A 52,986-nucleotide genomic window follows, 5' to 3' on the forward strand; every position below is an offset into this window, starting at 1 on the left:
GGAAAAGAAAACAAGAGCCTAACTAAACTCCATGTTGCTCTTTTTGTTCTCTTTTCCTTCTCTAAGAAGAAACTGAAAGTTTTCCCCAAAGCTCTGCCCTCTTTTGGAGGGAAAGGTCTACTCTACTAATTGGCTCTATGCTATCATTAGCTAACAGAAACTTCTTTCGTGACTGAAGGGATGACACTTGCAAAGCCCAACACCCATTAACTTCAATAGACAGAAGGGTGTAAGTCTGTTTACGACCATCCTGTATATTGTGTTCTATTTGCCTGCATTCTGTTTCACTTTCTTCCATAGTCTGGTCCTTAATTTAACTCACAGTTATACTGATCATGCACATGGAACAATACTGTAGAATGGCCAGCCTTACATCTCTGTGATCAAAAATAGGGTTTCAGGATATGTGAGCATAATTTTTATTTTAAAAAGTTACAAAAGACAACTGTTGCACTAGTTTGTGCTCCACTACTATCAGAATAAAAGTGCATGTTATATCATGATTAAAAACCTTTAAAATTCAGAAGGTAACAACAGGTTGCTAACAGTGCAATTCTATGCAGTTACTCTAGTCTAATCTTACTGAAGACATTAGACAGGAGTAATTATGCACAGGATTGCACTGTAAACGTGCATTTTTTTATCAAACACCGTATTAAAAATCTGGTATTACTTGACCAAAGGTGCTTTCTTAGTAAGAGTCTACTCTGCACCTTTTACAAAATCCATGCTGATTATCTACCTACAGCCAAGTAGTACATGCTTGTCATCAACACACAATGAGAAATAACCAAGTACTTAAACCAAAGACTTTTAATTAAGACACTGTAGGAATTTAGATTTTAAAAGGTCTAATATCACTATAATTAGAACATTTGCTCCCACATAATGAAAGCAGTATACAGTGCCTGTCACAACCAAGAGATAGGAGTCTCTACTTATATGGAGCAGGGAACTCTCCAGGTATGCACCCTCCCCCCCCCCCAAAGAAACCAACCAAAAGAAGGAAAAAGCCTAAAAGAGCAGCTTAATATATACTGAAAATGCTCCGGTGGGGGATAGAATAAGAACAACTAGTTACAAAAAAAAGAGGAGGAAAAAACCAATTTTCTTCCAAACCTGAAAGAGGGGGATTTTGAGTGGTGGGGGGGGGGTGCCCCTCTTCCACAACTCCAGATTGCTGCCAGCTTCTTAAAATTAAATAGGAAACTAAATCATTTCAGAGTTCATTCTGAAGTAACTAAGAACCAGCAATCTTATTTACAACTTTTTATTATACAGATATTACTTTATTTTCAAAATTATTTTATTTATGTATTTTTACATATGATTTCAGCATGATTCAGTGTTGAGGGGATATTTTTCCAGATGATGGCTGAGGCAGCCTGAATTTTGAAAGCTCAACATCATAATCCACAAAGGTGAACGGTGTATACTCATGATGTTGCAAGTTCTTGTAGGTAGAAATGTCAGTTGCTTCTTGAGCAGTTTCAACTGCTGCCTTGACTCCTACGAAGAAGAAAAAAGATTAAATATTTGTGAACCCAGAGACAAAAAAAAAAAGGGGGGGGGAGACAGACAGACATTCTAGTGGAGCGGAGATTCCTTGCTCATTCTATAGCTGGAGGCTGTTATTAACTACTGATATTTTACATCAGGGGGGAAAAACCATTGGTATTGAAGAAGAGAACCTAAACACAAAGCAATCTTAAATTATGTACACACCATGTTACAAATGACAAAGACTATTTCCTTCTGTTGATCTCCTGAATATCCTTGCATGTTCCCAATGAGGGACACTAATGCCAAAATTCAAAGGCAGAATATGTGCCCGTGAGACACATCCATGTACATAGAATTTTGCTTTTGGCTGAAGTAGTCCTCTCTGCAAAGAGATAAGCTGCTTTGGAAACAAGAACTGCTGCTGTGAAGCAAAGCTCTAACTTCCTACACAGGTCTCTTCTGCATGACATGTTCTGCCTTCGGTTACACTTTGGCTACACTTTTACACACTATGCCATACAGCAACTCTAGATCCTTTCCCTTCTCTGGAGAGCATTTGATCCAGACAGGTGGGTCTGCAGTTCTTCTCCTGTCTCTTCCCTTTGGTATTGAACCAGGATCACAAAAGCCATCCTGACATGCAATGAAAACACTGATTGACATGAAACAAGTAATTGGTATCCTTTTGGTTGTGTTCACTTTATACATGTCATTTCTTTAAATCATCTACCAGTTGAGAAGTGAGAAAGCATTAACATTACAACCAATCTATATGGCTCAGTGCCTCTAGAAACATTACATTCCTATCTATCCCTTGCAAACTAACCATTATTAATGTAAGGATGTTGTTAAATCTTAAGAACTTCTGCCTCTCTTGTGCTTTGACTAGTAGTCCAGCTGCAGAGACTACAGGAAACAGAAGTGAAAAGAGCAGTGTAGATAGCAGAGAAGTTCACTGTAACTTAAGCTTTAAAATAACCAGAATATGTATTGTTCTGAGTTGTATTTATTTCAATTGGAAAATTGAGCAAATGATTAAACGTCTTCCACTGAAATAAGTGAGACTTAAAAATGCTTAATGTTGGCTGGATCAAGCCCTATATGTATTGTACGATAATGATTTTCACACCTGCAACCAGATTTACCTTTTAATTTCATTGGCGTAGCTCTATTGGGCTTTACTGAATTTGACTTTAAGCTCAATTTAATTACAACTATGTCAATTCCTCCCAATAGGTTTAACTGCATTGATTCTGAACTGGAAGGTGTGTGATCTAATGAAATCTAGGTGCTTTCAGCCTAAAAGTATCTCGTTTTATCAATGCTAAGCACTCTGCTTTTCCCAGTCATTAGCGCCCTCTGCTGGGTGTACAGAAGTGCAGCATGGGGGTGGGGAGGGACTTGAGTTTTGACTATAAGCTTCCTGAGAGCCTCGTGAATTGAATGAATTAAAGATGGATCTCCTGTTTTAGTCAACAGCTGCCTATGTTTTTAAAGCATCTTAAACAAGTTAATCTCACAACTACTACTATTATTTTATCTATATTAAATTGATAAAGAAAAAAGAAGGGTCTACTAGTGAGAAACACTGATTTGTCAAGACCAATTCTGTGCTACAGGATAAATAGACAACAAAGATATAATACAGAAGATGATCTGGATGAAGGAATTCAGTCAGTCTTCACAGTAACAGAAAAGTGATAAGATTTGTTCTGATATATTATGAACAAATGAGACCCAATATTCTAGGAGGGTTATCTGACCAAACGAGCACAGGGAGTTGAGCAACCGGGATCTGTGACTAGGAAGAACATAAAGGCAAAAGCATATGCTATGAAACTCTCCTTATCTTACTGCTAAAAACTTGGCTCTGAAGCAACTTGTTTGCTAGCCTAGAGGCATGGTTCCCCCGTCACACCTCATGATGTCAAAGTAAAGATTTTTCCTTGTGACCAGCACAAAGGAGCCAGTTTCTACAGCTATCACAGAGCCTAAGAGGAAAGACAGTAGAAAGTATTGGCATTCCTGAAGACAAGCAGCTGTTAAGCCTAAGGGCAGGCACTGGAACTGTAAAACAGGTTCATTCAATAACTTCATTGTGCTTCCAACAAAACTGGGATGAAAATCAGATTGCATTAAGGCAGCCCATTTCAGTTTCTCTCATCACCAAGAGCTCTAATATAGAAGGTTTAAGAACTGGAAACTGAACAGGAGAATAAAAATATTAAGTCACTGGCCCATAAAATGTAAGGCACTCCAAGCAAAGAACTCTGCTCAACTCAGAGCACTATGCTTTAGAAGTGAGAGGAAAGGATCCCAAAATATTCTCATTCATCATCAAGCACAAGGGACATGGTCATGTAAAGCCCTCAGCCCCCATAGACCAGTGGAGATCAAGCAAGATAAAACGGTACCCGTTGCAGTGCTTTGCTGTTCAGTCTGAATTCCTGTTTCCAGGGTGATTTCTTGCTTCATGGTAGCTTCCACCCCAGTTGTTGTGTCATTGAAAAGCTTTTCTTGCACTTCCATACCAGCTCTTTTGTGTGCTTCAGCTTCTTGTACACCCCTTGCTGCATTTTCTTCCTGACTCAGCAAATTCAAGCCGTGTGTCATCACACTTTGTTGCTGAGTTTCACACAATTTATTAGGTGCTCCTTTATAAGGAGATGTTTCCAGTTTCTTAGCAGTAGGTCTTTGACTTTCTGCATCTTGAATCTCTGCAGAGTTTAGTCCCAAGTCTGTGCCCTTTAAATGTGTTTCTTTAGATGTTTGTTTTATGGCATGTTTTGCCAATTCAGATTGTACCAATTTCTCAGCTGTTTGATACAGTTCCTTTTCTTTGATTGGCGGCTCAATGATTCTGGGACTGTATTGAAGATTCTGAGGCGCATGGTCATTTTGTGGTTGGGGAAAGTGCTGTTTGCTTGTATTTAATTTCACAGTTCTATTGTCAGAAGAGACAGGATCTTCTTTTGGAAACAATCCTCCCTTTCTTTTGATTGGAGACTCAATGATTATGGGACTGTAAAGGAGCTTCTCAGGTTCACTGTCCCCCTTTTGTCTTCGAGGAAACTGTTGATCATTCACTTTATCTTCCTTCATTGTTCCCACCTCAGATGAGATGGGATCCCGCCTTGGAAACACTACCTTGGTTTTTAGTGAGTCTTTGATAATATTATCTTCCTCATCAGAATCAGAGCTAGAATCTGATTCAGAGCTTGATGAAGAGGACGACTCTTCGTCTGGCTTCTCACTTGAGCCTCCTGTTGAGGAGAACCCAGGCTCTCTCTCAAGAGAAGGAAATATTACTCTCTGAGGAAATGTTACCAATGTTTTACTTGGCCAGAATTTCTTCGGCTCTTCATCTGTTAACTTTACAGCTTCTTCAGGTATAGTGCTAATTATGTTCTCACTTTTATCTGTAAATTGTGGGAAATAATTGGGAAACAGCTTATAAAAAGAAATTAAACTGCTGTTCTGGTGTTTTAACAACTTGGGGCACTCCTGCAATGCCATTACAAAATGCCAAAGAATAACATATCTGAATTTATACATTCAAATACACCCCTGTTAATATGGAATTCCACTTTAGGGTTGCTGGGTTGTTGTTTTTTTAAACAATCTGGTATAAACACCAGTCTAGGAGTTAAGGTTTCATAAGCTCCGTAGTTCTATCTGCTGCATTTCAGAAAAGCAGAAAAAGGCAAGATTATCCGTTCCTTGCTAAGGCACCTTACAATTATTTAGGTAGCATATTGTCTACTTGTTGTCTCAAACTGCCTATAACCTTCAGCGTGTCAGAAGCATACTGTTCCAGTCTGTGAAGCGGGGACCAAAACGCATCTTCTGAAGTGCTCAGTTAGATGTATGCTTAGTATGGCTAGCTCCAAGTAACTTGCTTTATTAATTATCTGTCATGGCAAATTGCAAAGCACCTTGGCCCTAGTACAACTTACAGTAACTATTGCTCAGCTGTGTGTGTTACTTTCATATCCACTGAGTTTGTCTACATAGAAGCTAATCTCTTGATTTTCAACAAAGCAGGCATGCATGTTATAGATCTTTGTGTAAAGGGTGTCTTTTGGCTTTTAATACCTGCATTTTGGTCTTTTGCGATCCATTTCTTGGTCTTGCAATGTTGGCCACAATGAAATGGCATATTTTTGCCTACCTGGTTAAACTACAGCAATTCTTTCTTTGTAAGACAAATGCAAAGATTGCCTTGCTAGCTCTAACCAAGGTCAATTTAGCCCAACGTTGTGGTTTCAGCAGCAGCTAACTATATTCCTTTGGGTGCCCACAAACGTGGTTTGCCAGTGATAGGCTTCCACTGTATTTCTCCTATAAGGATGCCTATAGGGCAGAGCTTGAGGAGGGTGGAGTCTGGGGAAAGGAAGGAGCTCAGCATGGATATAATGCCATACAGTCCATTCTCTGAAACTGCTATTTTCTCCAGGAGGACTGATCTCTGTGGTCTGCTGATCAGTTATAATTCCAGAGAACTCAAGATCCACCTTGATGTGAGCAAACCTTGTCTCCTAGCACCTGATACTCGGAGACTACAATAGTAATCAACAGACAGGGTGTTTAAAAGTCAAAGCCTGTCTGTATTTTATCCATATATATGTTGTTAGTTAAAGGGACATCTTAACCCGCAAGTTCTACTCCCCCTGATATTTTGTGACAATTTTCAATCTAACTGGTTAAAGGCTATTCAAAGTCACCTATTGAGAATTGGTCTCTCCTCTCAAATGCTCCTGTCCTGTGGAATGGAACACGCGAAAAACCTCCTTAAGCAAAGAACTGAAGATATAGAATGCCAAACCAACTGTTCCAGCCTACAAAATGCCAAGGTTTGGGTAAACATCAAATACTTTGCAGAGCCAGCAAATTATTTAACAACTCTTCCTTCCATCATACTTGAAGGCAAGTACAAGAACATTCCTTTTACTGAAAGGTTCTGTACCTGTCACTTAAGGGACATAGAGACCATGGAACATATGTTTTTTACATGCCCGTTCTATAAGGCGGCACGCAGGGAGATCATTACTCCATTCTTCTGAAAAAACAGGCCTCTCAGAAAAAGCTAGACTCGAGTTTCTTCTTTCCGACAGAGATGCCAAGATTACTTACCAAGTAGCCAGCTTCTGTATGGCAGTACTTAGGCTAAGGAAATTTTACGGCATTTAGATTTAAAGAGAGCCAGTTTGGTGTAGTGGTTAAGAGCGCGGGACTCTAATCTGGAGAGCCAGGTTTGATTCCCCACTCCTCCACCTGAAGCCAACTGGGTGACCTTGGGCGAGTCACAGTTCTCTGGAGCTCTCTCAGCCCCACCCATCTCACAGGGTGATTGTTGTGGGGTAATAATAACATACTTTGTAAACCGCTCTGAGTGGGCATTAAGTTGTCCTGAAGGATGGTATATAAATCGAATGTTATTATATTATTATTATTATTATTAGATTGTAATGTAACTGTTTTATATTCTTATTATTATATCTAAATGTGGATTTTAAGTATGTATTGCTTTTTATATGTTTTGTCTAAGGACCAAAACAATAAATGAATGAATGAAAGACCTATCATCCATTAATTTCTCCAATCCTTTAAAGTTACCAAATACATACTATGAAAATGAATTTTATAAGCTAATTATGCAAGAATGTTGCTGTACTAAGCTCCACTGTTCAGAATGGGAATGAGCACCAGAAGTAAACAACAACAGAAGAGGGGCTGTGATTTATGCAAAAACTGGAAACTACAGCAGCAGCAGCATAGGACCAGGTCTGAGTTCCATAATCTATGATGTCTACCTCTTGATTGTTTACCATATTGCTGTGGCTGTTAATGGGGCAACTCTTGAATTTAGTATTGCTTTGTTGGTGTAAAGCAGGGCAGCAACATACTTTAAGAGGGCTATATAGCATATATAGCAACCTACAATGTATCTTTCCCATATAATGTATCTTCGTTGCAGACTCCGTTGCAGACTCCGAATCGGAGGTTCCTGTTGCATTAATGACGGAGCCTCTCTCTAACTCTTGCAACATCATTCTGCTGGTAGGATCTCTCTTCTTACAGCAAAACACTCATGTTGAATGAGTCCAACCCTTAAATGCTACACATGAGGTTTTGACTATTGCAACACATATTAAAGCTTATTATACATTTAATCATTTTCTCAACATGTAGTTTTTATTCAGAATTCAGAAAAACTGTAGATTCCCTCAGCAACACACATCAGGGAAAAGAATCAGCAATTGCATATATGGACATAGCACTGGAGACTGGCACTAAACTGAAGCTGGATGGCTAATCATTTGCTGCCCAATAACCACACTCAGCTGAGATATTGCCATCTAGCTGGCTCTGGCTTCCTAGGTCAAGTTTTCACATATACAAAAATCTGCTTATATATAGAAAATAAAATCTCCAGACAAAAAGTTCTACCATAGCCTTGCCCCTGCCACACCAATTGTCTATGTCAGCAGCTTGTTTTCCTCTACAACACCATTTAATCATATAAGCTCTCTTCTTCAGTCTGAAGTGGCACAGTCTAGCCTGAGGTCTGCTACCTCATCTGTTGCTTGCGAAACCCGAGCGACTATGGAAAAAAGAGAATAACTAGAAAATCAAGACTGTAGGCCAAGGCCACTGCTCTGATTGAAGCCAGCCCTGTGACTCCTCCTGGTGCTGGTGCTGTTCAGCTGGCAGGCCCTTGCTGGTGGTTCCCAGTTAATATCTTGCCCTACACACCTCCTGAACACAGATCTGTTCTCTTTAGCGTTTTGTTCAAATGCTGCTTGAATCATTCTTGCATTGTTCCAAATGTTATCTACATCATGACTGTTTTTCCTTCGCCAAACAAATTCCTACACACATATCCTCAACTTGTGCCACACTGTGTGAGCTCTGGCTACTCATGACAATCCATACCTTGGATTCACTTAGGATCTAGATGACATAAACTATGATTATATGCAGACAGGGTGGATTTGATTTAAATCATGATTTAAATCACTAGTCAGTAAGACTAGATTTAAATCATAGTTTTCTACATAAAGACTCATTCTTGTTGGTATAACCTTAATATACAACTAGATGAAGATTTCATTTTTGGAATAACAACTGTTCATATTAGTTTTACAGTTATATAAAAATATTGATTTTTAATACTATTAGAAGCACATTATAGATAATTATGAAATTATTGTGAGGTGAATTATCTCCAGTTTCACTTTCATTTTTACTGCTTGCCCCTCCCTCCTCACACTTAGTTTCTTCTTGTGCAGATCTATTCCACTCCAAACAATCTTTTTCTATTCATTGAACTTTTTGAAACTTAGCACTTAAGGGGCTGATTCTGTGTACATAGATTTGTAGAACAATAGGATTAAGGTTTTTCTCATCTCTGTTCATTTTGTAGCATTTTTGCTGTGAAGAAGAGGCATGCGATCTCTGCAGACACAAATTCACAGTTTTGAGAACAGCAAAACCAAGCATCTGTGATAATATCTTGTAGCCAGAGAAATTGCCCAGTAATCTTACAGAAACCTCTGGAAGAGCATGACATTGTGAATGGATTAATGGAATTTATTTACCAAAAATTTAAACATATACAGCCTTATGCTACATAATTAAAAACTAATCCTTATTTCATGATGGAATAACCTTTGGATGATAATATATTTCCCTCAAAAAGCATTTTATTTAAAAAATCTGATTTAAATTTTAAAAATCCGATTTAAATTTTAAAAATCCGATTTTTTTGATTTTATTTTTAAAAATCATTGATTTTTATCTACCCTGTATGTAGACAATTAAAACATTTGTGTTTTAGGTCTAGGAAAATTAATACATTTCTTCAACGCCCCTGTACCAAGCACATAGGGCAGGAACCTTTAAAAAAAAAAGGAATATCTCAAAGGAATTAAGAAGACAAATCAGCGGGAAACGATGCCAGAGTAGTGCACACGCTGAGGAGTTAAGAGTGTTGAAGAAGGATGGGATCATGGATGAGAAGCATTAGCACTGGCAACAGCATTAAAGATTCAAAGATGGAAAACAATGTTTAAAAGCATGACCACATTAAAAATATTAATCAGTTCAATTATTGTTAATGTTAATGAGGGTCTGAACAAAACCTTTTATCTTAAAAGTCAATGGCAGCAATTTTCTGTGCAGCTGCAGTGAATGCCCCAGTGCTCTCCACTTAACCTTTTCTCTTTCTCAGCAGCTGCTAAATTGGTTCTGTTGCAAGAACAATTCATCATGACAGGTGACTGGACAAGTATATACATATACTGCTTAAGAACACAAAGTAAAAGAATAACATGCAACCCATCTGATAGCATACAACAGCACCAGAGAACAACCTAGCAGAGGCAGAAACTGCATCAGAAGAATAAGGGGGGTACCTCATGTCATAACAAAAAGTGACAGGTGCCCCGCCCCTTTCTGGGAGGAAGTCCCGCCTCTATAACCCGGACGTCCCGCCTCTATACCCCGGAAGTCCCACCTCTAGACCCGGAAGTACCACCTCTAGACCCCGGAAGTCCCGCCTCTAGACCCGGAAGTACCACCTCTAGACCCCGGAAGCAGTACCCCACCTGACAGGAAGGGCCTAGCAGGGTCCCGCCTGCCCCTGTGGACCAATAGGAAAGAGTTTTGAGTTTATGGGGTGCTAGGGTGGAAAATTGGGGGGCAGACCAGCCCCCTGCTCCCTAGAAGAGCCTAGCTGGTTCATGTGACCCCTCATTTCGCTCCCCCGAACCCCCAGAAATGGTTTTTGACGGCCCTAGCCCCCTGTCTCTGTATAGGTCCCCTGAGGGGCTCATGTGACGCTGCTATGCACGCGTCATGACTGGCCCTACCTCCTGGATGTTGTTTAAATGCGCCAATGAGCGGTGAGATGGCAGGGGAGCCTGGTCTTTAAATGGAAGAGCAGCAGGACGATCACAGCTTCTTCTGCGGCTGTTCTTGCTGGTGCAAGATGGAGAACACCCCTACAAACACGCTTGAAATGGCTGAACCAGTGCCCGAGGTGAAGCGTAAAGCCCTCAAAAGAATGTATGTGAAGATGTCCCGCAAAGGAGATGGCAGCATGTCGGTTGTGAAGCGTCTGTTTGGTTCACCGTCAAGGACTGTAGAAAATGACCATGCTGAACCTAATATGAACAAAAGAGGCAGCCCTGAGGGCAGCCTTTCAACAACCCAGCAGGCTGCAACTATAATAGAGGTACGTATGCTCTAATTTTACAAGGCTCACCCAAATATATGTTTGCAGACTGTAAAAGCATGATCTAAACACTCTGTTGTTAATTCTTCTAGGAATGCTGCCATTCAGATACCCCTGGCCTGATATGGCCCCTGCACGACAGTGTGGATAGATATTTTGAACTGGGCATCCTTCAAGAGGATTATGTCAACCCTAAAAATAGAAGATCTGCAATGAATGAAGTAGTCAAAGCTGTTTCATATTCCATTTTGAACCATTGTTTCAGCGAGATAATGTTTTTTAAATGTACAGGATGTGTTGAAGATATCCCCGCGCAGCTGGGCCACGATTGCCTGACATGGGAAGAGGATTTCTATAACCAGAACTTGAAATATGTATCTACTAAACTCTCCATGGGGCCCATGCTCTATACCATAACATTGCTAGCCACAAGTATCCATTGTTTTACAATGAATGAGGGGCATATTAAACGGCTAGGCAGGTATATAGAAGCGATTCAAAATGCTAAGAATGCACAAGATGCTCTAAATGGATTATTAAAGCAGTGCAAACAACGTTATGTAGATCTGGCTATGAAGATTATTAGAAAGAAATTCACACATCATAACTCCTTACTGAATTACTGTGGTATATGTGCACCAGTCTTAGAGATCAGGATGTAGCCTGTGCCTGATATAAAACAAAGCCATTTTCAATTTTTAAAAATGTGTTCGTGCCTTTTGTCTTACCATCACAGAAACCACCGGGTATGTCTCCAAAAAGATAAGGAGACTGTGTTGAATGTAGCCCGTGTTTGTATAAATAAAGTTGTTTTTCAATCAGTTTAAATGCGTTTATTCCCTTTGTCTTACCATCAGAACATTGTCTGCCTACAGATGATGAAGAATTTAAGTCTTTTCCAAAGATTCACTGTTCTGCTGAGAAGTATTATTGAAAAATGTAACAATTTGCAACATTTCCAATCCCTTTACTTTTTAATTTCTTTTTAAATTAGTGATTTTAAAGCATGGTCCTGTAATAGCACGAGAAGTTCAATTCAAAAGAATGCTCTTACAAGACACCCGCGATAAATACTAGTTATAATCACTTTCACACAGATTCCAAGGGGTTCTGGGGTGGGCAGCTGTAAAACAGTGGTAAAAATGACACTACAAAAGCGTGATCTTTACAAGACACCCCCCCCAATAAATACTTGTTATAATTACTTTCACACAAATTCCAAAGGGTTCTGGGGCTGGAAAGCTGGACAGCGGTGGGAAAACAACGCTTCTGTTTACTTTAAATGCCTGGTAGCATCAATTCAGAACCATACCAAAGTTGTAAAAAACATACCCATGATATATGCGATAAGACCCCAGATGCAGGGGCCCAGGGATGAAGTAGAGGTTACTCAAGAATACTTGATGAACAGTGCCCTCTCGTGTAAAAATACTGACAGAGGGCTTTTAGAAGATAGCTGTAGGCCTATGTCAGCTAGAGACTAACAAAATTTGTGGTGGGGTATAAGCTTTCGGGAGTTTATCTTCATAAAACAACAGTGTTTCCCCCCAAAATCTATGAGCCTCTATGCATTATTTAACACCGGGGATAGAATTATTTGTGTAGAATTATTCAGTTGATCCTGTTCGCATCTCCTACAAGTCCCCAAAAGGGAATGTTTCTGGCATCCTAAAAATCTGATTCTGGTACCACCAGACAGAACACGGCAACAGTCTGTTTTCAAAAGATAAGGGGAAAATGTGCTGATTCCTCCATATTATGGGGGGTGCCATAAAAGAAAAGCACCATATTTCAACCGTTCTTCAAAGATTTGGGGTATGACGGGTACGGATCTGAAGGGTTTAAAAACCGCGCAGACGGCACAGCTTTTACACACGCTTTCTACCCCTGGGCGCCAAGAAGAGAGAGAAGGTAACAAGCCATCCTTGGTGAGTATCTATGGGCTAACAATTCTTAGAAGGGATTCTAATATTACGTATTTTTCCATTTTTAATAAGGACAAATTATGAGCGACCATCATCACATTCTGGATGATCTTGAAGGTGAATTTTTAAATCAGCATGCTTTTTCCAAACTGAGAAAGGGCTGAGGGGTTTTACACTGCTGCCAGAATACTGTTTCTCCACTCCTGCTTATAACTACACTTTTTAAATCTAGCACTCTCCTACAACTATTGTGTATATGAGCTCTGTTAATGAAACTGATATAATTCACACCTCTGTCTCTATGTTTCGAAGGGGGGCATTAACCGCTCATTCTTTATCCAACTGTTTATCAAATAGGGGTCTGATAACAGCCTGTGCTCTACTTTGAATGCTGCACACTGCTCTTTTCTAACACAGCCTTTCATTGTAAAAGTTATTGCAAAATTTGTGTGTGTTCTAGGATTCATTTTTTGAGGGAAGTGGCTGTGATTATATAAATTCGCCCCATAGCTGCTAACTGTACTTTTAATCTGAATTTAAGATGCTATGCTCTTTTGTTAATGAAACTGATATGATTCAGGGGGGTGGTGGGGTTCTTTTCAGAATACTGCTCATGCTTTCTCACACCTACTAACTTTAAAGCGGGCTGTTCTCTCAGTCAAGTAATATGCATGTATATTTATGCTAAATTAGCATTGCCAAGCTCTTTGTTAATGATGCTGGTAGAATAGAAAAATGCATGTGATGAATTTTTGTTAACTGATGAATGTATCATATGATGTATTTTGTTTTTTATTTGACAGGTGCTGAATCAATAAAAATAAAAAAGTCTCAGCTGTATTGTACAAACAAACACACAATGTGCACTAATGCTCACCTTATCTTGTGTATCACTTTCATTATAGCAGCAACTTTTAAATTTTCTCACCTACACATGACATAATGCTGGTATTAGGGTGTGGGGGGGGGGTGTGGGGTGCTCAGGGGCCTTACTACTGTACGGGTGTGTATATACTCACACTATGAACCCATTCCTGCCAGAGAAAGTCAATGTGCCGCATGTAAGCATTCTCCACCAGCCATGATGGGTATTTTACCCCCCCCCGCATATGCACCTTGTACCTATTCCTACACATACAGCATACATCTGTATCATCTGTTTCTCACCCTCTATCGTTTCTACACAGAAATATTTCTTGATGATTTGAATATGCCCCTGGAAACTGCTCCTCCCAAGAGCGCTCAACAAGCCAGCACCCGCCGCACTACAGATGTGCAAGCAGAAGTCCACGCCTATGGCCCAACTTTCTTCAGTGAAGAGATAGGTAAATCCCACCGCTCACTAATATATACTATAAAGCTGTATCAACACAGCTAGATTAACCCCGTCCCGCTCTCTTACAGAAATTATTTCAGAGGGAAGCACCATGCCAGTAGCAGCGACAGAGACTCCTACAGCAGCCCCTAGTAAGTCTCAGCTTAACAGGGGTCTGAGAGTTATGCTAGATAGCCACGGGGGAGGCAATAATGTGGTTTTGTTTTCTAGATACATCAGCTGCTGTGCCCCCGGGTGGCCAAAGACTCGGGAGTGGTGTAAGAAATGCAAGTCTTATACTGATGTGAAGCATAAGTTCAAAGAGTGTCATGGGAGGGCCTGTAAAGTCTGTAAAGCGAACCTTGCGGAAAATGAGGATTACCACCTATGTTACATAGAACCTCTTAAAGAGCCTGCATGCTCGACGCACTACATTTTTTATGATTTTGAATGCATGCAAGAAACAGGGGAACATATTCCTAACCATGTCCACGCTCGAGCTTTTAAAGAGGACCCCAAATGGGCAGCATCTGGTCAGTCTTGGGAGTTTAAAGGTGAAACATGCGTTTATCAATTTGTTAAAACATTCACCACAGATAGTACATTCAAACACTGCACGTTCATAGCTCATAATGCCAAAGGCTATGACTCCTACTTTATCGTTAAGCAGCTCATCATGGAGAAGCTTGATCCCCAGCTGGTAGCCGTGGGGGGAAAGCTGATGTGTGTAACAATAACTAGTCTTGACATAAAATTCATAGATTCTTTGAACCACCTGCCTATGGCACTCTCTAAACTTCCCAAACCCTGGGGTTCAAGGGATGCAAGGGTCATTTCCCACATTTTTTTAACACTGTTGAAAATCAAGCCTATGTAGGACCATTACCCGATGTAAAATACTATGGTGTGGATCACATGATGCCCAAGGACAAGGCCGATTTTTTGAAATGGTATGAGGAAAACAGAACAGCAACGTTTGATTTTCAAAAAGAGTTAGCATTTTATTGTCAGCAAGATGTTGAAATTTTGGAGCGGGCCTGCACCATGTATAGATCTGAAATTATGAGTATGACTCAAAAGGGGGCCCAGTCTATAGATCCCTTTCAGTACCTCACTCTTGCAGGGGTATGTCTTGCAATGTACAGGTTTAACTTCCTGGCCCCCGGTACCATCGCTATTCCACCCCCAGATGACTATCACCGCATAGTGAAGAGATTTTCAACTGCATCGGTCCAATGGCTCATGTACACTGAATACAGTGAAAATATCCAAATACGTCACGCGTTAAAGGGTGGCGAAGTTCAGGTAGGCTCTTACCATCTAGATGGCTATGCGGTCATAGATAATAAGAAAACTGCCTTTGAATTTCATGGCTGCTTTTGGCACGGGTGTGTGCAGTGCTATAATCCATCAGAGATTAACAGGATGACAGGCACAACGTTTGAATCTCTTTACAATGCAACCTGCCGCAGGTCTGATGATCTTAAAAGGCGTCAGTTTGAAGTCAGAAGTATTTGGGAACATGAGTGGAACCATTTAAAGAACACTGATGAGTCTGTCAGAGAATTTCTTAAAGCCATGCAGTTTCCAGAGCCGCTAGTTCCCAGAGACGCCCTGTTTGGTGGCCGTACTAATGCAATCATCCTCTATTACAAGCCGGCACCTGGGGAACAGATACACTATTACGATTTTACCAGCTTGTACCCATTTGTTAATGCAACAAAATTGTACCCTGTTGGGCATCCGCAGATCATTCAGGACAATTTCAGACCTCTCACAGATTATTTTGGATTTGCTAAGGTTAGAGTTTATCCCCCAAGGGGCCTCTTCTTCCCAGTGTTACCTTCTAAGGGGGGTGGGAAACTCCTTTTTACATTGTGCCGCACGTGTGCTGATATAAAGCAGCAGGAACCGTGTACCCATAGTGATGAGGAGAGAGCCCTTGAGGGAACGTGGTGTACTGTGGAACTGGAGGTAGCTCTGGTAAAGGGTTATCGGATAGTCAAAATCTTTGAAGTCTGGCATTTTGCAGAAAAATCTGACAGGTTGTTTTCAGAATACATAAAAAAGCACCTCCGTCAGAAACAGGAATCATCGGGCTATCCCGAGTGGTGTGTGACAGATGAGGACAGAGAGAAGTATATTGCTGATTTTTATAAAAAGGAGGGGGTCCTTTTGCGCTCTGATCACATAGGGATGAACCCCGCCAAGCGTCAGATTGCCAAACTGTTTCTTAATTCTCTGTGGGGTAAATTTGCTCAGAGAACAAACTTGGCAAATACTGAAATTGTGAGAGATCCTGACCGTTTCTTCCAGCTGGTATTTTCAGACAATCACGATGTGTCATCATGCAGCTTTATAAGTGAGGAAGCTGCGTGTGTATCATGGAAATACTCTAAAGGCAGGCTGACTACATCTACAAACACCAATGTCTACATAGCCTGTTTCACAACTGCATATGCGCGCTTAGAACTCTACAATTTGCTAGACAAACTGCAGGAGCGCTGCTTGTACCACAACACAGACTCTGTTATATTTGTGACCAGGAATGGGGAGTGGAGCCCCCCCTTGGGGGATTATCTCGGGGAACTCACGAGTGAGGTGCCCCCAGAGCAGCATATAACAGAGTTTGTTTCAGCAGGCCCTAAGACCTACGGGTACAAGCTGTCAGGGGGAGAGGCGGTGCTGAAGGTAAAGGGAATAACTCTGAATGCCGCCAATGGTGAAAAGATTAATTTTGACAGTTTGAAAGATTTGGTTTTTGGCCACGTCTCAGACCCTGAGCCCCGTGAAATAGTGGTGCAGCAGCAGGGGATTGTCAGAGACAAAAAACGTTTTGTCATTGAAACAAAAGCTCTTAAGAAAACTCAGAAGGTTGTTTATGACAAACGTGTGATTGTTGACGGCTTTAAGACGCTACCTTACGGTTACTGATATGGATACAAGGTGGCTGCACCCTTTCTCAGCCATCCTTGCCGTCCCAGCAACTGCGGAAAAAGTTATTTTATAAAAAATCTGATTTGAATGCAAAATCTACACTCTCTGTCATGCCGGAAAATATTGTGTGGTTTTATGCCTGCTGGCAACCCTTGTATGAAGAATTGCGGCGCCGGTTCCCCTTTATAAAGTTTGTAGAGGGCTTGCCCTCAAGCCTGAATGATGATGAACTGCTGCCTCCTAATAAAATAAACACAGTCATTGTGGATGATCTGATGGCCTCAGCGTGTGGTAGCGCCGAAATTGAGAATGTGTTTACTAAGTATGTACACCATAGAAATCTGAGTATCATTTACATAGTTCAAAATTTATTCTGCCAGGGTAAGAGTAGCCGCACCATCAACCTGAATGCGAAATACATTGTGTTATTTAAAAACCCCCGAGATAAATTACAAATAGCAACTCTAGCGCGCCAGATGTACCCCGGTAAATCATCCTTCTTTATGGAAGCTTATGAGGATGCCACACAAAAGCCCTTTGGGTACCTGGTGGTGGATTTAAATGCAGCCACTCCTGATCCCTACAGGTTGCGCACTGGCATGTTCCCCCCTGACCTGCCTGCATCCTATGTTATTAAAAAGACAGCGGGTGGGTTCAAAAGGCGCTAACTTTCAGCTGCTGTGACATTTTAAGGAGAGGTGGCTGACCATTGCAGAAGCATGTCAGAGTGCTTAAAAAGAAACGGGGCGCTACTGAAACTCGTCTCCAAATCTTCCCCTCGCCTAAGGAAAGCTATTCTGAGTGCAGCCCCAAATGATCTAATCAAGGCTATTGGAGAAATAGCTCTAAACACCCTAAAAGGCATCATCCCCCTATCACCGCGTCAGAAGAACGTCCTGCGAAAAAAACGAGGCATCATTAAATCCCTGAGCAGCGGTAAAACTCCTCTTACAAAGAAGAAGCGGCTTGTGAGGCAGCAGGGAGGCTTTATCGGATCCCTGCTAGGTTTTGCTCTGCCCCTGATTACCAGCTTTTTAACCCCTTCCTGATGGAGCATGCTGAGAAGATGTACCTGGTCCCGTGCCATCAAATAGATCGGCTAGCTATTCAGAGGCCCCCTGAGGGTGAAAGCATCAGGCACACAGCTGTACACTCTCTAGATAGGGAGATGAAGACCGTTCTAGAGAGAGGGGACCTGTCTGAATATGAGAAAGCCAAACTGTACCGGTCTCTCCTCCAGAAATATTTAACCCATGTCAGAATGGGAGAAGAAGAGAAAACTAAGCTGAATCTGTATCTCCCACAACCAGGGTTAGCAGCAGGCAGCGATGAAAAAAAGGCCGCGGTTTTTGAAGAGGTACTAGACAATATGCCCCTCCGATACAGGAACAATGCTCGTGTGCTGCTGAAGAAGATGGGTCAAAACAGTGAAATAGCCTCGTGGGATGAGAGGGGAACTTTTCTTTACAGGGGAGTGCCTGTAGCCGGTAGCCACTTACTCGACCTCATCAAGGCTATTACTCACGCGCGTCCTCCCTCTTCTGCACCCCCACCTAAAGGCTTTGATGTGTTTATGAGAGCTTTGGCTGAACTCAACACCCCTGCTTCCGTCACGGGCACCCCTGCTACTAGAAAAATACTAGAGGGCCTGAAAAGCCCCCAGCCTTCGGTTTTAATCCGCCCCCCTGCTTCTTCTAAAAAGAAAAAAAGGAAAAAACAAGAGGTACCGGCACAGTGGTTGACCGAAGAATAAAATATTTTTGAAATGTAAACCTTTGTCTGAGTATTTTTAGACAAAAGACACGGTTAAATTTTTTCAGAGGGTTTTATTAGGGGTACAAGAAACACAGGTTTGAATCCGCGTGTACATGTTTTGTAAAGTCTTTGAATTCTCTCTGTTTTTCACAAAACTCATGACCATCCTGTCATTCTGCTCGGGATTGGGGGAATACATCTTCACAACCGTGTCAAAGGGGGCTCCTCTGCAGCGCTGATGTAGAAAAAACAGACAGTGGTGACCGCAGGTGTTAGATGTGGGTCCTTGGAGCCTGTTCTGCTGAAAATGGACCTCCTCAGAATTTTTGTTTAAAAATTTCATGATGGCTTTGGGGAAGAGGCGGCTGCTGGGTGAGTTCCCATAAGAGTCAAAAAACTCTGCTGTGACATGGTCTGGTAGGTATATTGCTAGCCAGTGTTCCCCGGGGAGGTAGTGAGGATGGGTGTTCACCACTAGAGATGCCGGCCTCCGAACCACTCTTTTAACAGGAAGTTGATCGCTGGGAAAGACATCTAAGAAGGTTTTTCGGGTGCGCGGGTTGTCAAGTAAGGCCTGGGATAACTGGATTGTGTCCATCTTACATGTAATCAAAAAGCACGTTACGGTTGTGGTTGATCTCTATGACATTATCAAACACCCCATACACAATCAAATTAACGGTTCGTGGTAGGGCCGCAGCAAAACGTATTTCTGCTCTCAGGTTCCCGGTTTTAATCAGGGAGTAATGGCCGGTGCAGTCCTGATCAGGAGAGAGGTCAAAAGCAAACAGGGTGTACCCGTGCCTATACTCTTCACGATCTACCAGGAGGGGCCTGTCCTGAAGGTGCTTCCCCGCTGTTTGCACGAGGCTCATGTATTCTCTCACGTTGTTTCCGGCTTCAAAGTAGGCTGGAAGGGCTTGGAGGGGACCTGCTCCCCGTCCACGTACAGGGCTACAAAGTTAATGTTGTAATGTTGGAAATGAAAAGGGTTTTTGGTGAAGGCGCCACTGAAAGCGTCATTGTCCACGAGCCCCATGACCACCATTTTGGGGAGCTGTCCCAAAAACAGGTTGTCTTGGTTGCTCACGCGGGCACCGGTAGGGATGCTGAACACCTTCATGTCGACACGGTCCACAGGGTATTTTGCTGTGGATGTCAGCAGAGCTTCAGCGTGGGCCAGCCGTACGCCTGGGGCTACTTTCACTTTCTTCACAAAGAGCGCAGCAGAATCCATGTGGAGCTTATAGCGCACAGCAGCCCCCTCGCCACTCATCAGGCAGAAAGAGTCTTTGTTACGAGCTAGTTTGATTTTGACATCCACGCCATTTAAGAGCAGCTTTTCTTGAAAAAATATATCGGCGTGGAGATGGCCTAAAAGGTCTACTGTTTTGCTTTCGGCTGCCAGCAACGCCCTTTTGGCAAATCCTTTGTTACCTTGGTTCAGCAGGGTGCTGTCCATCAGACTCGCTGTATCCTTATAAAATCCGCCTGAAGAAAATTGGGTAGATAGGCTTTCAAAGCTGTAGTTGAGCACTGTTTCAATGAGAGCCCTGTAGGGATAGCAGTTGTTACTCTGGCTGATGAGCCGGTCGCCTAGGGTAACATCCAGCTGACTGAAAATGGAAGCAATTGGGTAGTTCACCAGTGCCACTCTAGCATTCTGAGCGATGTCGGTACCATCTTCTTGAGTAATTTTACATTTCACATACAAGAGAGTATTGTTTAAATTGAGGTAATCTTCACCATTCCCGGCTATGAAAAACTCTAGAGGTGCTGACCCCGTGAGGGCCGAGAGGGGCGGAACCTCGATATATACGCTTTTCTCAATGCTGGTCTGGGTAGGGGCTATCTGGAACAGGTCGAGCTCGGACTTTACACACTCTTCTGACCCGCAGTGGATGAAAGCCATAGCCGTTTATAGTACGTCTTTGAGCCTCCTGTGAGACTCCTTCTTCTTCTTCTTCTTTACTCTCCCCTTCTTCACATTTGTCTGTTTCTTAGCTCCCCCGCGCCTTCTTTTAATGGGTCCTGGGGGGCCTCTGCGTGTGCTGGATGCTTTTCTTTTCAGCCCTCCCCTTCTTTTAAGATATAGAAAGCCCGACCCCTCCTGGGGGGCCAGTTTATTCATAACGCCGTGAGTCACGCGGCTCACAACATCTTGAGCGATATTACGCGCAGCGGTTTTCAGGTGTGGCTTGACAATATCCACCCCTTTTCTAAAAAGTGGCACTGCCATTCGAAAAAGGCGTCGGAAAATCCCCCCCACCCCCGCTCCATACATAACGGGTGCCCCATGGAACCCGGGGAGGCCATAACCCGCCTGAGATTGGTAATATCTCCTAAGCATCGCGGGGTCTCCATAGTCTTTCACGATCACCATTTCTTCCGTGGGCGTATGTGCAACCTCACAATCACCTTGCCGTAGCGGAATGGCACGGCCCGATTCTGATCCGTCTTTATTTCTATGCGGATGGTTTCAATGTGGTGCTTATTGATTGGAATATAGTGAGGCTCGTCATATGTGACCGTGATAAAGCCATGGTGCTTCCCCTGTACAGGAACACACCGTAGAAGGGGCACCGCTGTGTCCCCCACTAACTGATGTTCTATGATATCAGTGTACAGGTACAGGGTATTAATCCCTCCTGTAATATCTCCGCAATTGTAAATTCTTTTGATCGGAACATTAGGGGGTGCCCCCATCACATGGGCTAATTCTTCACTCATTGTGACAGTGTAAATATCAAGCCCGTTAAATCTGAGCATTGCACACGTTGGATCAAAATAGAATTGTAGATCAGGGGGCGTCCCAGCCTGTCTTCTGACGGCTGTATTCATAAAATCTGATATGCTGCGTAGGTCATAATAATAGCCTGAACGCACATGATACTCATTGCTATTGGCACCTTCAGAAATCCTGAATGATGCATTCTGGCTAAATGTGTACCAATTGCGAGGATACTGAATTTCAACCAGCCCCACTTCCCATTCTCCCCGCAAATCAAGTGGTTTAAACAGCCGCACTGTGAAAGAGGCGCTGGTATTTTCGGGAAATAAGTCCATAGACGCATTGCTAGGGAGTGTAATGTAAAAACCGTCATCCCCCATAGTGGCCTGCTATGTCATCAGCCTGCACCCAACTGTTAAATTTAGGTGGCCAGCCTAACCACTTCACTAAAAGATACTTCTTTTTCTTCTTAGTTCGTGTAGCAATAATTTTCTCAACCCTGTATGTCCTGTCCTCTCGAGCATTAATCTTCTGCAATTCCTCAGGGTAGAATCTCCCTACTAATAGTTCACCATCAAAGTCTTTTAGGTGAAATAAGGGCCGCTCGCCTCTCCTTGTGATATCTTCTATTATGAAAATTTCATCGGTGAATGTCTGCTCATAACCCTTCTCAAAAGTGCCTTTAGTTTTCGATACTCTCACGTGATCTCCTTTTTTTAACATGGTATCTGTTTCTTTTCTTTGAAAGGAGGGATCATAAACGCGCCTCCATATCAGGAGAGAGTTAGATGCGTTAACATCTATGGGGCGTGCCTGAATAGTTCTATGAAAACTGTGATTGTACCCTTTTAGAAGCTCTTGTAACACATTTGTATATCTATAAGTATTATTGGCTGTGAAATACCGCCACATCTTTGACTTTAAAGTCCTGTTAAATCTTTCAACCACCGCTGCCTTGACTTCATTGTTGGTCACAAAGTGGTGAACCCCATGTTGTTTTAGTACATTGCTCACTTTTTTATTAAGAAATTCTTTCCCCCTATCTGTTTGTAACTTGCACGGAATGCGGCCCTGCTCGAATATATTTTTAAAAGCCGCTGATACTTCAGCCCCTGTCTTGTCTTTCAGTGCTACTGCCCATGCGTATTTAGACAAAATGTCAATCACCGTTAGAATGCATTTGTACCCCCCGTTGTATTTAGAAAGCTGTTGCATATCTGCTAAATCAGCCTGCCATTGCTCATCCACATCACCAACATAGGTCTTTTTTCTTTTAAAATGAACTCTTGCTGGCTTATGCAACGTGTACGCATCCTGATCCAAAAGCCATGCTTGCACATCCTTTCTAGTCAGTGTTTTACTAGTCTTAGAAGCCTCTCGAAAGAGGGATTCTGCTCCCCCAAAGCTACCTGCTCCCCCCGGATTATAGTAAATCCCTTTTAATACCGTCTCTTGAGGCATCATGAACCGACTCAACGCTTTTACACTTGGAAAAGGCATTTTATTAAAGTGTGTACAGATTGTGGGCTTTCAACCACAACTCCACCCCCCCCTTCAATTTTCTTCTCTGGTCATAGTCTCGGGTGCTGCTCCATCAACCCGCAACTCGGGATCTCCTTTTCTCCCCCCTGGTGTTCCTAAAGGCTCAAAATCACTATCATCGGTTTCAGTTATCGACCATTCATCAGAAGACTTGCAGCAACTAAGATTACAGTATGGCGCATATGGTCTCTACTCATCATCTGAGCTGTTAGAATAGCAGCAATTTTCATAGCAGTAACTCAGCAGAGGTCTCCTCTTTTTCAGCTTCTTCCCTACAGAGGGCTGTGGGTAATGCTCATCTTTAGAGCTCTCTATGCTATCCCCAGCAGGGCCCCACATTGTCTCCTCATTCAGTAGAGTGGGGACGGGGGGCACCTTGGGTGCGACACCATCAGTTTGCACCCCCCCCTGCTCGACATTTTCACTCTCAAAATCGCTATTATCATCAGTTTCTGTTAACGACCACTCATCAGAAGAGTTGCAGCAACTATAATGACAGAAGTCCAGGCGCGGTCTGTCCGAGTCATCTACATAATCAGAATCACAACAGGTATCACTGCAGTAATCCGTCTTAGGTCTCCTCTTTTTCAGCTTCTTCCCTACACGGGGCTTTGGGGGATGCTCATACTCAAAGCTGACCGGACCATCCCCAACTGGGCCTCTCGCTAGCACCTCATCCAGTAGAGCACACTCGATCAGCACATCTGTTGGCTGCAGGAATAGGAAAAAGAAAAACATTTTAGAATTGCTTCTCTAGCCACTCTACATTCTTCCAGGATCCTCCTTCTTTCGTACTTACATCTGGGACCAGGTATTGAATGCGCGGCTTTACGCCTTCTTTCACCGGGTCTGTCGCTTTTGCACTATCAGAAACATCCAATGTTGGATCTATTTCCCCAACCTCTATGGGGACAGCATCCTCTGGTTCATCCCCTGAGTCCTCACAATCTGCTCTGGCACCCTCATCATCTTCATCATAGGGGACTTCTTGACAATATGCTATGTGGTTGCAAAATCTGCAACAGTCAGGATCAAACTTGTTCTCCTTGACCTCCTCAGCCACCGCTACATAGTTCAGCTCCGCCATCTGCAAAATAAAAACAGCCGCCCAGAATGCTATACCCTGTTTCCGTTTTCCCCCTTTCCCCTAGTCTCAATACTCACATTAGGGTAGAGAGTCTTTATGCACTGCGACACTTTTTGTTTCAGCAGTCCTGGTACTGTGCCGTCTTCCTCATGCACTTCTGGCTGCTCTTGGATACCGTGTACACTCTGCATTTCTTCATAAATGGGCTCCACTTTCTGGTCTGTCACAGGCTCATCCCCTCTTATGCTTTTCGCTCCCTCAGCCATCTCCTCCTCCTCACATCTCAGGCAACCGCATTTTTGCCAATCTGCTATTTCTTCACAGTACGGACAGCACTCTGGGTACACTTCTGTGTGCGCCGCTTTGACTATTTCGGAAAACACCTCCCAATCCACTTCATAATCATCTAGCTACAAGAGAAAAAAACTCTGTTTTTCTACTTCCCACAGGTGTCTGATTCTTTTTCCGCTCCAGCCTTCCCCCTTGTACTTACCCCCTGTACTAAAAAACGCACGCACTCGGGTCTGTCAAATCTAGCATCCGGATCGTCACCGGGTTGTTCAGGCTGCATGCATTTGAATTTTTGCCAATACATTACACCACGTCCCAGGCATCCGAATTTTTGTCGATATGCTACTTCAAAGCAGTGATCACAACACTCCGGGTAAACTTCTGTGTGAGCTGCTTCAACTATTTCTGAAAACACTCACCACGGTACTTCTTTATCCTGCAGCTACAAAAAAGAAAAAGGCCTGCTTGTTTTTCTGCCACCTCTGGGTCTGATTCTTTCCCTTCTTCCCCTTCCCCATGCACTTACCCCTTGTACTAAGTGAATAATGCACTCTGGAAAGTCAAATCTCGAAAGCTCTCTATATTGTTCATCTTCTTTGCGGGGTTCTTCGCAAGAAGCTCGCATTTCTTCCACAGCTTCAGTTCTGTATGGCTCCGGCGTATTCATTTTCTCGTAAACAGGCTCTGCTCCCTCAACAGCGCTGCTAGCCCAGCAAGAACAGCCGCAGAAGAAGCTGTGATCGTCCTGCTGCTCTTCCATTTAAAGACCAGGCTCCCCTGCCATCTCACCGCTCATTGGCGCATTTAAACAACATCCAGGAGGTAGGGCCAGTCATGACGCGTGCATAGCAGCGTCACATGAGCCCCTCAGGGGACCTATACAGAGACAGGGGGCTAGGGCCGTCAAAAACCATTTCTGGGGGTTCGGGGGAGCGAAATGAGGGGTCACATGAACCAGCTAGGCTCTTCTAGGGAGCAGGGGGCTGGTCTGCCCCCCAATTTTCCACCCTAGCACCCCATAAACTCAAAACTCTTTCCTATTGGTCCACAGAGGCAGGCGGGACCCTGCTAGGCCCTTCCTGTCAGGTGGGGTACTGCTTCCGGGGTCTAGAGGTGGTACTTCCGGGTCTAGAGGCGGGACTTCCGGGTCTAGAGGTGGTACTTCCGGGTCTAGAGGTGGGGCTTCCGGGTTATAGAGGCGGGACTTCCTCCCAGAAAGGGGCGGGGCACCTGTCACTTTTTGTTATGACATGAGGTACCCCCCTTATTCTTCTTGCATCTAACCACTCAATTTTTACCTTCCACTAACAACATCATCAGTAAATTGTTCCTTAAATGTTGTAAAAAGAACAAGCATGGTATATCTTCTTTATCCCCACTCCTCAATTATCTATAACACAGAATATGAAAACTGCTTCATAGTTTGTGGAGAACTAGGATAGGGACAAGATCTGTTGCTCTTCTGGTATATCCCCGAATTAATTTTTTAAGGCTATTCAAACAGATTTGAAAAAGTAGAATCTATAAAAATAATACACAGGACTGGATCCAAACGCTCTGTTCTGAAGACAATGAAGCCCTCCACTAGTAAGCCAGTTTGGTGTAGTGGTTAACAGCAACAGGTCTCTAATGTGGAGAACCAGGTTTGATTCCCCACTCCTCCGCTTGAAGCCAGCTGGGTGACCTTGGGTCAGTCACAGCTATCTCAGAGCTCTCTCAGCCCCACCCACCTCACAGGATGATTGTTGTGGGGATTATAACATACTTTGTACAGCCCTCTGAGTGGGCGTTAAGTTGTCCTGAAGGGTCGTATATAAATTGAATGTTGTAGTTATTAAAAGAATGGAAATTTTGGATCCAACGCATAGTATACAATGTAATGATTTATTCTGGATGTCAGAAGGGCGAGTCTCGGGATTAGTAGTGCAATGACATGCAACCAATGCTGCGCTTAAGACATATTAGGATATTAACAAATGGGTCAAGGCCACAGATTTTAGAAGCACATTAAAGACAGCAAATATAGCAGTTGCAGGATTTGGCAATACACGGCTACCAGAAACAAAGAGATGATGACAGGCCAGTTGACATTTATATGGAAACAGCTCATTTAATTTTATAACATATAGCAGAGCTTGTCTTTCAAAACTTCTACTGCATCACACAGAATCAAGTTAAGGTATTTGAATACCTACAAGATAGCAGGCAGGAATTTATTTTATTTATTTTACTTCATTTATATCCCTCCTTTCTCCACAATGAAAACCTAAAGCCGCTTACATCATTCTCCTCTACTCCACTTTTAATTTTTTCTTCAGATCTGAGACCCAGCCCAATAACTGAGGGGCCAGATTCATTTTTCAGTAGCCCAAACATCACTATAGTCTACCTTGTACTGTAAGGTGAAAGTTGTTTGGATGTACTGATTTGTGGGAGTTATTCATTTTCAGACCTAAGAGGATGGGGTGGGGGTTACATCTGCATCCATACATAAAACATGTGCCATTTTAAATGACAAGTGTGAGTTACATCCTAAAACTGTGTGAAACTTCTACCAGTGATTTTTTCACCTCATTTGTACATGACATCTTTAATTTTTGAGGTAAGACATAAGCACTGGTGATGAGCTCTAGGATCCTCTACCACAAAACTGACAGGTTTTTGAAAGTAACATTATGAAATGTAAATACATACTAAGCATAGTAATACTGTGTACTAAGAAAAAAGCTGCAATGGCTTTGCTAATTTCCTTTTGCTTCCCACTGTTTGATCTCCTTGTTAGACTTATTTTTAAATTCACACTTTGTTACAGGAGAGGGACCATGTGTGTTAAATCTAGAGCAATCTGACTCCGTGGTTGGTGTTCCTACATTGTGAGTGTACTAGACTTATGGTTGTTATTGATTAGATAAAATATAATTAGTGCTACTTCTTGAACATTTTGATCTTATATTCTCTTAGAAAAATGTGATTTTAAAATGAATGTTGGTACTTTAAATAGCCCGTGATACACAGTTCCTTATAAATAATTTTAAAAGTTTATTAAAACATATTAAATGCTATCTCAGCAACTATATCAATGTTAAAGCTTTCAACATATATGTTTTATAGATCATAAAACTAGCAAAACTTCTATACATGAGTAATAATTTAACATATTTATGAGAAGCATCTATTTATAACCTGCAGCAACAAAAAAAGGTATCTTACTTTTTGTGGAGCCTTTTTCAGAGTCCCCTGGTTTGGTACACAGAGAAACAGTGGAAGGTAGACATTGAAGATTCCATGCTTGCAGTTTTAAAACCTAAAAGAATCAGGAAAGGCTCTTGATTAAGTTTTTCCTTTTTAATATTTTATAAAAGCACAGCGTAGATTAGAATAGTTTTTTAAAAATCAGAGGAATGAGCAGCAGAGGTTAAAAAACATACCATTCAGGTGTTCCTTTCACTGTAAAGTGTATGGAGGAATTTGAAATGCTACCTGGACAGATTTTGTTTTGAATACACATATACACTCTAGCTGTACCTTAATCAAATTGAATATGCACAAGCATTTAAGAGAGTTTAATTTTAAATTGGCGTATAGGTCAGAACATCATAGAAAAATGGTGTTTCATCAATATATCTAATTCTCAGCTTGCCTTCATCTGTGGATTCTTAAAGCTGGAGACTGGAGGCATGAACAGAGAAGACAGATCTTTCTACAAACCTGAGAAAAGCCATAAAATAGTAGAAAAATCAGAAATCTTTAAAAAAAACCCTCCCCCCAATAACAGAAGCAGCACCTGTACCTTTAAGAAAGGAATGCCCTCAGTGTCCATGGTAGTCAACTATAATAATACTGCCAGCCTTCGAACTTTGGTTTCTGACAGCAAAAAGTAGAGAGGTTGCCCCATATCCAGGGCTATTTTGAGCTTGTAGTTGTTACTCAAAAACTGACCCTGGTGTAATGTAGTCACCCTACTCCGTTCCCTCCTGCTGTGGAGGGAGGACTCATCAGGGACAAACAGCAACCATCAGCAACTCACTATCATGCAATCTGCACAACTCATCTAGTTACTGCGGTGGCTACCAGATGACTTTGTCATACAGCTTGTCTCGGTCCTGCAGCAGTCTCTATACAACTTGCAAGACTTGGCCAGACCTAGCAGCAGCCACAGAAATCACCTGAGGCACTTGCTGCTGTATGCTTTTACAACTTGGCCAGACTTTTCCCAGGGAGAAGCTGCTAGGGGGAGGGAAAGTTCATAAACAATGTGCTGTAGTGGCTAGAGTGTTCAAATCCCAGGATCAAATCCCTATTCTGCTATGGAAAATAGCTGGGTGACCTTGGGCCAGGGCTGGTACTACCATTAGGCCAACTAGGTGGCTGCCTAGGGCGCAGACCTCAGAGGGGAGTAAACTGACCTGAGGGGCACAGTTTTAGTTTCTTTTTTAAATGCAACCAACAATTTATGTTTTTATTTTACAATAAATACCACAACAGTGCTATAGAATATAATTAATTATAACATCTTATTAAAGTTTTCTATAAACTGCATCCCCTATCACTTGCAAAAGTCCCATTGGCACCAGTCACTTTTTGTTGACCCTTTTCCAGAGTCCCCTAGTTTGGTACACAGAGAAATAGTAGAATGTAGATTTCCACTGTCTCCTGAGGTTTTAAGCTGGCAAACAGGGCAGGAGCGGGGGAGAAAACCTACTGAACATACCCCAACAGGGTAGGGGAAATGGTCCTCTCAACAGACAATCAGATGTGATGAGGGTTTTCAACAAGTTTTAATAGATCCTACTGAGATTGCAAAGGAGCTTGGAATACTACTAAACTTTGAGACAGAACAAGTTAGAAAAAGGAGAAAGAAACAGCAGTTTGAGATGAGGCCCTGGGGGGTCTGCCATTTTTTTTTAAAAGTCAGCAATTGAACATCATCCTGTGCTATAATACAACAATGCAAGTAACACCTTCACTGAATTCCCACCTTTCATTTTTAAAAACACAAGTCTCCAGCCCCTTCCATTGCAAAGTTATGCCTTTCCCCTTATATCTCCACAATGAAAGGAGATGGATACTTTTTAAAAAAAGAAAGCAAAAGCTGAGATTTCAGAAATCTATATAATGTGTAACAGGGGCAGTGTCAGAGAAAATGGCTACCATGTTGGCAGGAAAATACAAATTTTCCCCCAAGCTGCAGTCATCCAGGTTTTACTTTACTTTCTCAAAACTCCAGAGCACAGCATGTTTGAGAAATAGCAGATAAAAGCCAGGGAAAGCACAGCAGGTGCATGAACATGCCATGATTCTGTGGAGAAGCAGGAAAAAAACCACTTCTGGATATCACTGAACCCAGGGCAGATAATCCATGGGGAAATAGGCCTTGTTCTAGAAATGGGTATTTGTCACAGTGAAGGCTTTTAATGTCAGCAAGAGCAGAAGCCACTTCAGGCCGCCTATACAAATGATGAGTACAAATGATGAGCCGATCAAGGCAAAAATATTAACAGCGGAAATCCCATAACCCACGGGTACTTTCCATCCTTTATTTACTTTCTTGCAGAGACTCAAAGTAGATCACAGTTAAAAATAATGCAGTAACAGTAGTATAATACATCTTAACACAGAATGGTGAACTACAAAATTAGAGATTACTTTAAGCAATATCATACAACGACCAAAGCAATGAACTGCAGGATTTCAGTCCAGTAACAAGATTTTTCAAGGGTATCTGAAGAAAGGAACTTTGACTCTCGATAGTTTATACCCTTAAAAATTCTTGTTCCTTAAGGTGCCACTGAACTATTACAGACCTACACGGCTACCTATCCAGAGCCACGAAAACTACCTAAAATTTCACAGATACTAAACCATAAACCCATTTCCCTTATAAGGTTGCACCGTCCCCCGAAGCTCAGTCCCTGAAATGAAGAAAAAGGAATTGTAAGCTAAGGGGCGGGGCCTGAGTCGTGGAGACACCGCGGCACAGCCTACCAGCACATGAGGGGTACAGAGGACCAAGCAAGACATGGAAAGAGGTAGGACGCAGAAACGCAAAACTGGCCAGAATCAAAGGGATGTGACAAACTCTCACCCTGAGACGCTACTTTTTCGCTTGCGAGCCTAGAGAAAGAAACTAAAGCTTCGAGGCAGGCTCTGAGCTTGGGAAGTGTATTCGCTGGCGCTTACATAAAGCTCTGGAAAGGCGCGCCTCTTATTACCAAAAGCGAGCAGGCCAGACGCAGCTTTACAGTCCACCCTATCCGTTACCTTGAGCGCAGCGCCACGGCCACAACCGACGAGAAGAGAGAACGCCATTTCTGCGCCCCACCAAAACTCGTCCCCTCCGCAACTTGAGAGGAAGAAGGGCAAAAGAGCCCCCGCCACCCTCAGTTCAGGCTCCTCCTAAGGAATGAGGAATCAGCGCATGGGCGAGGTCTAAAGCAGAAACCCGCCCAGGTCCCCTGCCGCATCCAATAAGCACCTCGCTTGAGCGCGTGGGTACTGATTAGAGGAGGCGATGGCGCCCTGGACAGAGAAACCAAATGAAGGGAGAGTTGGGACAGAATGGGTGGAAGTACTGTCAACTCGCAGCCCATTTATGGCAACCCCATAGGAATACAAATACTTAGCGGAAAACTGAGGCAATAAAGTGGGAGAATGGCGGCACCCAAATTTGCTCGTCTCCAAATTATGTCCTTAAGACTCTCAGCATTCCAGAAACGGGAATTTTGTACCCTACGTGCACTTTTTAACAACTCGTTTTTTTCAAGTAGGGGCCGTGGCTCATTTGCATGTAAAAGGGCCCAAGTTCAGTCTCGAATTTCCAGGGACAAGGAACAGGTGAAACCTTGGAGAGTTGCTACCAGTCAGAGGAGACGATATTGGCCTTGAGAGATCTGCCTCGGTATAATGCACCGTAATGTGTTTAAGTATCACCTTTCTTCTCTGCGATTCAGGCAAATCTCAGCGCTTAACGAACTGGACCAACAACGTCTTGAATACAAAGAAGACGCGCGTGTTTGTGTGCATGGGGTGTTATTGCCTCCTTCGCCCTCAAAGGCTGCAGAACACTTTACTGAGAAAAAGGTCACTGAAACTAAAACGGGGAGAGTCCTGAGGTCGGGGTTTGGCCAACTTCTATAGCTGTAGAAATCTTCCAGTTATTGAGATACACTGAACCCTTCTCTAGCTGAAATGAAAGGGTGGCTAAATTTCTCATAAATATGTAGCACCCCTGCTCTAATATACAAATTATGATAATAAAGCAGTTACTAGTCCGCATGTGATGCGTCACTTCGTGCTGTCCTTGGTCAAGTGTGTGGAAACAGAAAAATTAAAAGAGAAACGAATTCATGTCTTTGCCATACGGTGTCAAATGTGGATTTTAATGGTATTCCAAAAGAGGGCGAGCTGTAACCATTAGCACATTTTTCTAGATAAATATAGCCTAAACATGTTTTCTCAGAAGTAAATCTCGTTGCTTTCAGTAGGGTTCCTCTCTAATAATCGCGCACAGGATACATTCTATGAACATTTATCTGGGAACAAGTACCAGTGAGACTAGCTTCAGAGTAAACATGAATCACTGTGAATATGCGATTAATGTACATTTTTGTGAAAGTAAGCCCTACTTAACATAAAACAATAAATAGAGTCATTGTAATAATTACTTCTCCAGTACTAAGTATAAATCTTATCGACATCCGTGTTACTTCCTTTTGCTTCCGTTTACGAAGATTCGGGGAGAGCCGCCGCCCCCCCGCCCCCGGGCTTCTCCTGTGTTTTCTACTGTGGGTAAAGCTACTTGTGTCTACTGCCTCCTGTTCTACCATCTTAAGCCTCATTCCTATTACAATTTCTGTTGCTGAAACCCACTCGCTGGATGATAAACACAACCTCGACGTCCCCAGTATCAGACCCGCATCGCAACAGAGCAAGAGGTCCACCACTTGGAAGAAGCGCGCTGAAAAAGCGGTTGCCAGAGGGCCAAAGGGACACTTCCGGGATGAAACGGAACTTACCGTCGTTTTGGCTACCAATGCAAGGGACGGAGCGCTTTCACTTGGATGCCGGAAGTTGTGAAGGACGCACTAGGCGGCGGAACTCTCTGAGTTCTGCTTGGCGGCGGCCTCGCCTTGTAACGTTAGTTCGATGTTCACACGTGGGACTGCTGTTGAGCATGGAGGCTGCTGAGGCTCCAGCGGTGGCGAGTTCCAGACCGGGGCTGGGCCTCTGTGGGACCTGGATGGTGGCCAGAGGGGGCTCCAAGCTCCTGGCCGCCAGTTATAAAGAGCCCAGGTGAGGGAGTCGGAGTTCGGACTTGGACGGTGCAATTGAGCGGCAGTATGTAGGAAGGGCGCTCCCCGGTCCTTTGTAAGGCCATCCCAGCCTGCTCTAACAACAGCTCGGGGCGAGGGTCAGGTATTAAAGGTGATTCCTTTAATAGAAGACATTAAACTGCCTTATACTGAGTCAGGCCATAGTTTTAAGTGGGTAGCTATGTTGGTCTGTAGTAGAATACCATGTGTTCTTCAGGTGTCTGAAGAAGGGAGCTCTGATTTTTGAAAGCTTACACCCTCAAAATCTTGTGGTTCTCTAAGGAGCCACTGGACTCAAGTCCTGATGAGTCAGACCGTTATTCCATCTGTCTCAGAGATGCCTGCGTCTGATATCCGTTTTGGGTACATATGCAGAGTACTAATCTTTCACATTTTCTGCCTTCATATACACCTTTGGGAGGGATATATATGTGCCACTTTTGGGTGTTTTGAAAATATATTATCCTTGGATTTCAAGATATAGAAGCCCTGTTCTGTTCTAATTGAAATAACCTTTCTAGAGCAATATCCTAATGGGACAATAGCCCACAGTTCAGAGGTGTTAAGTTCCTACAACTGCTTTTGGATTTCTGTTTAATTTCGTGATGCTGAGGTATGATATTCATTATATATAAAGCATTTGCATTACTTCTGACTTATAGTAATTTGAAAGCACTGTGCTACTGTTAGAAACAGAATTGTATCATTAAAGCAATCTCTATGTGTTTTCAGAATTGAGATCACAAAGAAGAGAACTTTAAAAAAAAAAAACACCGACTTTAGTCAACACATAGGATCAAGTTGTCCATTATGTTATCCTTGTGCCCTCCCAAAGTTCACCTGAACAGCCCTGCCTTACTGAGTCCCAGGCTAGGGAAGATTCCCAGGCATATGGAGGCCCGATCTGAATCAAATGTAACATATAGTTAGCTTGGAGCTCAACCAAGACATGCCCATAGCGGGTTAAAATGTATAGTTTCAGTTGGTTCAGAAAGCTCTGGTCTTCTAATACAAAAGCATGAAAAAAACATGCATAGTATTTTTACCTTCTAAACTGTGCACATGTATTGCCATACTGTTTTCTTCATTGTTATGTATCCTTTGTGACGATGTACAAGACAACAGGTTTGTTAATTTTGTAGGTTTGGGGCTTAAAAGTATGGAGATAAAGTATTTGAATAATACAGCACTATGGAATACTTCTACCATAGAGAAATATTGTTCTTGTAAATATCTTTAATTTCCAGCCAAGATTATCTTTTCATGTATGACTGTGTCACTGCAGGCAAGAAACCTCAGGAAAACAAAAGGTAAGATGGTTTAAATTCTTTATATAAGTAGTAATGTGTGCACTGCAGTTCTGTTTATGCAGTCACTCTGAATGGTATGGCATAGGCCTTTAATACAGAAGTGGCTGGTTGCAGGTGAGAAGAATCTCTGCTTACTGCTCTAATGTATCCCTTTTTTCTTCCACTGGGATGCTGGATAAAGTGCAAAGTAGAATCTATGCATATAGATGTGGAAGGATTAGTCTAATTTTTAAAAAAATTATTTCAAGCTAGTGGAAGAAAGTGCCTTCCAAAATAGCAGAAAATATAATTCTATAAATATATAAGTTGGCATATTCCAGGAACCTGTAAGTTCCTAGATGGCAGAGTTCTTTTAGACCTTGTGTTCTCTGGTTGTATAGGTGGGGGAGGTTTACATAAATATTTATAATCCAAATCCATTTGTAAATGCTAATTGACAGCATGTGCTTTTTATATTTGAATGTTTGACATCACCCCATGTATTACAAACTGCTTTTGAATCTCTCCTTTGTTTCAAAAACAGTTTGCCATTTTAGATGGAAAGCGGCTGTTTGATGAAAAACCAGGCTGATTTGGGCTCATGGAACTAAGTTTCATGGTTTTTTGGATCCTGTTGAGAAAATAAACTTTCTCTGTGTTTTAGAAACATGCTGTATTGCTAGCAAAAGTTATGATATAGCAATGCCTACTATTGACAATTTGAAACAATTTTGCTTTCTTTGCTTATTTTTTAGAGAGGATGGAAAATCAACAGGTAAATCAAGTGATGCTATCCTTGCCTGGGCATTTTCTTCATCTGGAACCTATGTTGCTCTGACTGATGACAGCAAACGCCTGATTCTTTTTCGTACTAAGCCTTCCTGGGAATGCCTGAGTATAAGGTATGGAAAGGAAGGCACCCTAGAAAAAATTTTGTACCTTTCTTTTCCCATCTCCTTAATATATATCTGGAGTTTCCCAGGATAAAACAAGATCTATTTTTTCCATTCCTCTTTTTTTCCTCTCTTGCATTGAACTGGTGATAAGAGTTTGGGGCTTGTTAAATCTATAGCACCTTCTGTCAAAGAAATGTTGCACGTGGAGTTTTTTCAGTTTTTACCATAATAGCCATATAGGTTAGGCTGGGAAGCTTTGAATGGTCACCAGGAGTGTGTGTATTATGAAATTCCTGAGCAGAAGATATACATGGAAATCACTGTTTTGGATCATTACCATGATTTTCCAGAATGGTAACATAAATTCAAGGTGCTTGGGAATTACAATACCCTCCTCTCCCAAACAGTCCATGGTTTTTTCCGAGTGCAGGGGCTTACTATCAAGGCAGCATGCTCTTGTGTTTTTCTTTGATTGTACTGATTTCCTGACAATGGCATTTCCCGCTTCCAGTTGGATCCTTTCAAGGGAGAAGCATAGAGCATTCCCAGCCTTTGGAGGTGAGCTGCAATTCTCCTTCCCTTTCTCTTTTGTGGGGGTAGACCCCTTTTTGGATGGTTGGGATCCCCTTGTTCATGGGCCGGTATCACTTGAAACTTGTGGACAAGCAGTACTACCTCCACAGCAATTTTGATGTCATTTGGTTGAAAAACAGCCACTGCAGCTCCCCTTTTAAAAAAAATCCTCCTTAGGGAATAATGGCAGATTTTCAAGATAGGATGGGGGTTTTCTGCAAAGGAAGCCTTTGTGAAAGGAAACAAAAAACAGAACACAAGAAGGAAGGATAGCAAATGCAGAATTTTCAGAGGGAAGGAATAAAATTATTGTCAATCACTGTAAGAATAGGAAAATGAAATGAACGCAGAAAGTTTTTTTTCATTCTTAATGTTGATGGCCAGCTCTCCTGCTAGGCTGCCACTTGACTACCATTCTAGGAATCACCAGAGAGAAGTGCATCTGTGTAGAGTGGTATGTGCTTCGGGGAGCCTGTCAAATCAAACTCCATTGTTCAGTCTGCTTGAAATTTGTGTGTGTGTGTGGTGGGGGGCTTTACATTAAAGAAAGGGCTGTATGCTGTAAAAATATGATGCCATTAACTTAGTAAACAACTGCTCAGACCTTCATATACATTACCATTTTAAATAATGGTCCTAAATTCTGGAATCCAAAAAAACCACATGGATTTGAAACACAAAATGGTAACATCCTACCTGGAAATAAGTAATCATGGTAATCCCTGCCCCCAACCCTGAGGCCCCGGTCTGAAATTATGAAATTTTTCTCGGATCACAGTTCTCCCTGATTCAGATCTTAAACATTATACCATGCTGGATATCTTTCCCCAGCTCACAGTTCTTTTCTCAGTTTGTAAGAGAGTTAAAATAAAGGGTTTTTTAAAAGTTTAAAAAATAAGAAAAACAAGCAAAAAACCCTCCAGGTCCTGGAGCTGTATTACAACCTGCTTCTGAAATTTTGGTTTGCTATATATTACGGAAATCTTCTGAAGAAGCACTCTGCAATCCTACTTCCAAATATTCATTGTATAATTCAGATGCAAAGGGTTTTTTTCTCTCCTGTGCAAAGAAAAATTCATTTTAATCACACAAGGTTTGTTTTATTGTAGTTGTGACTTGTCAATTTCAGGGCAGATAGTTCTTTTCTCCAATTGCTGCACCGTTTCACAGCTAATGCATACTGGGAGAAATGCCTTCTCTGCCTAGATCTAGTGATCTGTTAGATCCTGAAGTGTAAATGTAACCTAACTATAAAGTCTTATTTTCTGAAGAGGAATTTTTTGAACCCTAATTGAGTCAGTTCTTCTGTTCAGGCTTGTTGCTAGAAGATGCACTTCTCTGATCATAACAGCAGCGGAGGATAAGATTCTGGTTGCTGACAAATCTGGAGATGTCTATTCTTATTCAATAGATGAACCAGAGAATGCAGGAACAATTGAACTTGGGCATCTGTCTCTTCTACTGGATGTGGTATGTGTGCATAACTTCTGTTTTAATACCATCCTTATCTTCTTCACTGAAGAGAAAACAGAATCTTCTGCCAAACATTTTACAGTGCATTTTGTGTTTCAGTACTAGACAGTCTGAAGTTTATACTCCCCCTCACCCCCACCCCAGACAGGGTGCATTTTCTCTCCTTGGCCTCTAAGATTTGAGCCACTTCCAGGAGCATAAGAGAGATCATGATATCATGTGGAGCAATAGTGTGAACTGACTTATACACAGATACACCTGAATTAGCATGGTGGTGACAATAGATATAGTGCAGCCCCGGTTCTGGAATTTGCTGCCACCTGCTGTTGGTTCTCTGCACTGATCCAAGTAGTCTGTGGTAGAAAGGGATTGCAAGGAGAGAGAATTGTCCAGCTTGTGCATGGATAGCTGCCCTAAAGAAGCATCTGCTCAGGGTCTTCCTTGGAAGTCAGATCACTCAGCAATGAAGTGTATCTGATGTTCCTCTTTTCACATGAGTCTGAGTACCAGGAACCTCTTGCCAGTCTTTATATGTGGTAGTCTTACCTGTGACACCCTTATAGGCATCTCATTTGAAAGTATGCCCCGTTGTTCGTATAAGGTATGATAAGCTTACAAGGATACTTAAAGTCTCTCTGTTAAGAACCAATTTGCAGCCCAAGAGGAAGGCCTCTTGGTGGGATGAGTTATAAAATAAACAAGCTTAGGATCAAGGACTAGCTCAAACTTATCTGCTACTTCAGCAGGACTGGTAGATGGATGCAGTTTCCCACGTTACTTCTGGAGAGACCAAGACTGCCTCCTGAGGAAGCACCTCTGCAGGCTGGTGGCAACAGTCTGGTGATAACTCCTGTGTTTGCCTAGCAGCCTCCCATGATCCAGGAGGAGGTGCTGTGTGTCTGGGAGGAAGCAACGGGTGCAATCCAAGCCCAAATCTCCCCTCCAGCGATTTAGCATTTCAGATAGCTGCTTGGGTGGTGGACTGTCCCTGACTGTAATTCTGTGTGTGAGTTTCAGCTGTTTCCTTTGAAAGTTGATGTACCAAAGCTGTTATTAGCCTTGGCAACTTGTCTAAATTTCTTATGGTAGATTCATTGTAGATTCAAACAGAATTTTAATGTTTGATTGTCTTAAGGTGGGCAAATAGCCATTGATAACTTTCATAGATCAGAAGCAGTTCCTTTTTTGGGGGGCTAACTATAGTAATATACATTAATAGCACAGGTGTGGTGGGGGAATACAGGCTATTCACTTATTTGCAAGACTTTGTATGCAATAATTTGAAAGTTAAGAGAAGTCCTGTAAGTGGTATATGTGTGATCACTGTGAATGTCTGCATGCATGTCCAAAAGTCTTTTAGACTGATTATGTGATGACCTTTTTTGAATCACTAGGCATTGAGTCCTGATGATCAGTACATCCTAACAGCTGACCGAGATGAGAAGATACGAGTTAGTTTAACAAGAGCACCACATAACATTGTATCCTTCTGCCTGGGACATAGAGAGTAAGTGTCATAGTAGAAAGTCTCCAACATCCTCAAAAGGGGAGGGTCCTGTTTTGTATATTTCAGTTAAATGCTACCTACGACTTTGCAGCCATAACAGCAGTTCAGGAGTGTAATAAGCTGTCTAAGGAAGTTATAGAGCAGGGGCAGGTAGCCTCTGGCATGAGTAACCACTGGGGCTTGTTTAGGTCCAAGCAGTTATCCCAAATTCCACCCTTGTCCCTCCACCCCCAATTTTGTTTGCTGGCTGTCCAACATCTTCACAGATAGATGTTGTTTTCCTCCTACCACTTGAGCCAAAAGGGGTTGTCTGCCCCTGTTATAGAATCTCTCTCTTTGAGGTGTTTCAAAAAGAGTCTGAACATAGCAAAAACAAATAAGGACTATAATGAGAAGTGTTGGAAATGTCAGAATGCAAATGCAACATTTTATCAGATGTGGCAGACATGCAAGGGAGCAAGAAAATACTGGATAGAGATACATGAAGAAATGCAAAAGACATTAAAATTCAAGTTACCGATGGATCCCAAAAATATGCTTGCTAAATCTTTTACCAAGTAAAATTGGACAAATACACAGTGAACTATTTAAGTATATGGTGACAGCAGCAAGAGTAATATTTGCAGCATAATGGAAAGTGGTGACATGCACCTACTTGAAGGGATGGAAGAACAGAGCCAGTTTGGTGTAGTGGTTAAGAGCGCGGGACTCTAATCTGGAGGGACGGATTTGATTCCCTACTCCTCCGGTTGAAACCAGCTGGGTGACCTTGGGCTAGTCACAGTTCTCTGGAGCTCTCTCAGCCCCACCCACCTCACAGGGTGTTTTGTTGTGGGGATAATAATAACATACTTTGTAACCAGCTCTGAGTGGACATTAAGTTGTCCTGAAGGGCAGTATATAAGTCGAATGTTATTATTATTATAACTTAAATAAGTCTGTGACAATGGGCAAAATTAACTTCTCTTACCCATAATAGACTGACTTTAGAATTTCAAGATAAACGGAAAGCTTTTTTAATTATATAGCTGAAAATTAAGAACAAAATTAAATTCACAGCAAGAATGATAGAAGGGAAATGTTAGATAATACATATTTATAATAAAAATATTGTTAGTTGATATAAATGTTATTAGATATGTAGACAGATGTAAAGATAGAATGAGATATTTATAGAAATGAAATATCAAGAGTAGGTTTAAGTAAGTTCCACTTAAATTTATGCATGTAGTTTTTATCATTGTGTGGTTAAGAGCGCGGGACTAATCTGGAGAGCTGGGTTTGATTCCCCATTCCTCCGCTTGAAGCCAGCTGGGTGACCTTGGGTCAGTCACAGCTCTTCCAGAGCTCTCTCAGTCCCACCCACCTCACAAGGTGATTGTTGTGGGGATAATAATAACATACTTTGTAAACCGCTCTGAGTGGGTATTAAGTCACCCTGAAGTGTTGTTGTTTGTATGTTTGGAATTTGAAATTTTTAAAAAAAGTCTAAACAGACAAGTCTCAAAAGTTTTTCAGAAATTTCTGTGGAGTTGAAAGTATGAAACAAGGTGACCCACTGTAACTTTCCCACCAATCCAGTTGATTAATAAATGGATCAGATTATTTGAGCTGTTCACACTCTCAAAAAAGCCTGTGGCAGTGTGCTTCCAGGACTGGATCATTTCAGAGACCCAGTTGGGGATTGTGTGTTAGAGTTATCTGATCTTGTTTTTATCATGCCTTTTCTCCAAGTAGTTCAGAGCTGTGTATGTGGTCCCCCCACCCCATTTTATCCTTCCAATGACCCTGTGAGGTAGGTTAGACTGATAGAAAGTAGCTGGCCTGAGATTGCCCGGTGAATTTCATAGCAGAGGGAGAATTTAAGCCTTAGCCTTTATGCCACACAGGCATTTAAGCAGCCACCCAATGCCCACAGCCTACCAAGGAGGGCCAGAGGCTAAGCATTTTCCCCACGGTGGTTGGGTTTTCCTTGCTTTTTGCTGATCAAAATCCATATTGGTGGTGCCCTGCTCAGCTTTGATTTATTTACTTAATTTGATGCTTGGTAACATTTGATGCTTGGTAACATTTGATAGAAAACAAAAACTCTTTAAATTCAAGCCTGCTGGCACTTCTTTATGAGTCAGGTTTTGGTCCTGCTTATTTCATTTGTAAACAGGATTATTAATAGTTAAGAAGTAATTTTGATGTTCAAAAGAAATGCTTCTTTTGCTAGCTTTGGTACTCAGGCATCCAATTCATTAACAAATCCACGCTGAAATGATGCTGTCTTCATTGTTTGAACAGTTTGGTTCAGCACTCAAATATGATAAGAAGTCAAATGGAAGTCTGCTTAAATAATGTATTCCATCTTTCTCACATTGGTAATTCAGTTGCATGAAATTTGTACTATATTTTTAATAGGATAGCACCTCTCTATATCTGTATCAGTATATTAAGATCATCTTTATTTTAAAAAAACAACAACCATCACTCAGCCATTTGCTGGGATTGTGGTATCCTGTTGTGGTACCTAGTGTTCATGGGTTGCTGTTTGCATGTGAGTTGCTTTATATGTTTGTGCTATATTTGTTTTTATTAGTTAATTTATTTAGCAAACTTTTTTTGCCACGTCTCCAGGGAACCTGCTCAAGGGAGCTTATAAAATGAAACGTAATGAAAACAAAACATTGAAAGTTATTAATTAAAATATGATATTACAAATTGAGCCACAGCAGAAAAACATAGACTAGTGTGCAGCTTGAAATAAGTTTCAGATTAAAAGCACGCTAAAATTGTGTGCCTTCATTAAAAGCCTGAGTGAAAAGAGAGCAGCATAGGTGCCACGTGAGCCTGAAGGGGTGCCCCCACATGAGCCATGACTGAGGTGCCCGTACTGAAAATGACTTGTCTTTGGTTGCCATCTTCCTCACCACTGAAGGGTGGGGGCACTAAGAACAGGGCTTATGAGATAGATCTTAACTAGTGGGCCGGACTATATGGAAGAAGGTAGTCCTTCGCTGTATTTGTGTTTGGCTTCTTTGTGTTGCAGTTGAAGCCTCTGTTCCGTAGAATCAGGATTGTTTCCCCATAGCTCTGCAACCCCTCAGGTTGTGTCAGGCTCATAGGCTAGAGGTGAGAATGGGCCACATGTGTAGGTTTTGTAACACTGCTCTGGGTAACCCAGGGTTGCACAGTGGAGAGTGTACATATAGTTCTGTTGTCTTTTTGATGGCCTTATGGTGGCAATGGAGACAGCTCTTAGGAGAGGCAGTTTTAATCCACTGCAAGTGTCCATGTGAATGCTAAATTACATGGCTGAACTTTTAAAAATTCTGATCTATAGAAAGAAAGTTTCACAGAAACCAAGGTAATTCATTCCACCTCCATTAATTTATAACCCATGTTAATAGACATTTTTGTGCCATTCAGTTAAGTCAGAGACTAGCAGAACACTTGTTAGCATAGTAAGAAGTTTCTGGGTAATATTTCCTGACATGCCAGATAAAATATTAATCTAATCCAGTGTAGAAACTTCTGTGTTGCTATAGCAATGTGTAACTTCCCATGTTGCTATTTATGTATGCCTTTTAAACAAATGGTGGACTTTTTTGTCTTTAGGTTTGTCAGTCAAATATTTGTAATACCAAACTATCCAGATCTTCTCTTATCAGCTTCTGGGGTATGTATGAGCTTTTTAAAATCTGTTTTAGTAAACTGTTTTGAGAACACTTTTTCTGCAGCAGGTAAAATGCTGCAGCTGCTCAGGTTTGCACATATGTACAATATATATGAAAGACCTTATGCAACAATTTCCCCCCTCTCCCATATTGTAACTTGGGGAACTATTTGGAAAATGAAGAAGTTGCCTCATTTACTTCTGAAACTGAGGATGTCTTAGTGATGCTTGGGCCCTGGGCAGAAGTCCAGTATGGGGACCCAGAATTACTGCTCCTCTGTTGGGGCCACCCCAGGCTTAAGCAAGGGGTGGCCTTTACCCTGTGCAAGGTAGGCCTGTGAGGCAACTAGCCATCAGGCTGCTGTCCAAGCCCAGACAGGGGGCATAAGCAGAGCAGCAGCATGCCTGCTGCTGTTCTTTTCCCTTCCATTGTGGGGTTGGGGGGCCCAGGACAGCTGCCTTAGGTGCCTCATGGCTAAGGCCACCCTGCCTGAAACTCCAAGATTGCTTGTACAAGGTTTTGTACAAGCAAAAGCACAAGTGGGGTACAAAAACTTTTAATTTAGTACAAGCAGCTACTGTGGCCTTTTTCTTGCATTTCTTAGTGCAAGTGGAAATTCATCTCACGATCTTGTTTTCATCCTTAAAACAGCCATGTTAGGTAGCCCAGTATTATTGTCCTCCTATTCTGTCTTCTACATTTTTATCCTGCTCTTTTTGCAGGAAGCTTGGGGCAGTTGATGTAATTCTCTCTCCTCCCTATTGCAAGCATAACAGGGCCCCCTAAACAGAATTGGAACCTGCTAAGCGCATTTAAGTCAGTGGACTTAGAAGGGTATAATGCTGCTTAAGATGGCATTGTGAGTGGCTTGCCTAAATCCTGTGGCAGATATGAGATATGAAGAAGGGTCTTCCTAGATCATGGCTCAGTCTCTTAGCCATTGTGTTATGTCAACAGCCAGTGTATGCTGTGTACACAACTGGCATTCTTAAGACACACTGCTTATTTTGCAATTTAATGTTGAAAAGAGCTCGGTTTCAAACCTTACTGTGAATCTTGCAGGTGAGCATGGAGGTGAGAGTGAAAGTTTGACTGAGGATCTCCATACCAGAAGTGTTAATTATCAGTCTGTTTGCTTTAAACTTCCACAGGACTGTACTCTGAGGCTCTGGGAGTATAAAAGCGGAAAAGAAGTCCATTGTTGCCACTTGAATAGTTTGAATACATGTGAGGCTACTAAAAATGAGAAGGTAATATAAACGTACGTTTTGTTTCTTTCTCTCTGCTTTCATATTGGCTGCTGCTGTTTGGGTGGAAACAGAGCTGTTTCCACGTACATATTTTGTCCCACCTTGGCTTCCTTCCTGCTGCACAGTTTTCAGGAGTCCCCACATGACAGCCTCCTCTGTTCACCCTGTTATTCCTCACTTCGCTGCATTCTTTTCAAAAACCAACTTGATAGTATATTTTTTGGAAATATAGACAAAGCAAATTGGATATCATATGCGAGCTCAGACACTGACTCTTCATACCCTGGAAATTGAGTTGGTCTTTAAGGTGCTGGCAGATCCAAATATAGATGGGAACTTGGCCTTTTAATCAGGTCCCTCCCACATCAGCACCATTTCCTCACCTCAGTGGCTTCCATTCCTACCATTTCCCAGAGAGCTTTTTAGAGCTTTTTTTAAAAAAATGGGTAATAGCTATATTGCATAATGTTATAACTATGCATTAATTCTAGTTCTCTGTCTTTAAAGTGAGTCTCTAGCTTCTTTCGTGATAGTATTGTAAGAGGGAAAGTACAGGGTGTACATTTCTCCTTATAACTGAAAGGCCTAGAAACTATTTTTAATGAAAACTGAGAATTGGTACATTGACTGCAGTAGACTGTTAGAATGCTTTCATGATATACCTATTATCATTTTTTTAAAAATACCGGAAATTTCAGCTACAGCTGTGTGAAGCAAGGAAAGGGCAGGGAAAACTTCTGTGTGGATGCTCCGTTGCCCCTCCAAATGCCTCTGCATTAGCAGCAGTGAGAGCTACACAGAGAATGGTCTCCGAGTGGAAAAAAGCCCAAATAGGAGTTTAAGGACAATTTCAAGATAGAAGAGCTGTGATTCCGGTAATTTATGAAAGCCTTTCTATCATTCTCTAAAGTTGTGGCTAAAAGTAAAGGGAAGCTTTAAGCTGGCTGTGAACAACCAAAATGAAATGGAGATCTCTAACCTGAAACTTTCTGTATTTTTTGAAAAATGCTATTGGCCTAAAGAAAAATATCTTTAAAAACAAGGTTTCTGCCAATTTTTAAGTTATTCTTCAAAATCTTTCTTTTAAAATGTTATCTTGCAATATATTGCATCGTAGTATTTTTACTTGAATTGCTGTTGGATTGCCCCCAGTGAGGATATGCTGAAAGAAATCTCATCAGATAACAAGATAAAAATGATAATAAAATGGAATAAATTTTTGGTAGTCTTAAGGTGTTGCAAGACTACTTTTTCCATGTAACCTCTGAATCCACCTTTGTACTTATCCTGTTAGCCATCCTACTTAACTAAGGGAATTGTGACTCAGAGACTAGGGACTGCTGCTGTGAAAACTCCCCGTCAAACAGCTTGGCCTGTGTATTTTTTCTCTTCCTATCTCTTACCTGCCAGCCTGAATTTGTTATACTGATTGGGGGAGCCAGCTGTTTTAATGGATATTGTGAACATTCTCCTCCATTTTTACTGCCTGCCCTTGATTCAAAAACAAGTGTACAGAAAGTTGTCATCATGACTGTTGTGGGGGGCAAACAGTTTTTCTTGATGTAGGAAATACACTGAGACTTGGTTCAGAATAATGTGTAGGTCTTGAATATCTTCCATTTTGCTCCTCTCCTTTCATGTCTCCGCCCCACAAGTACTTGAAGATTCTAATCACATCCTTTCCCCCCTCTTCTCAGAAATATGCAGTCTCAAGAACAGCCTATTGTTGTGAAGGAAATTACATTGCCATTTTATATGACTGGTAAGAGAAAAAAATTGGAAATGATTATCTAAAATTACTATGGAGGCAGCAGACAGCTACATAGTTTCGTTGTGGGTTATGCCAATTTTTTCTCCACATAAAGTTATTTTGAAAAATGTGCTGTCACGACCTTTTTTAAAATGTGCTCTTCTCTTTGTGCTTGGTAATGATATTTTGTGTGAATAATATGAAGCCCCTCTGAATTAATACAGTATAATAAAGACTTATGATTGATTATAGTTAATGCTTCCATTGTTATCTTGCCTCTTCTGGCAATGTGTCTGTGGCAGGTAGGGGAAATCAGCACACAAGCCTTTTCTCCTGTTCATGCTTGAGAGAAGCTGTGCTATAAGGAAGACATCTTGTTTGCCATGATTTCTTGTGATATTCAAGCTAATTTCTGCAACTTCATTGACTAGAAACTTACTTTTGTTTCAGTGCAAGCTTGGATATTCTGAGTTCTAATGTCATTGTGGGATTGCTTCTTTTGGACCTGGCAGAGCATTCATTTTTCATGCATACAAGCTAGTTGCTTTTCAACATCAATGGCTGTTTGGAAACCTGTATGATGTTCTGCCTCCAGTGAGCTGGCTGCCCCACCCCCCACCCCAGAGTGACAGATGGAACAACTCAGTGTTTAGAATTTCCTCACAGCTTCTCTGTTTTGCTGGTAGTGAGTTGAACATTCAACTTGCTACAGAAGAGTTGAACATATCTATAGTTGTATATGATGCAATCCCATGAGAGTTGCCCTGTAGCAGCATACTGAAATTACCTTGTCTGTGTCATTAACTTGCACACCCAAATGGTTTATGTCATGGAGACATGGACCATAGGGAGTGACTTACAGGAGCTTCTGCAAAAGTGGCTATGTTGTATGTACCACCCCACTGGAGAGATTCCAAGTACTGTGAAATTTTGTATTTAAAATATTTCTACCCTGCTATTTTTTGACCTAGCAAGTCCACAGAGCTGCTTAGAAACAGTATGAAAATCATTAGTTTGGATACAGACTAGATGGACAGTTTCCACTGATTCCCTGCTTACTGCTGCAGACCTCCCTCAAGTCATTCTTCTGGGTCCTCCAGTTCCCAGTAACAGCATTTCATGGTGATCTCTGAACTCTAATAGGAGGGGAGAGGCACAAAAAAAATGCCATTCTATCATTGGAAAATTTAGACTGGACCCAATCCATAATGACTTTAATGAGACCAATTAAGATCAGTTAATAGTATTTTAAATCTGTTTTTCAAACCCTCCAAAACCAAGTAGCCTTTACCTGACTCCTAAATTCAAGTGCTGTAGGACCCACTTAGGGAAGGCATTCCGTGACTCTGTTGTTGTCCCATGTTACCTCCCATTGGACCTCTAGCGAGACCAGCTGGATTAGGGTCTCATAAAATGACCTAATACTCATGTATGTTCCATATGAGAAAATTAATGCTTAAATTAATACCTTCCGCTGGAAGCCAGTACACATTTCAGAACTGTAATAATATGTTCTGAATGACTTGTCCTTGTAAACAAAACTGCTGCATTTGACACTAAGGTTTCTAATGGTTTTACTTGTTATGTTTAGTAGTGATGGTGGTTGTTTTTGAAAAGTATCCCCACAGTATCCATCTTCCAGCTTGATACTGATGCTCAGAAACTCCTTTGCAAACAGCATATCTCCTTGAGTCACCAAGGCTGGGACATTACATTTGAGGAGACTGGTGGGCTCTGGATTCTGCAAGAGGACAAGCAAACACCACTTCTATTGTACCAGCCTGTGGATGAGCAGTGGCAGGTGAGAGAGCTTTTTAGTTGCAATTGATTCCATGTTAAAACTTCAGCGATGCATTGTGTATTTTGCTAGGCCTGAAGCCTTGCTAAGAGAGGGTAGATCAGTATCGTTCTCTGTTAATCAGGCCAAGACCCAATACCTTGGTCAAGAAAACTTGGTGCATCTGCAGACCAGCTAGGATCGAATTTAGTTTTGCAGTGAGGCTCAGACTGCTGACATGGTCTCGTTTTTATTCCCTGACTGACATGCATTGTGTAGAACAGAGTAGAATGTGATGTAAACTACTTTTCTACATAGTGTTTAGCTATTTGACAGGAGTCTGGTAGCTTAACACCTGGGCAGTGTTGTTTTCCTGCAGACAGTATATCTCTGTTTGATATGCTTAATGATTGGCCTATGTGACTACGTTAGACAAGAAAGGCATTTAATAATTCTTACCGTATTCTAAAGTCCAGACGTAGTGAAAGAAGTTACACACCATTTTGAGCTTAAGGGAAGTTCTCTTGCCAGTATTCAGTCAAGACTGGCCCTACCTGCTGGCCCCGTTTTGAGGAGGAGTGGTTGACTTCCCCATTCTGTGCCTGGGTGAGTGGATAGAGGAAAGAGAAGGGAACAAAAATTCCTTGACTGGGAAAATGCTGCACTTTATTCCTTTCTGTTTGAGCTGCTTCTGGGTATAGGTGTGTTTCATCCTCCCATGCTTCTATGTGTGTATGTGTGAGAGAGAATGATATTCCCCTTTGGACTGCTAGTTTGTCTGTTATTTCCCCTCTCCTCTTTGTGGTCATGCGTGTGTTTTCTGGGTGTCTGGGTGTGTGTCCCTGGGTTTTCTTTTAGTTGAGTGATTCCCCATCCTCTTTCTTATGAGTGTGCATATGTAATCCAAAGCCCAGTACTAAGCTTTAGTGATAAAGATAAATAGTGACACCTTTTATTTGAAAGTATGAGTGGAATGTCTGTTCTTCTTTGTGCCTTTCCCCTTTATAAAAAGGCATGACACCTCAAATGGTTTAAGGAAAACCTAATGTTTGTTTCCATTTGCCTAATGTTTGTTTCCTTTTGCACGAAAATCCCCTGGGTGGATTTCAAGAGATTTCTTTCCCCCCTCTCTCTTTCAGCCTGTAACTGAAGAAAAAGAATTGATAAAAATGTCAAAATACCTGCGTGACAACTGGACAGTGTTTGAAGGTAAGTTGAGTTCAAAAGTTGAAAAATCACTATTTAAACAGAGCTTCAGGCTAGGATAAGTTCATCTCGCTTCTTGCTTGTAGCTGACTTTTAGGTTTGTTTCTGCTTAGGAGAGTTGATCTTCTGGAGGCATAGTCACCAAATGTGGAGTTTGTTTTTTACGTATCCCTTTTTCTATTGTTCTGTTTGGAAAATATTCATTAATTTTTAGCCATCTGTGTATAATAACATAATAACATTCGATTTATATACCGCCCTTCAGGACAACTTAATGCCCACTCAGAGTGGTTTACAAAGTATGCTATTATTATCCCCACAACAAAACACCCTGTGAGGTGGGTGGGGCTGAGAGAGCTCTGAGAGAGCTGTGACTGACCCAAGGTCACCCAGATGGCTTCAAGCGGAGGAGTGGGGAATCAAACCTAGCTCTCCAGATTAGAGTCCTGCTGCTCTTAACTACTACACCAAACTGGTATGAGGAATATGGCAGGGTGAAGGAGAATTGAAGTGGAATGGATTTTAGCTGAGGGTTTTAATCAATACTTTGAATTATTGATTTTCAGCCTGTATGCCAGGGATCCCCTGGGCATTCTTAGAAGCTTGTGTTCTTCAGCAAGAAAATCAGTATTGATGATAATCTTCCCTGAAATGCAACTTGCCCACTGCAGTGAACCTTTTCAGTTTGCTGCGCTAGGAGAGTAAATTTTTGGATGCTAACTCTACTCATATACAGAGAGGCTGTGAGGCCTAACTGGTCTGGCTAGAGTGTGTGCCTTTAAAATGTATTCTAGAATTCTCTGTGACTGCTGGGGTGTTGCAGCAGATGAATTGCTGAGAGAAGGGTTCCTTCACGATGGGAAATACAAGGACTGCTAAGTAGAGAATGTTGCTGTGTCTTCCCCATTTGCCTTTTTGTGGGTTTTTGTTGTCGTTGTTAATTGTCACCTTTAACCTTTGGAATCAGGTGGAACAAAATCCAGTCAATTCATGCAGTCCAGAAAAGAACAGTTAGAACACAAGATACTGCTGAGAATAGTTTTTTCTTGATAGGAAATGATAATGTATTGCTGTGATTGAAAGTGTACCAGCAGCTGGGGAGAGAGGTGCTATTAAGATTACAGTGATTATTGCAGCTAATTAACATGAAGGGGCTTGGTTGATGAGTCCTGTTCCAGATGCTAATTAGTGTCTTTACCCCAGTGGAAAAAAGGTGGTTATCTCCATCTTTTTATTGTCAACATTTTAATAGCTCCTCCGTCTACCCCCCTTCCCCCCTTCTTACAGTTCTTCATTGGAGAATCTCAACACTTTTTTATTATAACATGTCACATTAAAACTGGAATATTTAAACATTTGTTTGCAGCAGATCCAGCATAGCTTAATGTAGTCCAGTTAAGCAGAAATTCTAATAGATGCGTAGATTATCTGCTGAGGCATATCAGTTTCTCTTTTTCCATTTTTGACCTGTGGGTCTGGCTAAGTGGATCTGGCCAAATACTGACATTTTGAAAACAAAATTAATCTTGCCAGTTAAGTTTGAATCTTATGAAGGGTACCTCTCAGTTATCTGACTTCATGGTTCATACATTTTGTTGTAATGACAGTTACATCATTAGTGATGTTTTCGAAATGTAACTTAAGAAAATTACAAAAACAAACATTAGGCAGAACCCATATGGTGGGGTGATGAGGGTTTTTGGACTAGGGTCTGGGATATCTGGGTTCAAGTCACGCTAACAGATTATTTCCTTAAGAAAAATGGATAGAGGTATTGTTCCAAAATCTTCATTTTTAAGGTTCTTGTGTGAAGATCCTTTGAAGCTGGCCTGTTTTCCTTTTGATTACATGCTCATCAGTTTTATGCTGGCCATCTATCATCCTCCCCTTCAGTTACTGCCATGTTCTTTATCCACCCCTGCGTAGGTGGTACTTTGGAGCACTAATGACAATAGCATAACAATATTCTTTAGGAACTAGAGAGTGTACTGGAGCATGTAGGAGGATTGGCTATCACTTGCATAGTTAAGGGCAATTGTCACTGCAAGCAAGCAAATGGCTAATTGCATTCTAGTCTAACAAGGCAATTCTGAGATTCCTGTTTATTGTCTGCTTCCTCTTTCCCAAAGCCTCCAGTATCACTCTAGTGTTCACACTGACTTTTCAAACAGTAGGCTGTAAGACCGCAGACTAGAAGGATTTAAAAACTGTTCTTTTTTGTGTCAACGCTAAAAAAAATTCTGTCCTGATTTTATAAACAAAAATTACCTGCTTGGAACTGCAGCATAAGCTTTCCTTATTTCCCATTTCTGTTTTCTGTTTTATAGACTCTGTTGGCAAAGGAAGTTGCTATCAGAATCTCTACAAGGCTTCTTTTGATAATATGGCTGTGTACCTGCAAAAGAAAGAAGAAAGACTACAGCAGCAGAAAAATAAAAGAAAGGAACTGCAGCATGAATCAAATGGACAGACAAAGAAGGTCAAAACGGAAGCGCCATCCTTGTGATGCTCAGTGGAAATTAGGTTATGGCTTGCAAAAGCATCAAGAAGCTAATCTGAGAATTTGAATTGTTTCCTGAGACTCAGTAAATAACAAGTTGATTTGGTGCCTATCACAGCTTACCATCTGAAGAAATATAAATATTAACAGAATTTGCCTGATTATCATAATTATGCATCTTATTGAAAATAATTATGTACTGTATACATGGTTTGTGGTTAAAAGCCTTGAGTGCCAACTTAGATGTTATTGAGTGATGACATCAAGGCACAGAAAGGAGAGGAAATTTCCTCTTCCAGAACCTGCTGAGATACCCTATTACATCTGCTTTCTTAAATGTGCCCCAAAGTCATAATATATGTTAGAGAATGAATCTGAAAACGTGGTGGGTGGGGGCCAGGAGAAAGTGGTTCTATGAGATCCTTATGGTCCTGCAATGCGTTGAAAGGATGGAAAAGTCAGATCTTCAAACTACAGAGTGATTTACTTAGAGCACCCAATGATTATCATGATCTATTGGACCATAATGGAGCGTCAACAGGGCAATCTTTTCTTAAAGAAATCACTCTGATTTATGATTAATACCATAATGGAGTATAGATCCAGAGGAGTTAGCCATGTTAGTCTGTAGTAGCGAAATCAAAAAGAGTCCAGTAGCACCTTTAAGACTAACCAATTTTATTGTAGCATAAGCTTTCGAGAATCACAGTTCTCTTCGTCAGATGCATGGAGGGCAGAAGGAAACTGGCCAAATATAGGGGAGGGGAGGGGGGGAGGAGAGGGGAGATGCAAACAACTCCTTTGATATGGAGATGCAAACAGCTCCTTTTGATGTGGGGATCAGTTTGCTTCTGTAAAGGTTCAAAGGAGTTTGCCGTGTTAGTCTGTAGTAGCAAAATCAAAAAGAGTCCAGCAGCACCTCCAAGACCAACCAATTCCACTGCGGCACAAGCCCTCGAGAACCACAGCCCTCCCTGCCAGATGCATCTGACAAAGAGAACTGTGGTCCCCGAAAGCCCACGCCAGGTGCCACTGGACTCTCCCCGACCCTGCCTATGTAAAGGAAATCCGCTACCTGTGATAATGAGATAACCATTCATAGTCCCTATTCAGTCCCAGCTTGACAGAGTCAAATTTACATACGAATTCCAATTCAGCAGCTTCCGTTGGATTTTGTTTTTGAAAGGTTTCTCTTGAACTACAGTGACCTTTAAGTCTTTGATGGAATGTCCTGGTAGATTGAAGTGTTCCCCCACTGGTTTCTGGACGTTGCCATTTCTAATGTCAGATTTGTGTCCATTTATTCTTTTGCGTAGAGGTTGGCTGGTTTGTCCAATGTACAGAGCAGAAGGACATTGTTGGCACATGAGGGCATATATCAGATTGGAGGATGAGCAGCTGTAAGAGCCAGAGACAGTGTAGTTGATGCCATTGGGTCCTGTAATTGTATTCCCTGGGTAGATATAGGGGCAGAGCTGGCATCTGGGTCTGTTGCAGGGCCTGGTACCTGTGCTGGTGACTCTGCTAGCCGATTCATGATTGTAAGTGAGAAATTGTTTAAGGTTGGGGGGCTGTCTGTAGACAGAAAGTTGGAGTATAAGTGAAGTAAATAAATAAATGAAATAAATAGATGAACCATGCCTACCATAAGATTATAAGTATTTTCATTTTAAAGGGCTGTGGATGATAACTGCCAACTGCCTTGTTGCTGGCTCCACTGTGGACCACATCCTGCTTTGATCTGCTGTGGCCCAGTCATAACTAAAGGATAACTATACTACATGACAATATAACAATGTTTTGCACTGCCCCAATTCCATTATATTTGTATTTGTAATTATGTAGCGGAAATTTCCATAGGCATCCTTGATGCAGACAGAACTTATTTTCTGCTCTGCAATAGAATATTCACTTTACATGATAGTTATTTTTCATTTTGACTATGTTGATATTCAGAACAGGCAAAGTAATTCTCCTTTTCCTCAGCACGAGTTGCTTCAATTACATTGTCATAATAGTAGATAGTGCACTTCAGTGAGTTGAGGCTTCAAATTACAATTGAAAAGTCATTTAAATAATTAGTCTGTGACTACAGTATAGAGAAGTCTCTCCCCCCCCCCCTCCCTCATTGGTTGCCATTTGTATCAGGGCTAATACTTTATAGTTAGGTGCTCCTGTCATGTGTGGCAAACAGGTGGAGGCTTGTCTGGGAAAAAATAAAGGGTGTGTATTGTACATTGTACTTTGTCCCCCCCCCCCCATTGTTACTCCAGTGCTCTGTGTATCCATAAGAGAACAGAAAGCAGCAACCAACTTACAAATGTACTTGATGGGCATATAAAATTCAGCTTTAAAAACTCCAAACATTTTATTAAAATAACAGTGAGCTACAGGTACAAATTTGCAAAAGGGGACCAGATTCTAAATTAGGTGCTTTGATCTGAGGATTTGGTTTCCCTTTGGACAG

The 52,986-nt window shown here is 41.7% G+C and overlaps 3 protein-coding genes across 4 annotated transcripts; 1 reads left to right on the forward strand and 2 right to left on the reverse strand.

The window, feature by feature from the left end:
* Positions 1–403: 403 nt before the first annotated feature.
* On the reverse strand, positions 404–30,762 carry NDUFV3 (NADH:ubiquinone oxidoreductase subunit V3). The gene is made up of 4 exons (XM_054973556.1): positions 30,586–30,762; positions 27,535–27,628; positions 3,918–4,922; positions 404–1,509 (listed from the first exon to the last, which is right to left on the reverse strand). The coding sequence occupies exons 1-4, from the start codon at positions 30,631–30,633 to the stop codon at positions 1,343–1,345; spliced, it is 1,314 nt and encodes a 437-aa protein (XP_054829531.1). The 5' UTR covers positions 30,634–30,762; the 3' UTR covers positions 404–1,342.
* On the reverse strand, positions 22,999–24,041 carry LOC129325716 (uncharacterized). The gene is made up of 2 exons (XM_054973557.1): positions 23,746–24,041; positions 22,999–23,657 (listed from the first exon to the last, which is right to left on the reverse strand). The coding sequence occupies exons 1-2, from the start codon at positions 24,031–24,033 to the stop codon at positions 23,136–23,138; spliced, it is 810 nt and encodes a 269-aa protein (XP_054829532.1). The 5' UTR covers positions 24,034–24,041; the 3' UTR covers positions 22,999–23,135.
* A 1,631-nt stretch (positions 30,763–32,393) lies between the features above and the next one.
* On the forward strand, positions 32,394–52,159 carry WDR4 (WD repeat domain 4). Of its 2 annotated transcripts, XM_054975045.1 has the most exons (12): positions 32,394–32,616; positions 33,884–33,946; positions 34,681–34,827; positions 35,333–35,379; positions 36,806–36,864; positions 38,262–38,374; positions 41,978–42,038; positions 43,188–43,286; positions 44,984–45,048; positions 46,654–46,837; positions 47,953–48,022; positions 50,347–52,159. In XM_054975045.1, the coding sequence occupies exons 1-12, from the start codon at positions 32,498–32,500 to the stop codon at positions 50,523–50,525; spliced, it is 1,206 nt and encodes a 401-aa protein (XP_054831020.1). In that variant the 5' UTR covers positions 32,394–32,497; the 3' UTR covers positions 50,526–52,159. The 2 variants fall into 2 exon arrangements, with proteins under 2 accessions (XP_054831020.1, XP_054831019.1); XM_054975044.1 differs by lacking the exon at positions 35,333–35,379 and having other exon boundaries at positions 36,708–36,864.
* The last annotated feature ends 827 nt before the right edge of the window (positions 52,160–52,986 follow it).

The sequence above is a fragment of the Eublepharis macularius genome, chromosome 3 (genome assembly GCF_028583425.1).
Source record: "Eublepharis macularius isolate TG4126 chromosome 3, MPM_Emac_v1.0, whole genome shotgun sequence".
NCBI lineage: Eukaryota > Metazoa > Chordata > Lepidosauria > Squamata > Eublepharidae > Eublepharis > Eublepharis macularius.

Excerpts from the sequence above, each read along its gene's own strand:
- LOC129325716 (XM_054973557.1), bottom strand. The coding sequence starts at position 24,033 with ATGGCGGAGCTGAACTATGTAGCGGTGGCTGAGGAGGTCAAGGAGAAC. Across the intron at positions 23,658-23,745 it reads TTCAATACCTGGTCCCAGAT|CCAACAGATGTGCTGATCGA; the intron begins GTAAGTACGAAA and ends CTATTCCTGCAG.
- NDUFV3 (XM_054973556.1), bottom strand. The coding sequence starts at position 30,633 with ATGGCGTTCTCTCTTCTCGTCGGTTGTGGCCGTGGCGCTGCGCTCAAG. Across the intron at positions 27,629-30,585 it reads GCCGTGGCGCTGCGCTCAAG|GTTTTAAAACTGCAAGCATG; the intron begins GTAACGGATAGG and ends TGATTCTTTTAG. Across the intron at positions 4,923-27,534 it reads TGAAAAAGGCTCCACAAAAA|ATAAAAGTGAGAACATAATT; the intron begins GTAAGATACCTT and ends CACAATTTACAG.
- WDR4 (XM_054975044.1), top strand. The coding sequence starts at position 32,498 with ATGGAGGCTGCTGAGGCTCCAGCGGTGGCGAGTTCCAGACCGGGGCTG. Across the intron at positions 33,947-34,680 it reads AAACCTCAGGAAAACAAAAG|AGAGGATGGAAAATCAACAG; the intron begins GTAAGATGGTTT and ends CTTATTTTTTAG. Across the intron at positions 46,838-47,952 it reads CTGTGGATGAGCAGTGGCAG|CCTGTAACTGAAGAAAAAGA; the intron begins GTGAGAGAGCTT and ends TCTCTCTTTCAG.